Source organism: Rutidosis leptorrhynchoides, chromosome 1, assembly GCF_046630445.1.
Source record: "Rutidosis leptorrhynchoides isolate AG116_Rl617_1_P2 chromosome 1, CSIRO_AGI_Rlap_v1, whole genome shotgun sequence".
NCBI lineage: Eukaryota > Viridiplantae > Streptophyta > Magnoliopsida > Asterales > Asteraceae > Rutidosis > Rutidosis leptorrhynchoides.
Window position 1 is genome coordinate 485,676,651 of NC_092333.1, and position 72,089 is coordinate 485,748,739.

Here is a 72,089-nt window from a genome sequence, read left to right on the forward strand (position 1 = left end):
TTTCGTTCTATTAACCCCTGGTCCGTAGACCTCACACTTCGCCGCGCTATGACCATTTCTTTTACACTTGTTGCAAAATTTGGTACAGAACCCCGAGTGATACTTTTCACACCTTTGGCATAGCTGCTTCTGATTGTTGTTGTTGTTGCGGTTATTATTGTTGTTGGGATGATTGTTGTAGTTGCTGTTGTTGTTGTTGTTGTTGTTGGGCCGTTTGTTGTAGTTGCGATTGATGTTGCGATTGTTGGGATAATTGTTGCGATTATTGTTGTAATTGCTGTTGTTGTTGTATTGGTGATTCTTATCACCGTTTTCCTCCCACTTTCTTTTGACTTTCTTCACATTGGCCTCTTCAGCAGTCTGTTCTTTAATTCTTTCTTCAATCTGGTTCACTAGTTTGTGAGCCATTCTACATGCCTGTTGTATGGAGGCGGGCTCGTGTGAATTTATATCTTCTTGGATTCTTTCCGGTAATCCTTTCACAAACGCGTCGATCTTCTCTTCCTCATCTTCGAATGCTCCCGGACACAATAGGCACAATTCTGTGAATCGTCTTTCGTACGTGGTAATATCAAATCCTTGGGTTTGTAACCCTCTAAGTTCTGTCTTGAGCTTATTGACCTCGGTTCTGGGACGGTACTTCTCGTTCATCAAGTGCTTGAATGCTGACCACGGTAGTGCGTACGCATCGTCTTGTCCCACTTGCTCTAGATATGAAGGGACTCGTTCATATACATTATAAACGATTCACAATAGTTGATTACATCGCGAGGTATTTGACCTCTATATGATACATTTTACAAACATTGCATTCGTTTTTAAAGGACAAACTTTCTTTACAACAAAAGTTGACGGCATGCACACCATTTCATAATACATCCAACTATAATTGGCTTAATAATAATCTTGATGAACTCAATGACTCGAATGCAACGTCTTTCAAAATATGCCATGAATGACTCCAAGTAATATCCTTAAAATGAGCTAATGCACAGCGGAAGATTTCTTTAATACCTGAGAATAAACATGCTTTAAAGTGTCAACCAAAAGGTTGGTGAGTTCATAGGTTTATCATAACAATCATTTCAATATATTAATAGACTACAAGATTTCCGTTTATAAATATATGTACACTCGCAAGTGTATAAAAGTATTCTATAAGTTGTAGGCACCCGGTAACAAGCCTTAATGTTCATGTTTTACCCTCTAAAGTACACCAGATCAGGTGTGTTTAAAATAACCTCGAAGTACTAAAGCATCCCATAGTCAGGATGGGGTTTGTCAGGCCCAATAGATCTATCTTTAGGATTTGCGCCTACCGTACATAGACAAGTAGTTTAATGTTACCAAGCTAAGGGTATATTTCTGGTTTAAACCCACGTAGAATTAGTTTTAGTACTTGTGCCTATTTCGTAAAGCATTTATAAAAACAGCGCATGTATTCTCAGTCCCAAAAATATATATAAAAGGGAGCAAATGAAACTCACAATACTGTATTTCATAGCAATTATGTATATGACGACACTGAACAAGAGCAGGGTTTGTCTCAGATTCACGAACGTATCAATATTGTGATTCAATATTGCAGGAAAGTACGTAGACGCAACGAAAATGATAAACGTTAGGTTGACCCCACGAGCAATACCCTCGATCAATACCCATAACCTCCATAGCTATAACCCATAATTTCCTTAGCTCTATCCCGTTTGAAAACTTATTTTGAAATCGTCTGAATATAACTCCGTCGTAGTATTTTATGTATACTAATAATATCTTGAAATAATACTAAGTAAATATATATATGTAATTCGATTGAGAGAGTTTAGAGAAATATATTTTTAAGTTTCTATTAAATAATGAAACCTATTGAATTCTATTTATAATAGATTTTTGAATTATTAAAGTGAATTATTAAAGTATGAATTATTAAAGTGAATTATTAAAGTATGAATTATTAAAGTGAATTATTAAAGTATGAATTATTAAAGTGAATTATTAAAGTGAATTATTAAAGTATGAATTATTAAAGTGAATTATTAAAGTATGAATTATTAAAGTTAAAGTAAAGTAAAAGTAAAGTAAAGGTAAAGTTAAAGTATAGTAATAGTATAAAATTATGTACGTATAATACGCGTATAAATATATTTAATATTAATTTAAATCGTTATATCATAAAACATTTTAGAAAAGTAGAATTATATATATTCATAATAGGTTTCAAGTTTTTAAATTACAGTCTGTTGGTGAAGCATGGGATAAAGTCCAAAGGTTAAATAAATGTATGAAATTATCTTAATGAAAAATGTCGAGTTACTTAACTTGTTGATATTCAACATCTAAGTTATTTACACTCCACGTTCTTATTTTCATATTAAATAAAATGAAAGTTAACATAGTTATCTTATCAAGGTCATGAGGAAAATATTATAAAACATGCCTTGGAAATTAAACAGGAATTTCCACTAACCCTTGTCTAGTTCCCATTAATTGACACATTTGTTCTTACTTATAAATCACTTTACCATTTTCTGAATGTTGTTAAAAAGAATAGATTTCTTAAATCACAGTGGACCTCATAACATAGGCCCGTAATCATATCATAATGTATCTGATAATTCAATCATTTGATATTATCTCTTAATTCTGTTGATAAATATATCGAAACAAATACGTTCATGTAAAGTATCATATATCTAATACTTTGTTAATGTTTTCAGTTAATATTATATATTATATATACATATCTATATACACATAATTGTTCGTGAATCGTTGAACACGGTCAAAGGGTAATTGATTACATGAATGTAGTTCCAAACTTTTTGAGATTCAACATTACAAATTCTGCTTATCGTGTCTGAAACATATAAAGGTTAAGTTTAAATTTGGTCGGAAATTTCCGGGTCGTCACAGTACCTACCCATTAAAGAAATTTCGTCCCGAAATTTGATCGAGGTCGTCATGTCTAACTATAAAAATGTTTTCATGACGAATATGAGTTGATAAATAGAGTTTTATCATCATTGAGTAATATAGATAAAACAATTTGATTACGCGAAGAGTATAAGTGAAGCTATCGCAAGAGAGTGAAATGAGTAAACGTATATTCGTTTTAACCGATGACGTAGTTATGATTGATTACTGGAATTCATGGGATTTAAAGAAAATCTTTGCAATAAGATTTGGTTCTTCGGCGATTAAGGAAATCAGGATCTTCTTTGATTAAATGCGATAATCTGTCTCGATTTCTCTGTCTGATATTTTACTATAAATCCACCCCCTTTGTTTCTTTATTTCCACAGCTCACACCTTCTAGTCTTTCTCCCCAATTCATACTTTAAAGCATTCATTAATATGCTTCATCCAGTATTGATTCTTGATATACTCTTAACCTTCATATCTGTCATTCTTCTTTTTCATCTACCACCGGAGGAAGTTATTTTCTTCTACCATTACCTTGGGGTTATTGTGTTTTTCATTCTCCTGTGTCTTTATATTGCTATACGCATTGATATACAAGGTTTGTAATTTCGGGGTTGTTATCGGGCTTTATATTCTCCATTATATTTCGGAGCTTCATGCTTTCATTTTCTCTTCCCGACCTTAAGTCAAGCGGATAATGGTCCAGAATTTGTAGATATGAATTTTTGGATGAACATAGTTAATGTTCCAAGAAGAAAATCGTAATGGCACGATCTTGATTTGGCAAATTACCAGAATATCCTAAAATATAGAGCTATCAAGATGATATGTTCTTAATATGTTTGGAAATTGGGTAGAATGTAAGAGTCGTGTAAATAGTACATGATGACGGTATGTTCTGTGAATCATCACGTTCCATTAGAAACTCAGTATGACTTACTGTAATATAATCACATTGATCAAGTGTCATTATATTATACTAACTCATGCTTCAGTTCCCAATGCTACTTCAAAAACATTCCTATTTTAAATTCAAATTTTTTTTCTTCAGAATTTAGAAACTAACATAGTTTCTTTTTATGTTGTAACGCAGATATTGCGAAGAGATAAAAGATTTCGGATAAGAATAGTTGTGAAAATATCTTCAGGAATATCGAAGATATTTATAATAAAAGATACGATAATATCTTAGAATTCTTAACATAGATGGATGATGAAGAAGATTTTTCTGTGAAGGTTAGAAAAAAGAAGTAAGGTGTTTGCTAACAATTGTCTGTGAAGGTTTAGAATAAGAAGTAAGGTGTTTGCTAACGATTTCAGTAGACACTGAATCATTTGGATCCTTTGAAGGCAGGTTTAGTCTTTGTGATTTGTCCATAGCCTCCTTCATGGTCTGCTTAATCCGTTTTCTAGTTTCAAACCTTCTCTTTTTCTCAGTTTTACCACCATACTATTCTTTATCATCAAACTTTTGACTGTTAAATTCGTTTACAGTTTTTGCTGCTTCATCAGCATTTTTTCAATTTCGGAGAACTAGTTCATAGTTTGAGATGTTTTTCAGAAAATTCACATTCGAAGTATGTAAGTCTAGGAGATAGACGTTATATGTATACATATAACTTTTGACGTAAAATTGTCGCGAAATTCAAAATACTGATTGCTAATTCCCAGTAGTTGGTGTGATAATTATTGTTACAGGATGTAGGTGAGTACATGATGGGGTTTTAATGAATAAGTATAGTGGCTTTTCGAAGAGGCTTAAGTCGAAGGTTAATGAAGTTGTTGATAAGTTTACTGCTAATGTGGCGAGATATGAAAGGTTCCCCGGTAACAATGATGAAGGGGTAATTGTTATAATAAGGTTTATTCGTATAAACAAATGAAGGTGATTTGCTGGAGCTGTGACAAAACTGTCTATTTTGGAAAGAGATTGAAAAATTATATTTGGTAATAAATATCAAAGGATTTGACACAGATACGTGTTAAACTATAACTTTGGTTTCGAGAGCTTTTCAGGTGCATGACAGTGGGTAATATGTGGTTGGATCATCATCTCGCATGTCTTTAGTAATTTTGAAGTGTTTGAACACATATTGTAATTGTTAATATACATATGATGTTCTAAGATTTTGAATGATACACATATTTTTGTGAGTTCCATGAATAGAAATGAGGTTCTAGGACATTTTTGAAGTTAAAATATAGTTTTGAAAGATGTAGGAATCTAAGAGTGATGATTTCTGTTATATCTTGAATCGAATTCTGAGATTTCAAAATCAGAATATGTAATTAGATTTTGAATGAGTATGGTTGTTTTGATTTCTATAAAAGAATGTATATTGTTGTGAAAGTAGGGAGTATAATGGATGATTTGCTGAATCAGATTCGAAGAATGTAACATATTAATTGTGAATTTATATATCTCTCGGGTATTACCTACCCGTTAAAAAAAATTTCACAATTAATATTTTGTACAAAAGAATTTTATGACAGTCTTTATGGAAATATATATGTGTATATTTCTTCAGATGTAATATAGATTTAATGAGTTAATATTAAATTAAACTCATTTGATTTATGGTTAAGGCTAGGATAGATAATTTCTAAACTTTAGAAATTACATAATCGTCGTAGAATGTTTTCCCAATGAAGTTATGAATCAGTACTTCATCGTTGTGGTATTCCTTGGTATCTACATGGCGTATGACATCGATGCTCGTGGGACAGATTGTGAAGTTGAGGTTTGCGATGCGGTTGTTGTTGGTGGTGGTAATGGTATTGTTGATGTTGTTGATGGTGGTACTGGTTATGCTGCTGGTGCTGCTGCTGGTGTTTGTAACCTTTGCACCATATTCTCCAAAGCCACTACCCGAGCGCGAAGCTCGTTGACTTCTTCTATTACACCGGGGTGATTGTCGGTTCGAACGAGCGGATAAATAAGATCTAGAATTTGGTGTAGTATATAATCATGACGAGATACTCTGGAAATAAGAGAGAAAATGGTGTTTCGGACAGGTTCGCCGGTAAGTGCTTCAGGTTCATTGCCAAGAGGGCAATGTGGTGGATGGAAAGGATCGCCTTCTTCTTGTCTCCAATGATTAAGGAGGCTACGAACCCATCCCCAATTCATCCAGAATAGATGATGGCTGATTGGTTGATCCATTCCAGTCACACTGCTTTCGGAGCTTGAGTGGGATTTCATTTCGGAATCCGAGGAACTTGAACTGATGACGAATTCCATTTCGTACGATTTGATAAAGGATTTTTTTTATACGAAATGATTTTCCGGCTATCGGGTGGTATTCTAACTACATAGAATATCTATATATATATATATATATATATATATATATATATATATATATATATATATATATATATATATATATATATATATATATATATATATATATATATATATATATATATATATATATATATATATATATATAGATCAAAAGATTTCATAGATTACGGAGGAATTTACGGAATATGTCAGGCAAAGTTTACGGTAATAGATACGATAAGATATGATTTAGCAGATACGCTAAGATATGAATTTTGTCTATACACTATTCATGCAATCAATGCAGCAAGACGTGTCTAGACTAAGAATGATAAGCAGGTAATTTCCTAAGGATGGTAAGTAGATGATTTCCGACTAAAAATGATAAACAAAACTTTTGACATGCAGACACGGTCGAAGTCCAGACTCACTAATGCATCTTAACAACTATCAGTTAGACACACTAATGCAAGACCTGGTTCGCTAAGACCACCGCTCTGATACCAACTGAAAGGACTCGTTCATATACATTATAAACGATTCACAATAGTTGATTACATCGCGAGGTATTTGACCTCTATATGATACATTTTACAAACATTGCATTCGTTTTTAAAGGACAAACTTTCTTTACAACAAAAGTTGACGGCATGCACACCATTTCATAATACATCCAACTATAATTGGCTTAATAATAATCTTGATGAACTCAATGACTCGAATGCAACGTCTTTCAAAATATGCCATGAATGACTCCAAGTAATATCCTTAAAATGAGCTAATGCACAGCGGAAGATTTCTTTAATACCTGAGAATAAACATGCTTTAAAGTGTCAACCAAAAGGTTGGTGAGTTCATAGGTTTATCATAACAATCATTTCAATATATTAATAGACCACAAGATTTCCGTTTATAAATATATGTACACTCGCAAGTGTATAAAAGTATTCTATAAGTTGTAGGCACCCGGTAACAAGCCTTAACGTTCATGTTTTACCCTCTAAAGTACACCAGATCAGGTGTGTTTAAAATAACCTCGAAGTACTAAAGCATCCCATAGTCAGGATGGGGTTTGTCAGGCCCAATAGATCTATCTTTAGGATTCGCGCCTACCGTACATAGACAAGTAGTTTAATGTTACCAAGCTAAGGGTATATTTCTGGTTTAAACCCACGTAGAATTAGTTTTAGTACTTGTGCCTATTTCGTAAAGCATTTATAAAAACAGCGCATGTATTCTCAGTCCCAAAAATATATATAAAAGGGAGCAAATGAAACTCACAATACTGTATTTCATAGCAATTATGTATATGACGACACTGAACAAGAGCAGGGTTTGTCTCAGATTCACGAACGTATCAATATTGTGATTCAATATTGTAGGAAAGTACGTAGACGCAACGAAAATGATAAACGTTAGGTTGACCCCACGAGCAATACCCTCGATCAATACCCATAACCTCCATAGCTATAACCCATAATTTCCTTAGCTCTATCCCGTTTGAAAACTTATTTTGAAATCGTCTAAATGTAACTCCGTCATAGTATTTTATGTATACTAATAATATCTTGAAATAATACTAAGTAAATATATATATGTAATTCGATTGAGAGAGTTTAGAGAAATATATTTTTAAGTTTCTATTAAATAATGAAACCTATTGAATTCTATTTATAATAGATTTTTGAATTATTAAAGTGAATTATTAAAGTATGAATTATTAAAGTGAATTATTAAAGTATGAATTATTAAAGTGAATTATTAAAGTATGAATTATTAAAGTGAATTATTAAAGTGAATTATTAAAGTATGAATTATTAAAGTGAATTATTAAAGTATGAATTATTAAAGTTAAAGTAAAGTAAAAGTAAAGTAAAGGTAAAGTTAAAGTATAGTAATAGTATAAAATTATGTACGTATAATACGCGTATAAATATATTTAATATTAATTTAAATCGTTATATCATAAAACATTTTAGAAAAGTAGAATTATATATATTCATAATAGGTTTCAAGTTTTTAAATTACAGTCTGTTGGTGAAGCATGGGATAAAGTCCAAAGGTTAAATAAATGTATGAAATTATCTTAATGAAAAATGTCGAGTTACTTAACTTGTTGATATTCAACATCTAAGTTATTTACACTCCACGTTCTTATTTTCATATTAAATAAAATGAAAGTTAACATAGTTATCTTATCAAGGTCATGAGGAAAATATTATAAAACATGTCTTGGAAATTAAACAGGAATTTCCACTAACCCTTGTCTAGTTCCCATTAATTGACACATTTGTTCTTACTTATAAATCACTTTACCATTTTCTGAATGTTGTTAAAAAGAATAGATTTCTTAAATCACAGTGGACCTCATAACATAGGCCCGTAATCATATCATAATGTATCTGATAATTCAATCATTTGATATTATCTCTTAATTCTGTTGATAAATATAACGAAACAAATACGTTCATGTAAAGTATCATATATCTAATACTTTGTTAATGTTTTCAGTTAATATTATATATTATATATACATATCTATATACACATAATTGTTCGTGAATCTTTGAACACGGTCAAAGGGTAATTGATTACATGAATGTAGTTCCAAACTTTTTGAGATTCAACATTACAAATTCTGCTTATCGTGTCTGAAACATATAAAGGTTAAGTTTAAATTTGGTCGGAAATTTCCGGGTCGTCACAAGATAGGTATTCCACCATGTTAACGCAGAACCTATGAAGGTATGCGTAGCGTACTTCACTTTGTCCTCTTCAGTACACTTACTTATGGCAAACACCGATTCGACCTTCTCGGTCCACCGTTTCAATCCGATCGGTCCTTCGGTTCCATCAAATTCTAAAGGTTTGCAGGCAGTGAATTCTTTGTAGGTGCATCCTACATGATTTCCTGTACTGCCAGATCCAAGGTTATTGTTGGTATGTAGCGCAGCCTGTACTGCGGCTATGTTTGAAGCTAGAAAAGTACGGAATTCCTCTTCATTCATATTCACAGTGTGTCGAGTAGTCGGTGCCATTTCCTTTAAAATAGTCAAATGGAACAAGTTAATCATACAGAATATTAAGAGTAGTTAATAGTATTTCGTAGCATAATATGAACTCATTTATAAAAGCTTTTTCTTCATATTAGCGTTTTATAAGTTTAAATTCGGGTAGTACCTACCCGTTAAGTTCATACTTAGTAGCTAATATACAATTCAACTACTACAATTCTATATGAAAAACTGATTGTAATAATATTTCGCGTTCAAAATTTTATACAATATTTTACAAACTTACAATACCGCTTATTTTACATAAAGCATGAAATATAGCACACAATAACTTTGATACAAGATAGTTGTGAAGATAATTCTAGCTAGTACACAAGTCGTTCAGCAAAGGCAATAAAGACACGTAATTCATACGTCCAGAAACAAGTCATGCATTCTGGTTTTACTAGGACTACTTCCCATCCTTGGTCTTGTGAAACATAACCGTTATGGCCGTTGATAAGACAGCGTGTTGTAACGTCGTCAAAGGGACGAGGGTTACGTAATGACCAACAGTCTCGTAATAACCTAAAAACCTCATTTCTTACCCCAATTACCGACTCCGTCACTTGTGGGAACGTTTTGTTTAATAGTTGTAGCCCGATGTTCTTGTTCTCACTTTGGTGAGAGGCGAACATTACTAACCCGTAAGCATAACATGCTTCTTTATGTTGCATGTTAGCCGCTTTTTCTAAATCACGAAGTCCTATATTCGGATATACCGAGTCAAAATAATTTCTTAACCCGTTGCGTAAAATAGCATTTGGGTTCCCCGCAATATATGCGTCAAAGTAAACACATCGTAACTTATGGATTTCCCAATGTGATATCCCCCATCTTTCGAACGAAAGCCTTTTATAAACCAAGGCATTCTTGGAACGTTCTTCGAATGTCTTACAAACTGATCTCGCCTTAAATAGTTGTGCCGAGGAATTCTGACCGACTCTAGACAAGATTTCATCAATCATGTCTCCGGGTAGGTCTCTTAAAATATTGGGTTGTCTATCCATTTTGTGTTTTTATACTGTAAAATAGACAAGAGTTAGATTCATAAGAAAATACTTATTAATACAAACAATTTTTACATATATCATAAAGCATAAGCACACTATATTACATATATTACACCACACGAATACAACTATCTTATTCCGACTCGCTCGTTTCTTCTTGTTCGGTTTTGGTTCGTTTTGCCAAGTTTCTAGGGATATATGATGTTCCCCTAATACGAGCCGTCGTTGTCCACATTGGTTTATAAAAACCTGGTGGTTTAGAGGTTCCCGGGTCATTGTTACAACTTAAGGACTTCGGGGGTTGACGATACATATAAAGTTCATCGGGGTTGGAATTAGATTTCTCTATTTTTATGCCCTTTCCCTTATTATTTTCTTTTGCCTTTTTAAATTCAGTTGGGGTAATTTCTATAACATCATCGGAATTCTAGTCGGAATCCGATTCATCGGAGAATTGGTAATCCTCCCAATATTTTGCTTCCTTGGCGGAAACACCATTGACCAAAATTAATCTTGGTCGGTTGGTTGAGGATTCTCTTTTACTTAACCGTTTTATTATTTCCCCCACCGGTTCTATTTCTTCTTCCGGTTCCGATTCTTCTTCCGGTTCCGATTCTTCTTCCGGTTCCGACTCTTCTTCCGGTTCCTCTTCGGGAACTTGTGAATCAGTCCACGAATCATTCCAATTTACATTTGACTCTTCATTATTATTAGGTGAGTCAATGGGACTTGTTCTAGAGGTAGACATCTATCACATAATATCAAACACGTTAAGAGATTAATATATCACATAATATTCATATGTTAAAAATATATAGTTTCCAACAAAAATGTTAAGCAATCATTTTTAAAGAAAACACGGTCGAAGTCCAGACTCACTAATGCATCCTAACAAACTCGATAAGACACACTAATGCAAATTTTCTGGTTCTCTAAGACCAACGCTCGGATACAAACTGAAATGTCCCGTTCTTATTGATTAAAAACGTTCCATATTAATTGATTTCGTTGCGAGGTTTTGACCTCTATATGAGACGTTTTTCAAAGACTGCATTAATTTTTAAAACAAACCATAACCTTTATTTCATAAATAAAGGTTTAAAAAGCTTTACGTAGATTATCAAATAATGATAATCTAAAATATCCTGTTTACACACGACCATTACATAATGGTTTACAATACAAATATGTTACATCGAAATCAGTTTCTTGAATGCAGTTTTTACACAATATCATACAAACATGGACTCCAAATCTTGTCCTTATTTTAGTATGCAACAGCGGAAGCTCTTAGTATTCACCTGAGAATAAACATGCTTTAAACGTCAACAAAAATGTTGGTGAGTTATAGGTTTAACCTATATATATCAAATCGTAACAATAGACCACAAGATTTCATATTTCAATACACATCCCATACATAGAGATAAAAATCATTCATATGGTGAACACCTGGTAACCGACATTAACAAGATGCATATATATAAGAATATCCCCATCATTCCGGGATACCCTTCGGATATGATATAAATTTCGAAGTACTAAAGCATCCGGTACTTTGGATGGGGTTTGTTAGGCCCAATAGATCTATCTTTAGGATTCGCGTCAATTAGGGTGTCTGTTCCCTAATTCTTAGATTACCAGACTTAATAAAAAGGGGCATATTCAATTTCGATAATTCAACCATAGAATGTAGTTTCACGTACTTGTGTCTATTTTGTAAATCATTTATAAAACCTGCATGTATTCTCATCCCAAAAATATTAGATTTTAAAAGTGGGACTATAACTCACTTTCACAGATTTTTACTTCGTCGGGAAGTAAGACTTGGCCACTGGTTGATTCACAAACCTATAACAATATATACATATATATCAAAGTATGTTTAAAATATATTTACAACACTTTTAATATATTTTGATGTTTTAAGTTTATTAAGTCAGTTGTCCTCGTTAGTAACCTACAACTAGTTGTCCACAGTTAGATGTACAGAAATAAATCGATAAATATTATCTTGAATCAATCCACGACCTAGTGTATACGTATCTCAGTATTGATCACAACTCAAACTATATATATTTTGGAATCAACCTCAACCCTGTATAGCTAACTCCAACATTCACATATAGAGTGTCTATGGTTGTTCCGAAATATATATAGATGTGTCGACATGATAGGTCGAAACATTGTATACGTGTCTATGGTATCTCAAGATTACATAATATACAATACAAGTTGATTAAGTTATGGTTGGAATAGATTTGTTACCAATTTTCACGTAGCTAAAATGAGAAAAATTATCCAATCTTGTTTTACCCATAACTTCTTCATTTTAAATCCATTTTGAGTGAATCAAATTGCTATGGTTTTATATTGAACTCTATTTTATGAATATAAACAGAAAAGTATAGGTTTATAGTTGGGAAAATAAGTTACAAGTCGTTTTTGTAAAGGTAGTCATTTCAGTCGAAAGAACGACGTCTAGATGACCATTTTAGAAAACATACTTCCACTTTGAGTTTAACCATAATTTTTGGATATAGTTTCATGTTCATAATAAAAATCATTTTCTCAGAATAACAACTTTTAAATCAAAGTTTATCATAGTTTTTAATTAACTAACCCAAAACAGCCCGCGGTGTTACTACGACGGCGTAAATCCGGTTTTACGGTGTTTTTCGTGTTTCCAGGTTTTAAATCATTAAGTTAGCATATCATATAGATATAGAACATGTGTGTAGTTAATTTTAAAAGTCAAGTTATAAGGATTAACTTTTTTTTGCGAACAAGTTTAGAATTAACTAAACTATGTTCTAGTGATTACGAGTTTAAACCTTCGAATAAGATAGTTTTATATATATGAATCGAATGATGTTATGAACATCATTACTACCTCAAGTTTAGTAGGTAAACCTACTGGAAGTGACAAGAAATGATCTAGCTTCAAATGATCTTGGATGGCTTGAAAGTTCTTGAAGTAGGATCATGAAACAAAAACAAGTTCAAGTAAGATTTTTACTCGAATCAAGATAGTTTATAGTTATAGAAATTGAATCAAAGTTTGAATATGAATATTACCTTGAATAAGAAAGATAACCTACTGTATATAACAAAGGTTTCTTGATCTTAGATGATTACTTGGAATGGATTAGAAAGCTTGGAAGTAAATTAGTAAACTTGAAGGGATTTTTGAAGTGTTCTTGAAGTGTTCTTCCTATGATGATTATAGCTTGATTCTTGAAGTGATTTTTGATGAAGATGATGATTAACTACTAGAAAAATACGTTCATAGTAGTGTGTGTGTGTTGAGAGAGAATTAGAAAGAGAATTGGAAGTGAAATGGAGTGAATGATGAGTGGTAATTGGTGAGTGGTGAGTGGGGTTAAAAGGAGTTCTAGTTAGTTGACTAGCTCATGGTAGAAGTTAAAATTGATTAGTCATACATGACATAATCAAGAGTAGAATCCCATGCTAGTTCCTATTGGTATATACTCATAGTAAGTACGTTTTGAAGCTGTGTATAATACGGGTAAGAATACGACTAGAATTCTTGATGAAAGAAAAGAATGGAAAAGTAACTGTAACCATTTTCGTTAAGTATGAGTGTTTTGATATATGTCTTGAAGTCTTCCAAAAGTATTTTAATACATCTAAATACACTACATGTATATACATTTTAACTGAGTCGTTAAGTCATCGTTAGTCGTTACATGTAAGTGTTGTTTTGAAACCTTTAAGTTAACGATCTCAATTAATGTTGTTAACCCATTGTTTATTATATCTAATGAGATGTTAAATTATTATATTATCATGATATTATGATATATTAATATATCTTAATATGATATATATACATTTAAATGTCGTTACAACGATAATCGTTACATATATGTCTTGTTTCGAAATCCTTAAGTTAGTAGTCTTGTTTATATGTATATAACTCATTGTTAATATACTTATGGAGATACTTACTTATCATAATCTCATGTTAACCATATGTATATCCATATATATATCGTCATGTCGTTTTTACAAGTTTTAACATTCGTGAATCGCCCGTCAACTTGGGTGGTCAATTGTCTATATGAAACATATTTCAATTAATCAAGTCTTAACAAGTTTGATTGCTTAACATGTTGGAAACATTTAATCATGTAAATATCAATCTCAATTAATATATATAAACATGGAAAAGTTCGGGTCACTACAAAAACTACTTGAATTCCCAGACATGCTTTCCACTATCAAGGAAATCCAACAATTTCTTGGTATAGTAAATTACATGTCCCCATTCATCAAAAACCTTTCCTATTTAACCAAACCATTGTATGATATGCTCAAAAAGAACCCTCCACCCTGGAATTCTCAATAAACTAAAGCAGTGCAATAACTTAAAAGACTAACTGATAATCTCCCTCCCCTCCAAATTCCATCCAATGGAAAAAGAATATTGCAAACAAATGCAAGTGATGAACACTGGGGAGCAGTCCTTTTAGAAGAAATTAATGGTAACCGCAACATCTGTGGTTATCAAAGTGGTCATTTCAAACCTTCTGAAACACACTACCATTCTACTTTCAAAGAAATCCTTGCAGTAAAAAATGGTATCAAAAGGTTTGCTTTTCACCTTATTGGTCATAAATTCCTTATTGAAATGGATATGTCTTCATTTCCTAAAATGTTACAATTCAAGAACAAGACAATCCCACATCCTCAATTACTCAGATGGGCAGAATGGTTTTCCCAATATGATTTTGAAGTCAAACACATAAAAGGATCAACCAATTTTCTTCCAGATTTTCTTTCAAGAAAAGGCGCAGAACAAAGCAATTTACTCATTCATGTTATAGCAGTTTTACAACCAGATGCAGAATCTTCATCTTCATCATCAGCACCTCAATCAACAGTATGGCAAAGAATGGATCAACTCCCACATGAAATCACAGAGAAAATCCTAGAAAAGTCAATTCCTGTCTATTGTCATGAAACATGGACAGCATATTGGAAAATACTTGCTAGAAAATATGGAAGTTCTCCATTTCGAGGAATGACCTTCAATTCTGAATATCCTTTTCTCAACCTTTTCCACATTCATGATCCATATCACCTTGTCCCTGAAGCAATCCCTTTCTTCCTCAATCTATCCAGGTGTCATTTCATTGCAATTGTATTCAATGCACAAGTGATGAACATATATTTGTTCTTAACACAAGTAGGAAATCCCCAAGATGAACAACAATGTTTCGAAATACTCTCAAATTCCTTCTAAGATATCAAACAATGTCTTATTGGGAATCAATATTTGGCAATTTCCTCACTACATATGTTGTAGTTATTTTCCATCAGAACCTGGTCCGATGTTCACAGTCTCCAAACGGCACGATAATCCATCAAGATTCATTTGTAAAAATCCATGGCTGGTATAGATATAATCTTATCAGCACAAAAAATGTTCACCCAGAGCAGTGGTTATTATTCAAGGTAGAAATGAGTCAGTTCAACGGATTACCTCATACATTCATTGACTCAGCATCTTTTCGACAAGCAGATCACCCTCTAAGCTAGACACCATCAACAGCTTTGGATACTTTTGTTAAAGATACTATTCGTGAAAGAGATTTAATGGAAACCATAATCAATACAGATCCAAACAATCACATGGATGAAACATCATCAGAAGAAGAACAATACAGGCACCCTAGAGATGATTTCGACAGTGATGAGTGGCCGGATACAGATTAAAATATGTATTTGTGTAATATTATGTAAGCAATGACGTCATAGTGTGGTGTGATGTGTGCAATGATATCATTAGATCAATAATTGTGAGTGATGTAAGCCATGATGTCAATGTGATCAATAATTGAGCTTTTACCTGATTAGCAGGTAATAAGTCATCCGGTAACCTCTTTAAGAGGTAGCAGGTCATATCCACTTTTATGGCCTATAAATATGTATCGATAGAATGTAGTTGGATCATAACTTTTCTGATCACAACTTCTTCTTCCTTGTATAATAAAAAACCCAGTTTATTGTAAATCTCTCCTTCTCCATTTTTTCACTTTGTTTTTATGAGTTTCTCTCCTCACTGAGACAACCCTCAACTTGGTATCAGAGCCTAAACACCCATTAATGAGTCACTAAACACCTCATCTGGTAAAATACCCTTATATGCAAAGTGTACTTAAATATCAAAAGTTTTGCTATTTCTTTTATTAGTAAAACTATTGTTCATCCAAGATAAGTATGCTCTGTATTAGCCAAACTATGTTTGGAATTTTACATCAGAAAACATGGATGGTATCTAGTTTGAATGACTAGAAATATGTACAATAATGTTCTCTTACAAGATATTCCCGGAGGCCGGAGTGTTATTGCAGCCGAGGAAATGGCGTTGTTTGAACACGTAGCCGTAGGAAGTTGGTAAAAGAAAATTATTGTTTTCAAAACTTGAAACCCAACATCAGAAAACTTTGCAAAAGGTGTGTAATACCAGATCACTTCTAAATATGTCTTTCAGATCTTCATCAAACTCATCTTCTTTACCCTCTTCAAAATTAGATTATCTATATCAGTTATCATATATAGGTGATGACTCTAAAATTCCAGAATCTAGATATCCTGTAGTTAATCCTTATGATGTTTATAAAAAACCTCCCTCTTCAATTTCTAGAGTAGCTTCTCAAGTATTTCACTCATCGAAAAATCCAAAAACAAAAGAATTTATCCAAGCTTCTCGATTTGATCAATATCAAATCCCTTCTGATTCAAAAGAGCAGTTGGTATCTCTTGAATTACCAAAACATTTAATCCCTAATTGGCAAAGAGCAGGTTACACACATATGCACTTTGGTGCTATCAGATTAGCTCTTACTTTTCATGGGAGAAAAGGACTTGGAGTAGTCTCTCGAATAGCTCTCCTTGATTCAAGGTTTACAAGATATCAAGTTGCTTGTATTGCAACAGTACAAACAACTCTAAATGCTGGAACAGTCTTCCTGACTTTCTTTCCAAATTTCAATATGCCTCTCACAGATCCATCACTGTTGACAGCCTTGAAAGTCCAGATGCAGATAACTGGAGCACCTCAGGTAAACACATATGCTGCTACTCTTCACTACCAAATGGTTTACAGAGTACAGAACCATGCTTTTGACATACCAGTTCCATCTCACATAAACACAGAAGATGCTATATTTCTTAATATAGATTCATCAGCTACACCTAGCCTTTCCTACATCCCAAAGCAAATAACCAAAGAAGCCCTTTGTGAATTACTCCCTTCTTCTTGGTTAACAAATTATGAATCAATCCACTCCCAGACACAAACAGCCCAATCAACAGATCCAGTTTTCCACACTAGATCAGATGGTCTAGTTGAAATCCGTTTTCCAAAACCAAATATTGTTCAAAATTGTCCAGTGGTTCCCTCAGAACTAAACGTATTAGATTCTGATCCACTAAAAGTTGCATATTTTACAAATGAAGGAAATCCTGTTTATCATGGTAAAGATCCAGTCACAGGACATATATGGTATGATGATTCCATTTGTAAATGCTATCTATGTCTAAATCATCAAGATGATTCTGAATCTGATGAAGATATAGAGGTTCCTCAACCATCTACCAGACGATCAAGAAGAAACCCCAGATCCAGATCTAATGGATCTCGTATCCTACAACCGGAATGCAACATGTTTGAACCACAAAACTCATCATATAAACAAGAATTCCCACCCCTTAAACCTTTTCAAAACCCAGAGAAAATCTCTCATTCATGAAAAATAGAAGCCCCTGTAGCTATTGATCATCAAGGCAGACGAACTCAACAACCACCTGTTGAACAAGTACTTAATTGGCAATCAGAAAACCAAGTTGCTCAAAATAGAGTATTAAAAAAGCTTTCAGATGACAATGAAAAAGTGAAATCTAAAGTTTTTTCCATAGAAGCAACTACTGCAGAAATCAAAGCCAAAATTGATGTACTTCATGAAGAATTGATGATGGTGGTTACTACAATGAAAGGTACTGTAAATTATTCTGAACTCCTCTCTCAAAAAGAACAAGAGAAAAAAGCTCTTGAAAACCAACTATTTTATTTTCAGAATAAACAAAATCAACCCTCATCTTTTCCTTCAAACCCTTTTTCCCCAAGAGTTTCACAACCAAACATCCAGATTCAAACACTTCAAGCAAACTCCTCATTCCACCCATCAGTTAACCCATTCTCACTAAAACCAAAACATACCATAAAATCCAAACCACGAGTTAAACCAAAAGTACCCAATACTATACCCAAAACTGAACCAGATGAACCTGATGCTTTCATTGAAGCTTCAACCTCAACCTTAACAGCAAATGAAACCCTTGAAACCATGGCCCTACAACAAGAAAACCCGATAAGTGCCTTTTTGAAATCCCTTACCATACAACCACTAAATCCAAAACCCCATATCAAGCAAAAAAAACCAATTCCAGAACCATTTGATCCGTTTCAAGCCTTTGAAGAACTATACATGGCAGATCAAGAAGAACTTCACTTTGATGATCTTGAAACTCCTTACACAGAAACCCATCAAACACCACAATCAACGATGTTCAAAAGTTTCACTATTGATGATATTCCTTTTCCACAATGGCGAGATCACATGCAATATTTTCTTGCATGGTGCACGGCTGAATTAGAAGAAAATGATATGCATGTAGTCTGTAAACGATTTGTTGCAAGACTTGAAGGCAGACTCTCTGATTGGTATCATTCTCTTGGCGAATACCGACAGATAGAAATCCTTTCAGCAAGAACCCCAATTGATCTCAGGAATTATATTCACACAGAATTTCTTGGTACTGGAGATCAGATGCTTACTGCAGCTCGTGAAGAATTTTTGAAAATGAAATGCTGCTCCTTCGAATCAAAACACCTGAATAAGCATTATAATCGAATGTCAAAAAGATTTTATATGCTTGGTGGAATAGATGATGTTAATCTCAAACAAGTTTTCTTGAACTCTTTTCCTGAACCTCTGGCAATAGAAGCAACACGAACTGAAAGGTCCCGTTCATATACATTATAAACGATTCACAATAGTTGATTACATCGCGAGGTATTTGACCTCTATATGATACATTTTACAAACATTGCATTCATTTTTAAAAGACAAACTTTCTTTACAACGAAAGTTGACGGCATGCACACCATTTCATAATACATCCAACTATAATTGGCTTAATAATAATCTTGATGAACTCAATGACTCGAATGCAACGTCTTTCAAAATATGCCATGAATGACTCCAAGTAATATCCTTAAAATGAGCTAATGCACAGCGGAAGATTTCTTTAATACCTGAGAATAAACATGCTTTAAAGTGTCAACCAAAAGGTTGGTGAGTTCATAGGTTTATCATAACAATCATTTCAACATATTAATAGACCCCAAGATTTCCGTTTATAAATATATGTACACTTGCAAGTGTATAAAAGTATTCTATAAGTTGTAGGCACCCGGTAACAAGCCTTAACGTTCATGTTTTACCCTCTGAAGTACACCAGATCAGGTGTGTTTAATATAACCTCGAAGTACTAAAGCATCCCATAGTCAGGATGGGGTTTGTCAGGCTCAATAGATCTATCTTTAGGATTCGCGCCTACCGTACATAGACAAGTAGTTTAATGTTACCAAGCTAAGGGTATATTTCTGGTTTAAACCCACGTAGAATTAGTTTTAGTACTTGTGTCTATTTCGTAAAACATTTATAAAACAGCGCATGTATTCTCAGCCCAAAAATATATATTGCAAAAGCAATTAAAAAGGGAGCAAATGAAACTCACAATACTGTATTTCGTAGTAAAAATACATATAAAGTCATTTAACAAGTGCAAGGTTGGCCTCGGATTCACGAACGTATCAATATTGAGATTCAATATTGCAGGAAAGTACGTCGACGCAACGGAGATGATAAATACTAGATTGACCTCACGAGCATACCCATGAACCATACCCATCACCTCCATAGCTATAACCCATAATTTCCTTAGCTTCGAATCATTCAAAAAAACTATTTTGAAATCACTCGGACAGCACTCTGTCGTAATATTTTATGTATACTAATAATATCTTGAAATAATACAGAGCAAATATATATATATATATATATATATATATATATATATATATATATATATATATATATATATATATATATATATATATATATATATATATATATATATATATATAAATCGATTGAGAGAGTTTAGAGAAATATATTTTCAAGTTTCTATGAAAGTATGAATTATTAAAGTGAATTATTAAAGTATGAATTATTAAAGTGAATTATTAAAGTATGAATTATTAAAGTGAATTATTAAAGTATGAATTATTAAAGTGAATTATTAAAGTGAATTATTAAAGTTAAAGTAAAGTAAAAGTAAAAGTAAAGGTAAAGTTAAAGTATAGTAAAAGTATAAAAAACTATGTATGTATAATACGCGTATAAATATATATAATATTAATTTAAATCGTTATATATATTTAATGAAATAAAATATAAATATCGTTATATTTATTATACTGGTTAAGTAATGAGTTGTCAAAAGTGATTCTAGATATTTATAAAAGTTATATACGTTTTAATAATAAATTTCTTTATAAACTGGAAACTTCTTTGTACGTTTGAAAATAGATTAATAGAATATTATGGAAACCAATTCTCCACTTTCGTAAATGACACTTTTTGTTTTTATTTATAAATAGCTTTACAAATTATTCTGAATATCGTTAAGATGAATAGATTTTCTCAAATCATAGTGGACCTCTCAACAGAGACTTGTAATCATAATTCAATGTTTCTGATAATTCAATCATTTAATATATTTTTTTCGTTGAAAATCATATTGAAACAAATACGTTTATGTAAAGTATTATACGTTTAATACTTTATTAATATTCTCAAGTTATAATATATATATACATATACATATCTATTTATATATAACGGTTCGTGAATCGTCGAAATTTGGTCGAGGTTATAATGAATGTATGAACACAGTTTAAAATTCTTGAGATTTAACTTAACAAACTTTGCTTATCGTGTCGGAATAATATAAAGATTAAAGTTTAAATTTGGTCGGAAATTTCCGGGTCGTCACAATACCTACCCGTTAAAGAAATTTCGTTCCCTAAATTTGATAGAGGTCGTCATGACTAACAATGAGAATGTTATTATAACGATTATAGAGTTTTATCATGTTCAAGAAGAATGGATAAAATAATTCGATTACTCGAAGCGTGTGAGTGAAGTTATCGTAAATGAATGAAATAAGATAATAGTGATTCGTCGTATCTTTTGACATCATCACGATTGATCTCCGAAAATAAAATCTTTGCAATCTATATTGGATTTGATTATTCAGCGATTAAGGAAATTATGATCCTCTTCGAATTAATGCGATAATCCTTTTTGATTTCTCTGTCGGATATTTCACTATAAATCCACCTCATTTGTTTTCTTACAACTCACACCTTCTCAACTCATATTTTAAAGTATTTGTCAATATGCTTCATCCAGTGCTGATTCTTGATATACTCCTCACTTTCATATCCGTCGCTCTTCTTTTTCATCTGCCACTGGAAGAATCTATTTACTTCTACTATACTCTTGGTTTTATAGTGTTTTTAGTTCTCCCGTGTCTTTATATTGCTATATGCATTGATATATACGGTTTGTGATTTCTGGGTTGTTGTTGGGTTTTATATCTTCCCTTATATTTCAAAGTCCTTGCTTCTTCTATAATCATTGTCATCCACAGTTAATGCTCTCTTCTATTTGCTATGATTTATACTCTCATTTCTAGTTCGGAGCTTTGTCCTTTCGTTTCTTCTTCTTGCGATTAAGCACCGCTAGTAATGGTCCAGAATTCGCAGATATAATTTTGGAATGAACATTGTTAATGTTCTAGGAAGGAAATTGTAATGACACGATCTTGACTTGTCAAATTACCAGAATACCTCGGAAAAGGCCGAATTATCAAGAAATATTTTCTTGATATTTAGAGATCGAAGAGAATACAAGAGTCGTGTAACATAGCACATGATGACGTTATGATCTGTGAATCATCATGTTCCATTTAGAAACTCAGCATGAATTACTGTAATATAATCACGTTGATCAAGTGTCATTATATTATACTAACTCATGCTTCAGCTCCCAACACTTCTTCAAGAATATTCCTATTTTAAACTCGAATGTTTCAGAATTTAGAAACTAAAATAGTTTCTTTTATGATATAATATAGATAGCGCGAAGAGGTAAATGATTTCAGATAAGAATAATTATAAAAATATCTTCAGAAGTATGGATGATATTTATAATGAAAGATACGATGATATCTTAGAATATCTAATATCAGAGGATGATGAAGGATATTGTCCGCAAGGGTTTAGAGTCAGGAGCAAGGTATTCGTTAATGACTTCAGCAAGTACTGAATCATTTGGATTCTTTGAAGGCAGGTTCAGCCTTTGTGATTTGTCCACAGCCTCCTTCAAACTTTGCTCAATCCGTTTTCCAGTTCCAAAGCTTCTCTTTTACTGAGCTTTACCAATATACTATCCTTTATCATTCAACTTTTTACTGTTAAGGTCGTTTACAGTTTTTGCTGCTTCATCAGCATTTTTCAAAATTTCAAGAACTGGTTCACAGTTTAGGGTGTTTTTCAGAAATTTCTCATTCAAAGAATGTAAGTCTTGGAGGTAGACGTTGTGTGTATATGTAATTGTTGATGTAGACATGCTACGAGGTTTCAAAATACTGATTGCTGATTCTCAATAATTGGTATGGCAATTCTTGTTATAAGGTACGAATGAGTATATGATAGGGTTTCGATAATTATAATGATTTTTTTTTTTTGGAAAGTCAAAGATCAATGAAGTTGTTGGTAAGTTTATTGCTAATGTGGTGATTATAAACGATTCCCCGGTAACATTGGCGAATGGGCAACGTATCTATCGAGGTTATAATAAGACTGTTTTGATTGAGAAGTCGAAGATGACTTGCTGGAGCTGTGACAAAACTGTCTATTTTGAAACGGAATTGAAAAGTTATTTTAGCTAGTAAATGCCAAAGGGTCTAACACGGATACGTGTCGAACTATGACTTGGGTTTTGAGAGTTTTTTTTCAGGTGTATAACTGTGGGTAACATGTGGTTGGATCATCATCTCGATTGTTCCTTAGTTGAAGTGTCTTCAGGAATTTCGAAGGGTTTGAGCACATATTATAATCGTTAATACATATGATGTTCTAACACAGTTTTGAAATCAAAGTATAGCTTTTAAAGATATAGGAATCTAAGAGTGATGATACTGGTTATATTTCGAATTGAATTATGCGATTTCAAAATTAGAATATGTAATTGAATTTGAATGAGTATGATTGTTTTGATTTATATGAAAGAATGGATATTGTTGTGAAAGTAGGGAGTATAGTTGATGATTGCTGAATCAGTTTCGAAAAATGTAATATATTAATTGTGAATTTATATATCTCTCGGGTATTACCTACCAGTTAAAAAAATTTTCACAATTAATATTTTGTACAAAAGAAGTTTATTACAGTCTTTATGAAAATATATGTGTATATTTTCTTTAGATGTAATATAGATTTAATGAGTTAATATTAAATTAAACTCATTTGTTTTATGGTTGGAACTAGAATTGAGTAATCCCCAAAACTTTATAAATTGCATAAGTATTTCTTCAATAATATTGAAATTATGAATCATTACTTTGTTATTTGTTGGTTTTCGTGAAATTCTTGTGAACTTCGCAAGGTACGAATGACGTTATTTGAAAAGTTTCGAGTACATCGATGATGAAAGTGTAAAATCAAACATATATTCGAATAATACACTTGATTTATTATGAATTGGATTTTTTATTGAATTGAGACAGAGATTGTAATTAACGATGGTTAAGTTGCGGACGAAGGACGTACATCATTGCATATTTGTAATATGAATTAACTGAGTAGTTAAGATTCACACATAATAGCTTAGTACGGGAAGATTTATTATGGTTTAAAAATTTATACATATAAAATATACATATAAATCTTTCGATTGGAAATGAGTTAATACTTCATAACTCGTTGATACAATATATTTGTTGTTGATTCGTAATGATGTCCACAATGATTCTTGAACTGACAGAGTTTGTGATGTTACAGGTGTTGTTGATTCTGACGATACTGACGGCACTGACTGTGTTGATGATGCTACGGTCCTGTTGATGCTGTTGGTAAAACAATTCTAGCTTGTAAATCGTACACCATTTTTGATCAAAGTTTCTACTCTACCATCTCCGTTCACTCATCCGATTTACGGTCAGAATTAAATAATCTCTAAGATTTTGGAGATTACATAACTACCGCAGAGATATCTCTTCAATGAAGTTTATGAATTAATACTTCATCGTTTGTTGTTGTTGATATTCCTGGATATTTACAGGGCGTATGACGTTGATGTTTGAGATACAGATTGTGATGTTGCGGTGTGAGATGTGGATGTTGTTGTTGGTGGTAGTGATGGTACTGTTGGTGTTGTTGATGGTGGTACTGTTTATGATGCTGGTGCTGCTGCTGGTGTTTGTAACCTTTGCACCATATTCACCAAAGCCACTACCCGAGCGCGAAGCTCGTTGACTTCTTCTATTACACCGGGGTGATTGTTGGTTCGAATGAGCGAATAAATAAAATCTAGAATTTGGTGTAGTATGTAATCGTGACGAGATACTCTAGAAATAAGAGAGAAAATGGTGTTTCGGATAGGTTCGCCGGTAAGTGCTTCAGGTTCTTTGCCAAGAGGGCAATGTGGTGGATGGAAGGGATCACCTTCTTCTTGTCTCCAATGATTAAGGAGGCTACGGACCCATCCCCAATTCATCCAGAATAGATGATGACTAATTGGTTGATCCATTCCGGTCACACTGCTTTCAAAACTTGAGTGGGATTCTATTTTGGAATCCGAGGGACTTGAACTAATGACGAATTCCATTTCGTACGATTGAATAAAGAATTTTTCGATATGAAATAATTTTCCGGCTATCGGGTAGTATTCTAATTATATAGAGCAAAAGGTTTCGTAGATTACGGAGGAATTTACGGAATATGTCAGGCAAAGTTTACAGTAACAGATACGCTAAGATATGAATTAGCAGATACGCTAAGATATGAATTTTGTCTATACACTATTCATGCAATCAATGCAATAAGACGTGTCTAGACTAAGAATGATAAGCAGGTAATTTCCGACAAGAATGATGAGCAAAACTTTTGAAATGCAGACACGGTCGAAGTCCAGACTCACTAATGCATCCTAACGACTATCAGTTAGGCACACTAATGCAGACCTGGTTCGCTAAGACCACCGCTCTGATACCAACTGAAAGGACCCGTTCATATACATTATAAACGATTCACAATAGTTGATTACATCGCGAGGTATTTGACCTCTATATGATACATTTTACAAACATTGCATTCGTTTTTAAAAGACAAACTTTCTTTACAATGAAAGTTGACGGCATGCACACCATTTCATAATACATCCAACTATAATTGGCTTAATAATAATCTTGATGAACTCAATGACTCGAATGCAACGTCTTTCAAAATATGCCATGAATGACTCCAAGTAATATCCTTAAAATGAGCTAATGCACAGCGGAAGATTTCTTTAATACCTGAGAATAAACATGCTTTAAAGTGTCAACCAAAAGGTTGGTGAGTTCATAGGTTTATCATAACAATCATTTCAACATATTAATAGACCCCAAGATTTCCGTTTATAAATATATGTACACTCGCAAGTGTATAAAAGTATTCTATAAGTTGTAGGCACCCGGTAACAAGCCTTAACGTTCATGTTTTACCCTCTGAAGTACACCAGATCAGGTGTGTTTAATATAACCTCGAAGTACTAAAGCATCCCATAGTCAGGATGGGGTTTGTCAGGCCCAATAGATCTATCTTTAGGATTCGCGCCTACCGTACATAGACAAGTAGTTTAATGTTACTAAGCTAAGGGTATATTTCTGGTTTAAACCCACGTAGAATTAGTTTTAGTACTTGTGTCTATTTCGTAAAACATTTATAAAACAGCGCATGTATTCTCAGCCCAAAAATATATATTGCAAAAGCAATTAAAAAGGGAGCAAATGAAACTCACAATACTGTATTTCGTAGTAAAAATACATATAAAGTCATTTAACAAGTGCAAGGTTGGCCTCGGATTCACGAACGTATCAATATTGAGATTCAATATTGCAGGAAAGTACGTCGACGCAACGGAGATGATAAATACTAGATTGACCTCACGAGCATACCCATGAACCATACCCATCACCTCCATAGCTATAACCCATAATTTCCTTAGCTTCGAATCATTCAAAAAAACTATTTTGAAATCACTCGGACAGCACTCCGTCGTAATATTTTATGTATACTAATAATATCTTGAAATAATACAGAGCAAATATATATATATATATATATATATATATATATATATATATATATATATATATATATATATATATATATATATATATATATATATATATAAATCGATTGAGAGAGTTTAGAGAAATATATTTTCAAGTTTCTATGAAATAATGAAACCTATTGAATTCTATTTATAATAGATTTTTGAATTATTAAAGTATGAATTATTAAAGTGAATTATTAAAGTATGAATTATTAAAGTGAATTATTAAAGTATGAATTATTAAAGTGAATTATTAAAGTATGAATTATTAAAGTGAATTATTAAAGTATGAATTATTAAAGTGAATTATTAAAGTGAATTATTAAAGTTAAAGTAAAGTAAAAGTAAAAGTAAAGGTAAAGTTAAAGTATAGTAAAAGTATAAAAAACTATGTATGTATAATACGCGTATAAATATATATAATATTAATTTAAATCGTTATATATATTTAATGAAATAAAATATAAATATCGTTATATTTATTATACTGGTTAAGTAATGAGTTGTCAAAAGTGATTCTAGATATTTATAAAAGTTATATACGTTTTAATAATAAATTTCTTTATAAACTGAAAACGTTTTTGTACGTTTGAAAATAGATTAATAGAATATTATGGATACCAATTCTCCACTAACTTTTGTCTAACTTTCGTAAATGACACTTTTTGTTTTTATTTATAAATAGTTTTACAAATTATTCTGAATATCGTTAAGATGAATAGATTTTCTCAAATCATAGTGGACCTCTCAACAGAGACTTGTAATCATAATTCAATGTTTCTGATAATTCAATCATTTAATATATTTTTTTTCGTTAAAAATCATATTGAAACAAATACGTTTGTGTAAAGTATTATACCTTTAATACTTTATTAATATTCTCAAGTTATAATATATATATACATATACATATCTATTTATATATAACGGTTCGTGAATCGTCGAAATTTGGTCGAGGTTATAATGAATGTATGAACACAGTTTAAAATTCTTGAGATTTAACTTAACAAACTTTGCTTATCGTGTCGGAATAATATAAAGATTAAAGTTTAAATTTGGTCGGAAATTTCCGGGTCGTCACACGAACTATCCCAAAAACAGGCAAGCAATTAAAAGATGTTTCATTAGGTGTTCTATACCAATTCATTACTGAAGCATTGGAAAAGTTTTGCAATCACAAAAAATTTCTCAAATACGTTGAAGAAACTGGCTCTAAGCTTGGCAACGCATGTGATGACAGAAGATTTAAGATAAAGTGCAAAGATGAAAAATGTAATTGTTCTTCCAAAAGATCCACAAGATTCAAGAAATACAGAAACTACAAGATGAAGCCTTTCAAACGAGGAAAATGGAAATTCCTAAGAAAGAAAAATAAAAATTCTTTTAAAGGAAAAAATCGATGCTTCATTTGTGGCAAAAGCGGTCATTTTGCAAAAGAATGCAGAAACAAGAAAAAGGATAAATTCATGAAACAAGTCTCGATGATTACAGAAGAAGACTCGTCTGATCATGATGAATCTTTATTTTCCTTAGATGATGAGCCCAATGATGAAACAATTTTAATGATCCAATTATCTGATTCTGAATCAAGTTGCTCAGAAGATACTTCAGAAAATGAATCGATGATGATAGATATTCAAGGAATCTATCCTGTTGAAAGAAGTGTCCCTTATGCACCAGTCCAAATACTCCTTACCCATTATTCAAAACCTCAAACCCTTATCGCCTTTTTTGATACAGGTTCTTCTTCAACCATTATGAATCCAGATCTTCTCCCCTCTCACATGTGGCAACCATGTTCTCAAACCTTTCGAACAGCTAATAGTTCTTCTCTCTCTATAGAACTTATTAGTAAACCTTTACTCATAAAACTCTTTCCACAATGTATAATACGTCATAGAGTTTTAGGATCTCATCTTCCCAACAAAGATTTGTTATTAGGTTTTGATGTCTTGAGTCAAATCAAAAATCTTTCATAGTCAAACCAAGGTCTAAAATATAAGTCTTTTGTATTACCCTGGTTATCACTAACCCATTTGCAGGTACACACAATTGACAACAATTTTGGAGAATTTTCAACAAAGATAATTAGTACATCCTGTGCTAATTCACATACAGAATTTCTTCAAAAATGCAAGAATCCTTTATGGCAGAATCCAGAGTTTTTCATCAAACTACCTTTCAAGCTCAATGAAGATGTCAATCCAACAAATGCAAGCCACCAAGGTGAAAGGACCCGTCCTAATCCACCCGGATGAAGTCCATATTGAATATAAACGATTCACAACAGTTGATTACATCGCGAGGTACTTGACCTCTATATGATACATTTTACAAACATTGCATTCGTTTTTAAAAGAAAAACTTTCATTTACATCGAAAGTTAACAGCATGCATACTATTTCATAATATATCAAACTATAATTGACTAAATAATAATCTTGATGAACTCAATGACCCGAATGCAACGTCTTTTGAAATATGTCATGAATGACTCCAAGTAATAACTCTACAATGAGCAAATGTACAGCGGAAGATTTCTTTCATACCTGAGAATAAACATGCTTTCAAGTGTCAACCAAAAGGTTGGTGAGTTCATTAGTTTAACATAAATAATCATTTCATAATTTTAATAGACCACAAGATTTCATATTTCCATTTCTCATAAACATACGTCCCATGCATAGAGACAAAAATATCATTCATATGGATTGAACACCTGGTAATCGACATTCATAATATGTATATAAGAATATCCCCATCATTCCGGGATCCTCCTTCGGACATGATATAAATTTCGAAGTACTAAAGCATCTGGTACTTTGGATGGGGCTTGTTGGGCCCGATAGATCTATCTTTAGAGTTCGCGTCAATTAGGGTGTCTGTTCCCTAATTCTTAGATTACCAGACTTAATAAAAAGGGGCATATTCGATTTCGATCATTCAACCATATAATGTAGTTTCGATTACTTGTGTCTATTTCGTAAAAACATTTATAAAAGTTGCGCATGTATTCTCAGCCCAAAAATATAAAGGGTAAAAAGGCAAATGAAACTCACCTAATGTATTTTGTAGTAAAAATACATATGACGTCATTGAACAAGTGTGGGGTTGGTCTCGGACTCACGAACCTATATCAATTATATATATTAAAGCATGTAATTGAAATCTCAAAATTTCATTTATCAATATATTATTTAAACAAATTTTGTAGTTATATAAGATTTGTACTAGATTTCATTTTTTTAAAAAATATACTTTATTTTATATCTTAAATTATATGTTGTATATATTTATATTATTTATGTATTTAAAGTGATTAATATAGTTAATTTGATATATATATATATATATATATATATATATATATATATATATATATATATATTTAGCATTATATTGAAAATATATAATTTGTTGTATGTAAGTTTTTATATATGTAATGTTAATATGATTTATATATAGAATATTAATATATATGTAAATAATATGCTTTATGTACAAAATATTTATTTGTCTAAAAATGATAGTTTTGATATTACAGATTTACTACTAATATTAATAATAACTTTATTAAAATGATAATGTTAATAATACTAATGATATTGTTAACAACGATACTTTTGTTTAATAATAATGCTAATTATACTAATAGTTACAAAAGTGATACTAATACTAAAATAATGATAACTTGTATTATTTTCATATTTGTAATCCTAATCATAAAGATAATAATAATAATAATAATACAACTATTAGTGATAATAATAATAATAAGTATAATATTTGTACTAATAACAATAACAATCATTAATAATAATAACATCAGTAATACCTATCATATTTATAATAATAATGATAATAGTAATTACAATTGTGATGATACTACTAATATTAATGAGAGATATATTATATTTCATTATAATAGTAATATTAAAACTAATAATACTTAATATTATTGCTTAGAGATCATATCAATAATCATAATACTAAATATGTTCTATTATTAGTAAAAATAATAATAATGATCATAACACTAATAACTATATTTCTAATAATAATAACATTAATCATGATAATAACAATAATAATAATATTAGTACTAATAATAATAGAACAATAATAATAATAATAATAATAATAATAATAATAATAATAATAATAATAATAATAACAATAATAATAATAAATAAAAGAAAGAAAGAAAATGGGCTACCTCATTAATTAAGCTTTAAAAAAAAAACTTCAGCCGATGTCCGGGCTCGAACCCGAGACCTCTAGCTTATCTACAAACCCCTCTACCATTCGACCAAGTTTATCTATCTGGGATTATATTATCTTCATTTAAATATAACCTGAATTCTCCTGTTCTATGTTCTTCTTCTTCAATCTCAAATTCAATCGACTAATACCAGAGATTAACTCAACTAACGACGTTCTACATAATTAATTTTCGGTCTCAAAAACTGTTAGAGAGTAATTAGATTAATTAAAACAACAAAATTTAAATATCCAGTTTGCAACAGAAAGAAAGAAAAAAAAAGAACACGTATAAACACCAAAGTTGATTTTGAAATTGAGGCTGTTTGAGACCACGATTCCTACATGAAATCAGTTGCAAATCTTTCTTGTAAACTATCTGGATCATTAATTTAACTCAAAACGCTAAAACAAGTTCGAATTTTACAAAGAACACATCGTTTGACTTTTTAGTCCTAAACTTTGACCTCCAAATTAGAATTCAATATAGAAAATTGAAGTTTAAGATTTTGAAGATAGTTGAGGTAGAAGATTTATAACATAACTGCATTTATAAAATTTGAAATTGAATTCGATTTTGTGATTTAGAATAAAAGGTGGGTATACAGAATATCGAGCTGTTTCTAAAAAAAAAATGAAATTAATCGATTTATCAGTATTTGATGGTTGTAATTGTTGTTGCTAGTGAAAGGGAATTTGTGTGAATATAATACAACGTGAATTTATCAATTTTATAGCAATATCATTGTCGACAGCTTTTTTTTATCAGAATATAAAATAAATATAACAATATAAAATAAATTGGGAAAGAACTGATTGGTACGATTTGAGAACGATGTGTAACAAGATTGAGATGAAGACAAACACATTCACAATCAGATAATGAAGGCAATCTGACTTTTATTCCAATTGGGTACATTCTATAGTATATATTAATAATTAGTTATAATTATATTAATAATAATTAAAATTCTAATAATAATAATAATAGAATTAGTAATAATAATAATAATATTAATATTTAAAAAAATGCTAAGAATAATATCAATAATAATTGTATTAATTATTATGATAATAATAATAGATTTGTATTATTTTCTAATAATTATAATAATGATAATGATGGTAAGTTATAATAATAATTCTTAATATTAGTATCTAATAGTTAATACTAAAAATAATAATACTAATATTAATATCAAGTTTATTGGTATTTAAAATTTATAATGAATTTAATAATAATAATAATAGTAATATTAATGAAAATGATAATAATATTATTAATGATAATAATGATAATACCAATTATATTAATGCTAATATTATTAATGTTAATAAGATGGGTAATAATAATACTGCAACCACTTATATATAAAAAATTTGCATCTATATATAATATTAATAACACTAATGTTAATATTAATATTGAAAGTATTGACAATATTATTATAATAATTATTTATATGATTGGTACTAATATGTTGTAAATTACGTGCTACTTATATTATATAATATCATAATTGAACACTTAATATATATATATATTTTATACATGTTACAATATTAGTTATTAATAGAAATCTTCTATATATATCTGTATAATAATATTACATATCTGTTTACATATGTTTATTGTAATAACAACTTAATTATTTTGTTTGTTATCTTACATTTTTATTTCTAATTGCATAATGTATACTTATTAATTTAAATTATTATATGTACTCTTATGTATATATATATTTACATAATTATTTATACATTGGTTCGTGAATCGTTAAGAATGGTCAAAAGCTAATTGAATATTTGAACCTAATTCCAAAATTTTTGAGACTCAACATTACAGACTTTGCTTATCGTGTCGAGATCTTATAAAGATTAAGTTTAAATTTGGTTGGAAATTCTCGGGTCGTCACAGTACCTACCCGTTAAAGAAATTTCGTCCCGAAATTTCAGTGAGATGGTCATGGTTAACAATAAAAATGTTTTCCTGACGAATATGAGTCGATAAATAGAATTTTATCATCATTGAGTAATATAGATAAAATAATTCGATTATTCGAAGAGTACGAATGAAGCTATCCCAAAAGATTGAAATAGGAAAAGTAAAGATTCATCTTAACTTTTGGCATAGTTGGGGTGGAATTTAGAAAATAAGGTGCGTCTTAACTTTTGACAGAGTCAGGGTTGAATTCCGAAATTCAAGGGATTTAAAGGAAATCTTCGAAATCTAAAAGATTTGATTCTTCGGCGAATAAGAAAATTAAGATCTCTATAATTAAATACGGTGATCTGCCTTGATTACTCTGTCTGATATTTCCATTATAAATTAAGCTCTTCCGTCCCATTATTCTCACCATTCTTATACTTTCTTTCTTAGTTCATACATCCAAAAGATTTTTAAAATGCTTAATCCTGTTCTAATCCTTGATATTTTTTTTAATTATCATTTCTGTCATCCTTCTTTTCAATCTTCCACTCGAAGAATCTGTTTACTTCTACTATTACCTTGGGATGATACTATTCTTAATTATACCGTGTCTTTATATTGCTATTCGTATTAATATTCACGGTTTGTAACCTCCGTGTTGTTATTGGGTTTTATATTTTTTCTCTTATATTTTGGAATACTTGTTTCCGTCTTTCATAATCATTGTCATTCACAGTTAATGCTCTCTCTTATTTGCTGCAATTTATACACCCTTTCTATCTCGGAGCTTCATGCTTTTGTTTTCTTTTTGCAAGTAACGGTCTAGAATTCATAGGTGTGGAGTTTCGAATGAGCTTAATGTTCTAAACAAGAAAGAACGTATTAGCACGATTTGATTTGTCAAATTACCAGAATCACTGAGAATAGAACTATCAAGAGTATATTTTGTTGATATGTTCAGAAGTTAATCAGAATGAAAGAGTTATGTAACATGGCACATGATGACGTTAAGGTCTGTGAATCATCACGTTCCATTAGAAACTCGGCATGAATTACTGTAATATAATCACGTTGATCAAGTGTCATTATATTATACTAACTCATGCATCAGTTCCCAACATTACTTCAATAACATTCATATTTTAAGCTCGAAAGTTTACAGAATATAGAAACTAACAGTTTCTATATGATGTAACACTGATATCATGAAGAGATTAATAATTTCAGATAAGATTAGTTATGAAAATATATTCATAAATATCGAGGATATTTATAATGAAAGATACGATAATATCTCAGAATATCTAAGATCAGAGGATGATAGAAACTATTGTCCGCAAGGGTTTAGAGTAAAGAGCAAGATATTCGCTAAAGACTTTAGCAGGCATTGAATCATTTGGATTCTTTGAAGTCAAACTTATTCTTTGTGATTTGTCCACGACTTTCTTCATAGTTTCACATAATCTGCTTTTCGGTACTAAATTTTCTATTGAATGTTTCCAATATAATGATACACAGGAAGCACGAAGAGGTATATAATTTTCGGACGAGATTATTTATGAAAATATCCTCAGAAATATCGAAGATATTGATGAGGATATTTTTGGAATTTCTAAGTTCGATAATTGATGGAGAAAGGTTTTCCGCAAGATTTTAACATGAGTACGGAGCAAGATATTCGTTGAAGGTTTCATCAGATTCAGAATTACCTGGATTCTTTGAATATATGGTATGGTCCTTGTATTTGTCCTTGGTCTCCTTCGTGGTTAGCTCAATCCGTTTTCCAGTTCCAACTTTTCTGAGCTTTTCCAACATACTATTTTTTATCATCAAACTTCCGATGATTAAGGGCGTTTACAGTTGTCTATGGTTTCTGCTGCTTCATTCAGCTTTTTCAACATTCAGAGTATTGATTTGTGACTGAGTGCTTTTCAGAATTTCAGAATGGAAGATCATAGTTCTAAGAGATAAATGTTATATGGATACATATAAATGTTGATGTGGAAATGTTGCGAGACTCACAATAAAGATATGCTGATTCCCGGTAATTGGTATGGCAATTCTTGTTACAAGATGCGGATGAGTTCATGATAAGACTTCAATAGATAAATATAGTGTTTTGCCGAAGAGATTTAAGCTAAGGAGCAACGAGGTTGCTGGCACGTTTGTTGATAATATGATGGAATATAAAAAGTTCCCCAGTAGCAATAAAAGAGTACGCATATATATCAAGGTTATAATAAGGTTGTTTCGAATGAAAAGTCGAAGTTGACTTGCTGGAGCTGTGACAAAATTTGCTAATTTGGAAAGGGAATGCAAAGTTATTTTGGGTAATAATAACACTAAAGGAATTAGCACAACTACGTGTTAAACGTTTACTCAGTTTCTGAGAGTTTTTCAGATGCATAACTAAATGCATCAATCTTTTCTCCCGTAGATGAAGTGCGGTTGATTCATCTTCTCGATTGAGGTGTTTTCAAGGATCATGAAAGGTTTGAACGCGGATTATAATTGTCAGGATACAAATGAGGTTTAAGATGAAATCAAGTGGCAAACTTGAAGAATTATTTAGTTTCATATGTTATAATCAGTATTTTAATTCACTTTAATTGTCCAATATTATTAGTCCACAGTCGATAGTCCACAGTTTACAGTTCAATAATTCATATATAGTTTAATATATAATATTCGAATTAATTAATATGTATCGTGACCCGTATACATGTCTCAGACTCGATCACAACTCAAAGTATATATATTATTTGAGAATCAACCTCAACCCTGTATAGAGAACTCGATCATTACTGCATATAGAGTGTCTATGGTGATTCCAAATAATATATATAGATGCGTCGATATGATATGTCAAAACCTTGTATACGTGTCCCGATATTTAAAGTGCGTAAAATAAATAACAGAAATTAAATGACGATAAATTAAATGCGTAAAGTAAATAACAGAAATTAAATAACGATTAATAAAATTGCGATAATTAAATTGCGATAAATAAACTACGATAACTAAAATGTAATCAGTTAGCTAGGAACAGTTAGCTAGGAACAGTTAGCGTGGATTCTTAACAAAATTTCAATTAGTTAATTCGTTTGTTTCTAACAACTTTTATTTTGTCCAATGTTTTCTTCATTATGCCACTTGTTGGATTGTGATAAATCAAAATTCCAAATCTGAAATTGAATAATAAAAAAAAATGGTTATTCTGCGGTGAACGGATTTGTATCTCTGTAGATGTAAGTAGGATAGTAAATGGATGTTGAATCAGATTCGAAGAATGTACAGTATAACCTATTAAAGTGACATCTAAATATTCCTCGGGTATTACCTACCCGTTAAAATATTTTCACCATTTAACAGTTTATATGAAAGAATTTTTAATTACAATCTTTATGAAAATATACTTACATGTATATTTTCTTCAGATGTAATCATAGATTTAATGAGTTAATATAATATTAATCTCATTTGATTTACCGTTAGAACTAGAATATATAATCTCTAATACATTGAAGATTACATAATCGTCATGTCAAACGAAGATAAATGATGTAGAACGATTCGCAGATTGATGATTATGCTCGAGGTACATAATTAGATGTTGAGGTGTACGATGTGAACTTGAGTTGTTGGTGGTACTGGTATTGATGTTGGTGCTGGTGATGTTGCTGAAGCTGGTACGTTTTGCACCATATTCTCCAAATTGATTACTAGAGCGCGAAGTTCATTGACTTCTTGTATTACTCTGAGATGATTGTCGGTCGGAACGAGCGGATGAATAAGATTTAGAATCTGAGTTATGATATAGTCGTGGCGAGATATTCGAGAAATGAGGGTGAAAATGGTGTTACGAACAGGTTCGACGATAAGTGCTTCAGGTTCTTCGCCAAAAGATGAATTCGGTTAGTGGAAGGGATCGCCTTCTGCGCGTCTCCATTGATTAAGTCGACTACGAATCCATCAGATGAATTGGGGATGGATGATTGGTTGAATAATTCTGAAGACGCTGCTTTCGGAGTTTAGGTGAAAATCCATATCAGAATAGCTGTCGGAATAACTATCGGAATAGCTATCGAAATCTGAGGGACTCGAACTCGTTGAGGAATTTATCTCGTACGATCAGATGAAGGATTTTCGATAAGAATTAGATTATATGATGTAGATTAGTATCCTGCAATACATAATTTACATATGCATATATAATACTAAAATCCCATAAGTTACGGAGAAATCTACAGAAAATGACAGGCAAAGTTTACATTAACGGATACGCTAAGATATGAATTAGCAGATATGCCAAGATATGAATTTTGTCTATACACTAATCATGCAGTCAATGCGATAAGATGTGTCTTGACTAAGGATGATAAGCAAGGGATTCTCTAAGAATGATAAACAGGTAATTTTTGACACTAAATGATAAGCAAAACTTTTGACATGTAGACACGGTCGAAGTCCAGACTCACTAATGCATCCTAACGACTATCAGTTAGACACACTAATGCAAGACCCGGTTCGCTAAGACCACCGCTCTGATACCAACTGAAAGGACCCGTCCTAATCCACCCGGACGAAGTCCATATTGAATATAAACGATTCACAACAGTTGATTACATCGCGAGGTACTTGACCTCTATATGATACATTTTACAAACATTGCATTCGTTTTTAAAAGACAAACTTTCATTTACATCGAAAGTTAACGGCATGCATACTATTTCATAATATATCAAACTATAATTGACTAAATAATAATCTTGATGAACTCAATGACCCGAATGCAACGTCTTTTGAAATATGTCATGAATGACTCCAAGTAATAACTCTACAATGAGCAAATGTACAGCGGAAGATTTCTTTCATACCTGAGAATAAACATGCTTTCAAGTATCAACCAAAAGGTTGGTGAGTTCATTAGTTTAACATAAATAATCATTTCATAATTTTAATAGACCACAAGATTTCATATTTCCATTTCTCATAAACATACATCCCATGCATAGAGACAAAAATATCATTCATATGGATTGAACACCTGGTAATCGACATTCACAATATGTATATAAGAATATCCCCATCATTCCGGGATCCTCCTTCGGACATGATATAAATTTCGAAGTACTAAAGCATCTGGTACTTTGGATGGGGCTTGTTGGGCCCGATAGATCTATCTTTAGAGTTCGCGTCAATTAGGGTGTCTGTTCCCTAATTCTTAGATTACCAGACTTAATAAAAAGGGGCATATTCGATTTCGATCATTCAACCATATAATGTAGTTTCGATTACTTGTGTCTATTTCGTAAAAACATTTATAAAAGTTGCGCATGTATTCTCAGCCCAAAAATATAAAGGGTAAAAAGGCAAATGAAACTCACTTAATGTATTTTGTAGTAAAAATACATATGACGTCATTGAACAAGTGTGGGGTTGGTCTCGGACTCACGAACCTATATCAATTATATATATTAAAGCATGTAATTGAAATCTCAAAATTTCATTTATCAATATATTATTTAAACAAATTTTGTAGTTATATAAGATTTGTACTAGATTTCATTTTTTTAAAAAATATACTTTATTTTATATCTTAAATTATATGTTGTATATATTTATATTATTTATGTATTTAAAGTGATTAATATAGTTAATTTGATATATATATATATATATATATATATATATATATATATATATATATATATATATATATATATATATATATATTTAGCATTATATTGAAAATATATAATTTGTTGTATGTAAGTTTTTATATATGTAATGTTAATATGATTTATATATAGAATATTAATATATATGTAAATAATATGCTTTATGTACAAAATATTTATTTGTCTAAAAATGATAGTTTTGATATTACAGATTTACTACTAATATTAATAATAACTTTATTTAAATGATAATGTTAATAATACTAATGATATTGTTAACAACGTTACTTTTGTTTAATAATAATGCTAATTATACTAATAGTTACAAAAGTGATACTAATACTAAAATAATGATAACTTGTATTATTTTCATATTAGTAATCCTAATCATAAAGATAATAATAATAATAATAATACAACTATTAGTGATAATAATAATAATAAGTATAATATTTGTACTAATAACAATAACAATCATTAATAATAATAACATCAGTAATACCTATCATATTTATAATAATAATGATAATAGTAATTACAATTGTGATGATACTACTAATATTAATGAGAGATATATTATATTTCATTATAATAGTAATATTAAAACTAATAATACTTAATATTATTACTTAGAGATCATATCAATAATCATAATACTAAATATGTTCTATTATTAGTAAAAATAATAATAATGATCATAACACTAATAACTATATTTCTAATAATAATAACATTAATCATGATAATAACAATAATAATAATATTAGTACTAATAATAATAGAACAATAATAATAATAATAATAATAATAATAATAATAATAATAATAATAATAATAATAATAATAATAATAATAATAATAACAACAACAATAATAATAATAAATAAAAGAAAGAAAGAAAATGGGCTACCTCATTAATTAAGCTTTAAAAAAAAAAAACTTCAGCCGATGTCCGGGCTCGAACCCGAGACCTCTAGCTTATCTACAAACCCCTCTACCATTCGACCAAGTTTATCTATCTGGGATTATATTATCTTCATTTAAATATAACCCGAATTCTCCTGTTCTATGTTCTTCTTCTTCAACCTCAAATTCAATCGACTAATACCAGAGATTAACTCAACTAACGACGTTTTACATAATTAATTTTCGGTCTCAAAAACTGTTAGAGAGTAATTAGATTAATTAAAACAACAAAATTTAAATATCCAGTTTGCAACAGAAAGAAAGAAAAAAAAAAGAACACGTATAAACACCAAAGTTGATTTTGAAATTGAGGCTGTTTGAGACCACGATTCCTACATGAAATCAATTGCAAATCTTTCTTGTAAACTATATGGATCATTAATTTAACTCAAAACGCTAAAACAAGTTCGAATTTTACAAAGAACACATCGTTTGACTTTTTAGTCCTAAACTTTGACCTCCAAATTAGAATTCAATATAGAAAATTGAAGTTTAAGATTTTGAAGATAGTTGAGGTAGAAGATTTATAACATAACTGCATTTATAAAATTTGAAATTGAATTCGATTTTGTGATTTAGAATAAAAGGTGGGTATACAGAATATCGAGCTGTTTCTCAAAAAAAAATGAAATTAATCGATTTATCAGTATTTGATGGTTGTAATTGTTGTTGCTAGTGAAAGGGAATTTGTGTGAATATAATACAACGTGAATTTATCAATTTTATAGCAATATCATTGTCGACAGCTTTTTTTTATCAGAATATAAAATAAATATAACAATATAAAATAAATTGGGAAAGAACTGATTGGTACGATTTGAGAACGATGTGTAACAAGATTGAGATGAAGACAAACACATTCACAATCAGATAATGAAGGCAATCTGACTTTTATTCCAATTGGGTACATTCTATAGTATATATTAATAATTAGTTATAATTATATTAATAATAATTAAAATTCTAATAATAATAATAATAGAATTAGTAATAATAATAATAATAATATTAATATTAAAAAAAATGCTAAGACTTTTATTTCTAATTGCATAATGTATACTTATTAATTTAAATTATTATATGTACTCTTATGTATATATATATTTACATAATTATTTATACATTGGTTCGTGAATCGTTAAGAATGGTCAAAAGCTAATTGAATATTTGAACCTAATTCCAAAATTTTTGAGACTCAACATTACAGACTTTGCTTATCGTGTCGAGATCTTATAAAGATTAAGTTTAAATTTGGTCGGAAATTCTCGGGTCGTCACACAAGGAATGAATCCAGAAGACTTACAACTTGCAGTCCAAGAACTTTCTCAACTCCAGCAGGAAGGCCTGATCGAACCAACAACATCCCCATGGGCGTGTGAAGCTTTCTATGTCAACAAACACTCAGAGCAGATACGTGGCAAGAAAAGACTTGTAATCAACTACAAGCCTTTGAATGAATTCCTTGCAGATGATAAGTTTCCTCTTCCAAACAGATGGACTCTCTTCCAAAGTCTAACCAATGCAAGAGTTTTTTCCAAGTTTGATCTTAAAGCAGGTTTTTGGCAAATTGGCGTTCATCCTGAAGAAAGATACAAAACAGCTTTTTGTATCCCTGATCATCACTACCAATGGACAGTGATGCCCTTTGGTCTAAAAAGTGCTCCTTCAACTTTTCAAAAAGCAATGATCAAGATCTTTGAACCAATTCTGTCAAGTGCAGTAATTTATATTGATGACATTCTTCTCTTTTCAAAAAATGAAGAAGAGCATTTAGTACTGCTAAACAAATTTCATTCATTGCTTTTGCAATATGGAATTATGCTCTCAGAAAAAAAGATGATTCTGGCAACATCTCAAATTGATTTCTTGGGAATGACCATCAACAACTCTCAATATCACCTTTAACCTCATGTAGCGAAAAAACTACTTGAATTCCCAGACATGCTTTCCACTATCAAGGAAATCCAACAATTTCTTGGTATAGTAAATTACATGTCCCCATTCATCAAAAACCTTTCCCATTTAACCAAACCATTGTATGATATGCTCAAAAAGAACCCTCCACCCTGGAATTCTCAACAAACCAAAGCAGTGCAACAACTTAAAAGACTAACTGATAATCTCCCTCCCCTCCAAATTCCATCCAATGGAAAAAGAATATTGCAAACAGATGCAAGTGATGAACACTGGGGAGCAGTCCTTTTAGAAGAAATTAATGGTAACCGCAACATCTGTGGTTATCAAAGTGGTCATTTCAAACCTTCTGAAACACACTACCATTCTACTTTCAAAGAAATCCTTGCAGTAAAAAATGGTATCAAAAGGTTTGCTTTTCACCTTATTGGTCACAAATTCCTTATTGAAATGGATATGTCTTCATTTCCTAAAATGTTACAATTCAAGAACAAGACAATCCCACATCCTCAATTACTCAGATGGGCAGAATGGTTTTCCTAATATGATTTTGAAGTCAAACACATAAAAGGATCAACCAATTTTCTTCCAGATTTTCTTTCAAGAAAAGGCGCAGAACAAAGCAATTTACTCATTCCTGTTATAGCAGTTTTACAACCAGATGCAGAATTTTCATCTTCATCATCAGCACCTCAATCAACAGTATGGCAAAGAATGGATCAACTCCCACATGAAATCACAGATAAAATCCTAAAAAAGTCAATTCCTGTCTATTGTCATGAAACATGGACAGCATATTGGAAAATACTTGCTAGAAAATATGGAAGTTCTCCATTTCGAGGAATGACCTTCAATTCTGAATATCCTTTTCTTAACCTTTTCCACATTCATGATCCATATCACCTTGTCCCTGAAGCAATCCCTTTCTTCCTCAATCTATCCAGGTGTCATTTCATTGCAATTGTATTCAATGCACAAGTGATGAACAGATATTTGTTCTTAACACAAGTAGGAAATCCCCAAGATGAACAACAAATGTTTCGAAATACTCTCAAATTCCTTCTAAGATATCAAACAATGTCTTATTGGGAATCAATATTTGGCAATTTCCTCACTACATATGTTGTAGTTATTTTCCATCAGAACCTGGTTCGATGTTCACAGTCTCCAAACGGCACGATAATCCATCAAGATTCATTTGTAAAAATCCATGGCTGGTATGGATATAATCTTATCAGCACAAAAAATGTTCACCCAGAGCAGTGGTTATTATTCAAGGTAGAAATGAGTCAGCTCAACGGATTACCTCATACATTCATTGACTCAGCATCTTTTCGACAAGCAGATCACCCTCTAAGCCAGACACCATCAACAGCTTTGGATACTTTTGTTAAAGATACTATTCGTGAAAGAGATTTAATGGAAACCATAATCAATACAGATCCAAACAATCACATGGATGAAACATCATCAGAAGAAGAACAATACAGGCACCCTAGAGATGATTTCGACAGTGATGAGTGGCCGTATACAGATTAAAATATGTATTTGTGTAATATTATGTAAGCAATGACGTCATAGTGTGGTGTGATGTGTGCAATGATGTCATTAGATCAATAATTGTGAGTGATGTAAGCCATGATGTCAATGTGATCAATAATTGAGCTTTTACCTGATTAGCAGGTAATAAGTCATCCGGTAACCTCTTTAAGAGGTAGCAGGTCATATCCACTTTTATGGCCTATAAATATGTATCGATAGAATGTAGTTGGATCATAACTTTTCTGATCACAACTTCTTCTTCCTTGTATAATAAAAAACTCAGTTTATTGTAAATCTCTCCTTCTCCATTTTTTCACTTTGTTTTTACGAGTTTCTCTCCTCACTATGACGTCATTGCTTACATAATATTACACAAATACATATTTTAATCTGTATCCTAACTAATTTATATTGTGTCTCAGTTGTTTCTGGGTCCGTATCCTCGAAAAAATATGTGCAAGTTTAAATCTTGGGGGGAGTTTTATCCTTCACTATGTGCGGGCCAAACAGTTAACCTAAAACATTCCAGGTACGCTTTGCGTGATGGATGAGATGAGTTTCTTAACGGGTGCGTGAGTTGCAAATGAGAGGATTTGATGCCAAAAATTGACATTCTAAAAAAAAAAAAAAAATTAACTCGTGCAGGTGAGCAATGTATTGGTTATTACTTTGCATATGTTTGTGGTGTTTTCTTGTATAACACTTGTAGATAGCTGCTACTGAATTCTGTTCATGATCAGTTTCATGAGACTTGTAAATTTTGAGTTGATATTTTGGACTTTATAGTGTGTTTGAGTGAGGGTTTGTAAGGATTTGGACTTGAAAATTCTTAAGGTGTACCAACAGCCATGCATAATGATAAAATAAAAAAACTAACGGATAACAAACAATTAAAATCTTGGTTAAATAAAATCAACCCATGAAAAAACAAGTGATGCATCTTACATCCTAGATTACAGGGTTACCACTAATTGAATCTACATACATACATACCCCCTCCAAACAAATCAATTTCTCCCTTTAATCAAATAACCAGGGAGAATCAAAAAACAACAAAACCATGGCTAATAAGATTCTCGTATCCATCGTATCATTATTCTTGGTCGTCTTTTGTGTACTCGGGGTCGTGATCTTGATCGTCAAAAGCGGAAACTCGGATGATAATATCAACACGAGCAACAAAGCAGCAGACAGCATATGCAAACCAACTGAGTACAAAGAGGCTTGTAACAAGGCCATGACCGATGTGGCTAAAAACTCGTCGGCCACCAACGAGGACTACATCCTTGCAGCCATTCGTGCAACGTCTGGTGAACTGCAAAAGGCCCTCGAAAAGGCGACCGCCAAGAAGAAAGATTTGGGTGATGACAAAAAAGAATCCCATGGTGAACTCGAGACGTGTGAGAAAATGATAGGATACGCTACCGATGAGCTCAATCAGGTGCTGCAAGTTGTATCTGAAACAGAAGCGGTCTCGTTAGCCGAGCAGATTGACCCGATCCTTGTTTGGTTGACTGCAATTCGTTCGTACCAAACAACATGTGTGGAAGAGATAAGAGACGAAAAGCTTAAAAAGGACATGCAAGACGGATTGCAAACGTCCAACGAGCTAACGTTTAACGCTCAAAAGATTGTGTATAACGTGCTCGATATTCTCAAGGATATTGGGGTCGATTTGGGTGAGTTGAAAGTCCCGTCTACCGGACGTCGTAGGCTTCTTGATGAGGTTGATGAGATGGACCAACATGGGTTCCCATCGTGGGTCCCGAGTATGGACCGCAAGCTTTTAGGAGCCAAAAAAGGTGGTGGTGGAGCTAAAAAGGGAAAAGGCCAAGGCCTGTTTAAAACTCCGCAACCTCCTCCGCTTCCACCAAATCTGCCACCGAACGTTGTCGTGGCACAAGATGGAAGCGGAAAGTTTAAGAGCATCAAACAGGCCCTAAACGCTTATCCGCAAAATCATCAAGGAAGATACATAATTCATATTAAAGCTGGTACATATAACGAAGGACAAATCGTCGTAGACAAAAGGATGAACAATGTGTACATGTACGGTGATGGTCGCGACAAGACAATAATTACCGGTAACCTAAACTTTGCAATAGCGAAAATTGGAACGTCTCAAACCGCAACAGTGGTTGCTATTGGAGAACGGTTCATGGCTAAGGGAATCGGGTTTAGAAATACGATCGGACCAGCAGGACACCAAGCGGTTGCATTTCGGTCTCAATCTCCTCACACTGTTATGATGGATTGCAGTTTTGAAGGTTACCAGGACACGTTGTACTACCACGCGCACGACCAGTTTTATAAAAACTGTGTCATTTCGGGAACGGTTGACTTTATATTTGGGGTGGGTCGGGCTTATATCCAGGATTCGGATATTTTAGTTCGGAAACCGGAAAAAAGTCAATCGAACATGGTGACAGCTGACGGAAGGATGAAAATGGAAGAAGTGGGTGGTGTGGTGCTGCATAACTGCAAGATTATGGCAGCACCGGAATTAGCTCCGGTGAAGGCACAGTTTCCTACATACTTAGGAAGACCGTGGAAACCAGCAGCAACGTCGATAATATTGATGTGTGACATTGGTGATCTGATCAAACCCGAGGGGTGGACAACATGGGAATCGCCCGAGGGGAAGAACAACCACATGACATGTATGTTTAGGGAGTTTGGAAACCGGGGAGCGGGTTCGAATATGGCTCGTCGGGTCAAATGGGCCGGGTTTAAGCCCATTACGAACCAGAAAGACGCACAAGGTTTTACCGTAGCCACATTCTTACAAGGTGGATCTTGGCTACCTCAAATGGGTGTTCCAGCTAAACTTGGGTTATAATGTAGCGTTTTTCCGTTGAGTACGAAGTCATGTAGCGCACGCCACTCTATTGTTCGATTATAAGTGTAACTAAACTCATAGGTGTAAAACGTTAACGTTTTAATAGGTTGGTGTATGAACTGATATATGTTAGAAGGGAAAGCTTTTTTTGGGAGATTAGTATTGGCATTAGAACAATTAATGATAACTGGGAATATATTTAGGATTTTGTTAACGACAGTTCTTAGGGCTGTTGTTAATGTACAAAAATACTTGTAAACTTCAATAACCGCTTTACAAAAGTCAAAATACCTCGTATACAACTCATTGATGCACACCAGCGACGGGCCACCGTTAGCAAAATCCAAATGTTTATTGTAGTCTGCCATAATATGCATACACAAAATGCCTTTGGAACATAATCCAGGCTTAACAACCATTTACTCATCTATTTACAACCGGCCCGTGGCTGCAACAACAATTAGCTGCCTGAAAATACAAATCTATGGTCATCTTTTTAGTAAGTTCTTAAAACTGTACAATGCCTGTGTTGAAATGCTGAAGCATTTCAACTTGTGTTGTGATGTTGTATCTTTAAGATGATCCATTGAAATAAAACAAACAATAATGACAGTGAGATTATGGTACGTGCCTAGACGAAGGGCTTCTCTAACAAGATCTTTAGCACACTGTTCAGGGTCATCATGACGACTTAAGCCACGTCGGACAAAGTTGACTGCTTGTTGACTTGTCATCACATCAAAAATCCTGTCACATCCGATGATCAGGAACTCGTCTTCTTCTGTCAGGACCATCTTGTTGATTTCTGGTTCTGCGATAAGAGGTGATGTGGACCCACGTGGTAACTTTATGTCCCAATCTCCTAACGCCCGTGTTACCGAGAGAACACCGTTAAGATATCCATCATCAACAAACGCTCCAAGTTCAATTATACGCTTTCGTTCTGAAGGATTTGTTGGTTTGTGGTCTTGTGACATATTAATTGCTTCGCCTTTTCTGCAAATAACTGCCCGACAGTCTCCTACATTGGCTACCACGAGATGCCTACACATAAAAAGACCGCATTATAGAATACCATTTGGACTTCCGTAATTAATTCTCAGAAAAAAAAAAAAAAAAAAAAAAAAATTAACATAAAAATGTATCAATACCTTCCCAACAATAGAGCTGTTAATGCAGTAGTACCAGATGCAGTGCTGATGCTGGAGTCATCAGCTAAAGCAAGATCAGCTGAAAGAAATGTTTTGCGAAGAGAATTTTCGACATCATCAATATCAGATACTTGAAAGTTTTGTAAAAAGAATTGTAGCATGTTAATTCTAACATAGGATGCTGCTTCAGGTCCTCCATGACCATCAAATGTTAGAAAATAGGGTTATAAATTGACTGCCGAATTCGTTCTTGAATCGTGTATTCACTTTCTCTATAAAGTATTTCGACCCTACGATTGCCTTGGTTGCACGAAATCTTTACAGGGATAAGACAAGAACACAATCAGTGTTTTTGGCAACGAAATCACTGATCAAATTGTTAGAGAGTATGTGTGTGTTTTCTGTTTGTTAAAATGAAAGCAAAAACATATTCCTATATTTATAGGAAGCGAAAAGGTGCGAGTGAAAGTACGCAACCTTTCAACCAAATGATGTAACCCTTCAACGAAAAGACGCAACCTTTCGTTCACATCATTTAGGAAATGACATCACTCTTCATGAAATGATGTAACCATTCATGATTACCTTTCATCAAAAGATGTAATTTCCAAGACCTTATTGAATTAACTCGAACGAGCGTGCACTCCGCACTCTCCAAACTCGTCATTAAGCTTAATTCGATAAGCCTTTGCTTTCTAGTAAATCCCAATTAACTAAAATGATTGTTGATAACACTAAAATCACCAACAAATCCCCCCCATTTTAGTGTAATCCTTGATTTACTAAAATAACTAAACAAACAGAACAAACTAATGCATAAATGAAAATGTTTCAGAAATTGAATTTTCACTTAGTATAATATTTACGAGAATTCGAGTATCAGGGTGTTTCAGAAATTGAACCCTTCCACTCATATGAAGACTATAAAATATTATACACATCAGTTTCTTACATATCTCTAAGACAATCTTGACACTATTATAAGCCATGTGTCACAATCATTCAGTGAACATATTGGCAGCTAAGTCCAAAGCTCCATTGAAGCGGCAAAACTTCATGTTCACATAGGTAGCTCTTTTAGTCTTGCACCCTCATATGCAATTTTTCAAAAGAACTATTAAGAAGTTAAACTTCAACCTAACTCCACTTACGGGTCTAAACATATACTTTGGGATCAGTATATTTATGTGTTTCAATCTTCAGAAAGTAAGCTTACCTTATTGAATTCAGCTCCTAGCGTTGTACTAGAAGGGAATTGGGCGTCTCACTTTGGAAGATCTGGGTGGACTTCAATCCCATAACATTAGCCAAATTGCGCGCTTCCGGCTAATGTTTTAATCAAGTGATTTGCCAAATTTTGTTGTGACCCAACAAAATCCACATATATCACTCCATTCGTGATCAACTCACGATCATACCAGCACTAACGCACCGGATCCCATCAGAACTCCGCAGTTAAGCGTGCTTGGGCGAGAGTAGTACTAGGATGGGTGACCCCCTGGGAAGTCCTCGTGTTGCACCAGACAAAGGACATCCCACAACTAGGGATTACCATGAACTTTTAATCTTATTCATTATGACTTCAATCAATTTTCTTTTCTTTGCAATCCTTTAAACCAAGGATTTACCAAGTCCTTATTTTACTGTAAGAAACTTGTGAGTACTCAAACCAATTGATTGATTAGTCCTTCATATGCCTACCTCTCACAAGTAATCAATGTAACCTATAATTTATACACCCTTGATAATGTATCTCCATTATCATTATGTACACAATTATTACTATTACATTGGATAGTTAGATTATAATTATAAACATACCTTAGTCAATCCACTTCTAGAACCAAGAAGTAATGACAATTAGTTTATAATGTCAATAATCTCAACATCCATCCTTTGAGCTAATACACCTCATCTATACCAAGTGTAAAATCAACAACTTGTAGATGTATAATGAAATGTCCCGTTCTTATTGATTAAAAACGTTCCATATTAATTGATTTCGTTGCGAGGTTTTGACCTCTATATGAGACGTTTTTCAAAGACTGCATTCATTTTTAAAACAAACCATAACCTTTATTTCATAAATAAAGGTTTAAAAAGCTTTACGTAGATTATCAAATAATGATAATCTAAAATATCCTGTTTACACACGACCATTACATAATGGTTTACAATACAAATATGTTACATCGAAATCAGTTTCTTAAATGCAGTTTCTACACAATATCATACAAACATGAACTCCAAATCTTGTCCTTATTTTAGTATGCAACAGCGGAAGCTCTTAATATTCACCTGAGAATAATCATGCTTTAAACGTCAACAAAAATGTTGGTGAGTTATAGGTTTAACCTATATATATCAAATCGTAACAATGGACCACAAGATTTCATATTTCAATACACATCCCATACATAGAGATAAAAATCATTCATATGGTGAACACCTGGTAACCGACATTAACAAGATGCATATATATAAGAATATCCCCATTATTCCGGGACACCCTTCGGATATGATATAAATTTCGAAGTACTAAAGCATCCGGTACTTTGGATGGGGCTTGTTGGGCCCGATAGATCTATCTTTAGGATTCGCGTCAATTAGGGTGTCTGTTCCCTAATTCTTAGATTACCAGACTTAATATAAAGGGGCATATTCGATTTCGATAATTCAACCATAGAATGTAGTTTCACGTACTTGTGTCTATTTTGTAAATTATTTATAAAACCTGCATGTATTCTCATCCCAAAAATATTAGATTTTAAAAGTGGGACTATAACTCACTTTCACATATTTTTACTTCGTCGGGAAGTAAGACTTGGCCACTGGTTGATTCACGAACCTATAACAATATATACATATATATCAAAGTATGTTCAAAATATATTTACAATACTTTTAATATATTTTGATGTTTTAAGTTTATTAAGTCAGCTGTCCTCGTTAGTAACCTACAACTAGTTGTCCACAATTAGATGTACAGAAATAAATCGATAAATATTATCTTGAATCAATCCACGACCCAGTGTATACGTATCTCAGTATTGATCACAACTCAAACTATATATATTTTGGAATCAACCTCAACCCTGTATAGCTAACTCCAACATTCACATATAGAGTGTCTATGGTTGTTCCGAAATATATATAGATGTGTCGACATGATAGGTCGAAACATTGTATACGTGTCTATGGTATCTCAAGATTACATAATATACAATACAAGTTGATTAAGTTATGGTTGGAATAGATTTGTTACCAATTTTCACGTAGCTAAAATGAGAAAAATTATCCAATCTTGTTTTACCCATAACTTCTTCATTTTAAATCCGTTTTGAGTGAATCCAATTGCTATGGTTTCATATTGAACTCTATTTTATGAATCTAAACAGAAAAAGTATAGGTTTATAGTCGGAAAAATAAGTTACAAGTCGTTTTTGTAAAGGTAGTCATTTCAGTCGAAAGAACGACGTCTAGATGACCATTTTAGAAAACATACTTCCACTTTGAGTTTAACCATAATTTTTGGATATAGTTTCATGTTCATAATAAAAATCATCTTCTCAGAATAACAACTTTTAAATCAAAATTTATCATAGTTTTTAATTAACTAACCCAAAACAGCCCGCGGTGTTACTACGACGGCGTAAATTCGGTTTTACGGTGTTTTTCGTGTTTCCAGGTTTTAAATCATTAAGTTAGCATATCATATAGATATAGAACATGTGTTTAGTTGATTTTAAAAGTCAAGTTAGAAGGATTAACTTTTGTTTGCGAACAAGTTTAGAATTAACTAAACTATGTTCTAGTGATTACAAGTTTAAACCTTCGAATAAGATAGCTTTATATGTATGAATTGAATGATGTTATGAACATCATTACTACCTTAAGTTCCTTGGATAAACCTACTGGAAAAGAGAAAAATGGATCTAGCTTCAACGGATCCTTGGATGGCTCGAAGTTCTTGAAGCAGAATCATGACACGAAAACAAGTTCAAGTAAGATCATCACTTGAAATAAGATTGTTATAGTTATAGAAATTGAACCAAAGTTTGAATATAATTATTACCTTGTATTAGAATGATAAACTACTGTAAGAAACAAAGATTTCTTGAGGTTGGATGATCACCTTACAAGATTGGAAGTGAGCTAGCAAACTTGAAAGTATTCTTGATTTTATGTAACTAGAACTTGTAGAATATATGAAGAACACTTAGAACTTGAAGATAGAACTTGAGAGAGATCAATTAGATGAAGAAAATTGAAGAATGAAAGTGTTTGTAGGTGTTTTTGGTCGTTGGTGTATGGATTAGATATAAAGGATATGTAATTTTATTTTCATGTAAATAAGTCATGAATGATTACTCATATTTTTGTAATTTTATGAGATATTTCATGCTAGTTGCCAAATGATGGTTCCCACATGTGTTAGGTGACTCACATGGGCTGCTAAGAGCTGATCATTGGAGTGTATATACCAATAGTACATACATCTAAAAGCTGTGTATTGTACGAGTACGAATACGGGTGCATACGAGTAGAATTGTTGATGAAACTGAACGAGGATGTAATTGTAAGCATTTTTGTTAAGTAGAAGTATTTTAATAAGTGTCTTGAAGTCTTTCAAAAGTGTATGAATACATATTAAAACACTACATGTATATACATTTTAACTGAGTCGTTAAGTCATCGTTAGTCGTTACATGTAAATGTTGTTTTGAAACCTTTAGGTTAACGATCTTGTTGAATGTTGTTAACCCATTGTTTATTATAACAAATTAGATGTTAAATTGTTATATTATCATGATATTATGATATATAATATATCTTAGTATGATGTATATACAGTTAAATGTCGTTACAACGATAATCGTTACATATATGTCTCGTTTCGAAATCATTAAGTTAGTAGTCTTATTTTTACATATGTATTTCATTGTTAATACACTTAATAATATATTTACTTATCATTTAACATAATTAACCAAGTGTATCAATATCTTAATATGATTCATATGTACCTAGTAAGACGTTGTTATAACGATAATCGTTATATATATCGTTTTCGAGTTTCTTAAATTAATAGTCTCATTTTTATGTATATAACTCATTGTTAAAATACCTAATGAGATACATACTTATAATAAAAACATGTTAACTATATATATAACCATATATATGTCATCGTATAGTTTTTACAAGTTTTAACGTTCGTGAATCACCGGTCAACTTGGGTGGTCAATTGTCTATATGAAACATATTTCAATTAATCAAGTCTTAACAAGTTTGATTACTTAACATGTTGGAAACATTTAATCATTTAAATATCAATCTCAATTAATATATATAAACATGGAAAAGTTCGGGTCACTACATATAATCATAATGATCAATAGTAAACTCAATATAATTTCAATATGCTTTAAGGATTCACATTGTGAATTAACCATAATCCATGGTTTGCTTTTACAAGTACTAAAGTACTTAAGCACCATAACAATGAATTCCACTAGACCATGCTTAATCTTTGTAACACCATACCATATTGATCACTTGATATAATCACATATATCATATCTATACCAGTATTCGATAACAATTAAGCAACATCTAATCCTCTTTCCATATCAAACTATAATCGTTTCACTAACTTGTACCATTTTGATAAATCATCAAATGGTTAATGGACATCCTTCACCAATAAATAAAGATTTCATGATCATTTTATTTGATAACACAATAGTCACTTCACAACCTTATAAGATTGTTTTGTGACTATTCTAACGAATTATTACCACTCGTTAAATAGCCCAACAATTGTTACCAATCAATTCATTGTCTTATCAACAATCACAAATATTAACAATCCACGGGAAGTGTCCATGTCAATCATCCAAAAGAATGTAATTACAACATTCTTTTATTGACACCACACATCCATGTATATTATAATAACAATAATAATAATTATGATCATATAATACTCGTTAATTCATTCCTAAAAAAGCAGTTTCTTATAACCTAACTGTTACTTATATTAGGAATTTAAGAATGTCACCACCACCAACTCGAATGATCATGTATATATCCAACACTTCACAATGAGGGAATTAATTATATAGGCAGTTACCGATTAAGGCACATCAACAATTAAATGATTTTATATGAAATTCCCCATAAAGTCATCCCTTCAAATGTATATCCATTTTACTGTTCCTTTTGCCCATTTTTTTTTTTTTTAGAAACAAAATTCAAGGTAGCGGTTACCATACATGCATTCATGCGGTGTAAATTAGTTAATACAACCGTTGACATGCACCATGTTTCTATTACAAGTCTACCAAATAGTGTCATGCAAGACATTAGACATGGTGTAATTCTGCCTCCAGTAACAAGAAAATTTTAATAGCTCAATAAATTAAAGGGGAACTTACAAGTACAACTGTACAAGTCAAAGTTGACTTGTTGATCCGTTTGACGATAAGGACATGAGAAAATCACTTGATGCTTATGCTTTCCAAAATGCATCATGACCAGATTGCAATGGAGAGACAACGGTTACATATATTTTCATAGAGATATGTAGTTCTCTAATTCAACACAATCATCCGTATAACGAATACGAAGTATATGTTAAGCAAATAATTTCAATTCCAATACCACATAAATAACCGGCCGTGATATTTGATTGAAACTTTTACACAATTGACTTTTGTCAATTTTCCTCATGAAAGACCTTCCAAAGACATGTCAATATTTTGTCACATGAAATCATGAATGGTACTCATGATGAATGGTACTCAAACGCGCAACAATAAGTTAATTACTGTTATGATAATCACAATTGTTTGATTGTCTATGTAAAAGAAATTAAACAGTATTATTATAATAAATAATTAATGATAATCAATTATAATAATCACCAATTTCTTTAATACGTTTGGGTTGCCATGTGCTTCAATTTTTATAAAACAATATATTCAATGAACGAGAAGTGCATGATCACAACAGTAACATGTTTTATGAAGATGAATTAAATAAAAACTTACATACACGAGTCATATGTGACTCGTTAATTCCATTGATAGTAGAAGTTCGTATATCGTTCAACAGAAGTTCCATGATAATTTCCACCAATGTCTTTTCAAAACTCATTCAAGGTTTATCTCTCAGAATTCCATATCAAATCCCAAAAGTCTTCAACGATTCATCTTTATCATTATCATGAAATACTTTATAGATTTGTTAGAAAATAGGGTTATAAATTGACTGCCGGATTCGTTCTTGAATCGTGTATTCACTTTCTCTATAAAGTATTTCGACCCTACGATTGCATTGGTTGCACGAAATCTTTACAGGGATAAGACAAGAACGCAATCAGTGTTTTTGGCAACGAAATCACTGATCAAATTGTTAGAGAGTATGTGTGTGTTTTCTGTTTGTTAAAATGAAAGCAAAAACATATTCCTATATTTATAGGAAGCGAAAAGGTGCGAGTGAAAGTACGCAACCTTTCAACCAAATGATGTAACCCTTCAACGAAAAGACGCAACCTTTCGTTCACATCATTTAGGAAATGACATCACTCTTCATGAAATGATGTAACCATTCATGATTACCTTTCATCAAAAGATGTAATTTCCAAGACCTTATTGAATTAACTCGAACGAGCGTGCACTCCGCACTCTCCAAACTCGTCATTAAGCTTAATTCGATAAGCCTTTGCTTTCTAGTAAATCCCAATTAACTAAAATGATTGTTGATAACACTAAAATCACCAACATCAAATACCTGCACATAGCACAACCCACCATTATTTCTAATTTTTGCCATTAAAACTTTGTAAAGTTCAACAAGGTATTCGAAAATTGTATGCTATTAGCCTATACTTATTATTTTACCTCTATAGATATACAATCATGTGACTGACTTTGGCCTAGCGGTATCAAGGAGTCCCTTTGACCTTGAGGTCATGAGTTCGAGTCCTGTTTAGGACATTATTTGTGTACAATTATATAGGGTGTGTGAGTGTCGTTTAAAAAAAAAAAAGATATACAATCATGTGTCTAAATATCATCAAACATTACTCCAAATTCTACTTATTAGTTATTACTAATACATGGAGTACACGTTATGACTTGTTCATCAAGTAAGCCGATATTGTTCCTGACAACTATGTAGTAGCTAGGGAAAATGGTCAGGAAACGGCCACCTGATTAGACCAGGTACATTTGAGTAAAAATAATCCCCTTTTCCCGGGTGAAAAACCTTGTCCATTTACATGACAGTTATGTAAAGCGCAACACCATCAAAGCGTCAACGATTGACAATATACACACACAAAAAAAATTAAAAAAAGATGTTTTTCGACAAGAACACTCAAACGTTTCAAGGGATGCAATAAGCAGATAGGCGTTTAAAAAACGCAAGAACACGATATAAAGTCTAAACATAATATGACGTACTCCGTAAAAGGCAGTAATTTTTGAGGGGGAGCCTAAATATGCAGATAAATCATCTATCATTAGATGTTCATCTTCCATGTATCTTCGAGGTCCGATATCAGTGGAACTGCCGGATCTAATGCTTGGAAAAACATGTAAATCAACCACAGATTCAGGTACTGATCTTTTATCCTAGGTAACAAAATATTAATTAATCAATTAAATTTTAATAGACTGTAATTTCATTTCATTGATCAACAAAAGTTAATTAAATTTAGTTTTATTCAGGTACAGCTATAAAGAAACTAACTAGGTGAGTAACGACGTCGTTTTCTTGAACATGATTAACAGGTATAACCTCTGCTGCTACTGTTGCTGCGGCTACCATCTTCTTCACGGAATCAAATCGAATTAAATTGAAATAAAACAAATGGCATGCGATTAATGATGTGATGCTAGTTCTGGAAGGGTTGTTTTGTAGAGATTTGACTTGTTTGGTTGTAAATAATTGTACACACAAATATAAATGATATATATGTTATAATTCAGTAGGCTTATAACTACCTTTAGTGGATTGGTTCTTGAATATAGACTTTGAAAATCTTAAGAACAAGAATATATGAGTAAAGAGAGAAAGGAAGAAACACTATGGATGTAAGTGTGAGAAATGGTACATCTTTACAAGCATAACTCATGGGTATTTATACTACAAAAAGATACTATGGAAGTGACCCCAAGTTGACTATAAAATTGTACCAAAATTGACTATCCATACTTGCATTATTGTAGTTCCATACTTGCACAATTATTATTATTATCATAACACTCCCCCTTGGATAGCAATTTTGTTTGTTAAAGATCAACTGTAAGTTACTGCCTCGTTAAAAACCTTGGCCAAAGAAAAACCCAGTGGGATAAAAACTTTAGCTAAGGGAAAAAGAGTGCAGCATATAGTTGACTCCCCCTCAAGTAGACATTGCTGAGCTGTTACATCTTTTGAACTTGCCTCATGCCAATATTGTGAACATGCGTTCTGAAAATAGCAGTTGAAAGTGCTTTGGTGAAAAGATCAGCAGAGTTTTGATGGATTGAACATATATCATTTCAATCTAGTTGTCCTTAATGATGTCTCGAGTGTATGAGAAGAATCTAGGAGGTATGTGTTTTGTTCGGTCACTTTTGATATATCATTCTTTCATTTGTGCTATGCAAGCTGCATTATCTTCATAGATAGATGTTGGACTTTTATCGGGTTCTAGTCCACAAGAATAAGTAATGAGTTGTGTCATTGATCTCAACCAAAAACATTCCCAAGTAGCTTCATGTAATGCAATCACTTCGGCATGATTTGATGATGTTGCAACAAGTGTTTGTTTTTTAGAACGCCATGATATTGCAGTACCTCCATTTAGGAATACATATCCAGTTTGAGATTTAGCTTTATGTGGATCAGATAAATAACCTGCATCAACAAATTAACTGCAAAAGAAATGTCAGGTCTTGTATAATTTGTAAGATATACATAAGAGCTCCAATTGCCCTAAGTTATGGTACTTCTGGTCCCAGAATATCTTCATGATCTTCACATGGACGAAATGGATCAGCTTCAACATTGAGTGATCTAACAACCATAGGAGTACTTAATGGTTTTGTCTTGTCCATATTAAAATGTTTCAAAATCTTTTCAGTATATGTTGTTTGATGTACAAGTAAACCATTAGGCATATGCTCAATTTGTAAACCAAGGTAATACTTGGTTTTTCCGAGATCTTTCATTTCAAATTCTTTCTTTAGAAGTTGAATGGCTTCATGGATCTCTTTATTTGTACCTATGATGTTAAGATCATCGACATAAACAGCTATGATCACATATCCGGATGTTGTTTTCTTAATGAATACACATGGGCAAATATAATTATTTGTATACCCTTTGCTTATCAAGTAATCACTTAATCGTTTATACCACATGCAACCCGATTGTTTCAACCCATATAAAGACCTTTGTAACTTGATTGAGTACATTTCTTTAAGTTTTGCATTGGTTGCTTCTGATACCTTAAATCTTTCAGGTATCTTCATATATATATATATCACTATCAAGTGATCCATATAGATAAGCAGTCACAACATCCATGAGATGCATTTCTAAATTTTTAGAAACTGCCAGGATGATTAAGTATCTAAAAGTAATTGCATCCATAACAGGAGAATAAGTTTCCTCATAATCAATTCCTGGTCTTTGAGAAAAATCTTGAGTTACAAGTATAGCTTTACCTTGTAACTTCATTTTTCTCATTTCCTTTTCGGGTAAAAATTCATTTGTGTCCCATACGTTTCACATCTTTAAAGTGAAAATGATTTATCCGAAAACTTTTCTTTTATTGAGCAATTCTAATTCAGCTCGTATATAGTCATGTCTATTTTGACATTCAATGACAGATTTTGGTTTCAGCTCATCATCTTTATTCATGATGTCATTATATGAAAAATTCTCATCAATATTTGTCATTCCATTTCGATTCCATATTATTGCATAATTTATTGCAATTTATGTATTTACATTTATCAATACCCTCTGCAGAAGGAATATTGATTTGTGGTTCTTCTTGAACACTTTCTTTTACCTCATTATCAGCTGATTTTTCTTTTCGAGGATTTTTATCTTTGGAACCAATTGGTCTCCCACGTTTCAGGCGTGGCAAAGACTCATGAGTGACATTTCTAACTTTTAGAATTTCAATTCTAGCTGAAGCATTTACTGCTGGTATACATGATTTAGTCACTCCTTTTTGTATCTGTAAATGCATCAGGTAATTTATTTGCAAGTTCTTGCATATGCATTATTTTTTTTAACTTTCTTTTCGCATTCTTTTGTGCGATGATCAAGATACATTAATTTATGTTCACACCATGAAACATCCTTTTCTTTATTTTTCATTTCTCTCCCTAATCTAGGGAACAATGATAATCAGCAAAACGTGCTGTAAAAACATTATCCGTTATAGGTTCAATATATCTTATAATTGAAGATGTTTCATATTTAACATATATATATATCCCCATCCTCCTTTGAGGACCCATTTTAGTGCGTTGTGGTTGTGTAACTAGAATATACACTGCACAATCAAATGTTCTAATGGTGGGAAATATTTAGCTCTCGGCCAAAATCAAGTTGTGGGGGAGAATATTTATGAGTTGCACTTTGTCAAAAGTGAAATAATATCGCAGCATGTAAATTTGCATGTCCCCATATATATCACCTTGAATTCTTTCAAGAAACATTGGTGATTCTTTCTCAATGTGTTTTTCATTAATCACCATATGTGCTTTTCATTAATCACCATATGTGCTTTTCATTAATCACCATATGTGCTTTTCATTAATCACCATATGTGCTTTTCATTAATCACCATATGTGCTTTTAATTAATGGTTTTTCATTAATCACCATATGTGGTTTTCATTAATCATCATATGTGCTTTTTATCATATGCGCTTTTAATCATATGCGTTATGGTCTAAAACCATTTATTTATGAGTGATACATAACAAGCTAGGAATCTTAGAAAATTCAAACCATTCAAGTCTCAAGGTAGCTCATGGTTTATTTAATTAAGATTTTTCAACAGATTCACTCTCGTTTTCTTTTCTTTTGGGACTTATTTGTAGAGCTAAATAAGATGTTCATGTATTCAGGAAATAGTTACGCACAAGGAATTCAAATGATTCCAAACTTTAATCACGCTCACAATTTGAGCATCATCTTCCCTTTCATTAATTTGGGGAGTGGTTCAGCCAAGAACCTCGCAAGATTCAACGTTGCCAGATAAAAGAACATCTTTTACTATTAACACATGAAGTTCACACTAGTAAACTTTTCCGATTTCTCGGCATGAGAGAACCGAGCATGCATGCTCGAAGTGGGGACAACTTACTCAATGAACCCCACAATGTCAATCATACATGATCAACATATATCATTAACCTTATGTATGCATATAGCAAAACAATATAAAGCAAATAAGCATGCTCATATCTAATACTTCCTCCAAAAACAACAGTAGTAGAGGTCATGATCAATTATGGGCCGAGATAAACTCTAGAATGGATATATTTCAAAGATAGAATTTTGTTATCTACAATCACAATGGACATGTCATAATCACAAATAGATATAGACTAAACAATTCAAAAGTCCATGACTATTGATTTATATGATCGTGCATTCGTAATGGCTACAAAATAATCACATATGATATGTTAGTTTAATAAAAACATCTCACCATTCTGATCATAATTGACATATATTATTATATTATTATAATACAATAATACTTTTGAGTTTTGACCATAGTAAATAGACATATGCATTACCATTACCATTTACAACATATGCATAAAGAATTAGATATTTTCAGACGAATCTTTTAAACCAATTAGTTGTTCATAAAAGCAGTTCAAATACAAAAACATATAAGCAGTTATATGGTCACTAAAATTAACAACCAGTTTAATTGTATCTAATTCCATGGCATACTCTTATTGACCATTATATCTAGTGGTTGACCATTATTCAAATACTCGTATATGTGTAATAGTCAGTACAAGTCTTTAAATTAAAGAGGCCCACACATATTTACAAGATATCCAATTACCCATTATCTAAGTGGACCCATGAAAATGTATTCAACAAGATCATTATCACATAGCCTTGATGAAATCATATTAATTTAAACCATACATATTAATTTAAACCATATAATCAAGGAATACATTAGGAACACATAGGGACAGAATGATTAATTTAGCATTATGCAGTATAGCATATCATCAAGAACTATGCTCAACAACTACACTAGCACAATTATAAATAGCCCCACTATCATCATCTTTATCTTTATACGTTAATATAAAAATAATCCATATCAATAATTCATATAAATCAAATGAACCATTATTTGCAACAAAATAATAATCTATACAATATATATAATCTCTATATATCTTTATGTCTATATTATTTATGCAACAAATAACTAATCCACAAACCAACAGAATAAATAGTGAACTCTGTCAAACGAGTTTATATATTCCGATTTTAGAAACGATAGTGAGCATCTCTTTTTCAGGCAACTTTTAAGTAAGATATACATAAATTATCAATATTGACTAATTTATAACCAACTCGGCAAATTTATGACCACCCAAAGTATCCGCAAAATAAATATGTACGTTAACTATTGGAGATTTTTTATTTATCAACACATAAATACAAAATAAAAAATCTACCCAAAAGCTGTCTGTACACTATCTGATACATGTGGTAGATAATCGATATATTAAATCAAACGATATCATATATTGAAAATCCATTATTATGGTCATAAAGGACATATAATAATAAAGTAATAATAGTTTCAACATAGGTGTTTACAGCCAATACCTATCAAATCAATAGGATATATATTTTATATACATATTACAAAGAATTTTATATGCTGTATGTTCATAAAAGTGGACCGTGGATAAAAAAACGGCACCGGTGTTTATCGAAAATAAACGAACAAGTCAGTTTGTCTTATAAAACCTTTTGACCAACGAATGATCTGTTGTTTATAAAAGCTCAGTTTCGTTTATCGAGTCTGTTTAAGATTGTAAGGAAATTGTTATGAAACTGAATCAGATAAACTTCTCATGTTAAACGGATTTTAAACATGTATAATCTAACTATAAGCAATCATAACAAATAATCAGATTATGAACAAAGATTGAAACGATCATACCACAAATAGGTTGAACAGGTACTCTGCGGTTCCGAAATCTGCAAAAGAATAACAAAACCAGTGGAACCGGGCTTGTGTTTGACACAATTCCCTTAAACAGATTCGACGTCTGTTCCCAGGGTACACCGGTTCGAAGCAGCGTACTGCCGGACTTGAATATTTATCTTGATTAGTGACTTGTACTTGCTTAGATAAACCTTGTTTATACGGAGCACTTCGTGCTGATAACGTGTTATAATTCAGTAGGCTTATAACTACCTTTAGTGGATTGGTTCTTGAATATAGACTTTGAAAATCTTAAGAACAAGAATATATGAGTAAAGAGAGAAAGGAAGAAACACTATGGATGTAAGTGTGAGAAATGGTACATCTTTACAAGCATAACTCATGGGTATTTATACTACAAAAAGATACTATGGAAGTGACCCCAAGTTGACTATAAAATTGTACCAAAATTGACTATCCATACATGCATTATTGTAGTTCCATACTTGCACAATTATTATTATTATCATAACAATATAATATTTGTGATCGTAATGAATCAAAAATTCGTTGATCACGTTACGTCATTATCAACCACCACCAACGCCGTTAGTTTATTCCGTTACGACCCATGGAGAATTTTGTAACAACGTCAAAATTTAACCTAACAATTTTTACTTTTTATTTTTTGGATTTTTCTATATTTCATGACTTAATTCATTAAGGTTCGTTAAGCTGTGTTTTATACAATTCTATAAGGATTTTTCTTATGGCATAAATTTCTTGTACATTTTTTTAACAAGTGAGATTATATTAAACCGAACCGCTAACGAGCAACTAGGGAGGGAAAGGCCGGGAGCAACTAGGGAGGGAAAGGCCGGGAACTATCAACTTACAATGCCTTTATAAAACGTTATTTATACTACAATTACGATATCAATTAAACTAACGTTACACATTGAATCAAAAATAAATTCTTTCTTCAAGCAAGGAGAAGTGCCGTTCTTATACATTATAAGTAATCATCTACTTTTGAAAAATAACTACTCTCAACTAATCAAATGTACAACTATTTTTAGTGTTGTTAAAAATTTATTAGCTTTTTAGAAAAGAAACTCATACATCTAACATGAATATATACCACCAATATATAAACCAATTATCTATCATATATTATACTTGAACCCATAATTTATTACAGGGCATCTCGATACGACTATATTCTTTGGTAAATTTAAACAATACATAGACAGTTAAAACAAATCGGTAGAAAATTCAAAACACAATCTTAACTACCCACTTGGATGATATACTAAAGTGTTAGAACAGTTGGATGTTGAATGGTAAAACTGTATGTCTATTTTGAATTGCATTCACCACTCTATATAGTTTACATGATGCTTAAACCCTAACATGCCAAGCCTGTTTACACGAATTACATTACGAATTGCATTGTCTTTATGTTATAAATGCTTGTTATGTTGATCTTAATCTATTGCTACTATCTATGGATGTGTCAATGTAATTGTATTTTATAACATGTGTTATATGTCCTCTTTTGAAATTGAAAGATATATGTTGTATGTTAATATATAGACAAAATTTCACTACTCGTCCCTGAACTTTACATCAACTTTGATTCCTCGTCCTTTTTCTATTTTTTATGCATTCCTCGTCCCTAATATTTGAACGTTCTACATTCCTCGTTCTTCCGTTTATTTTCTGTCAATTTTCATAGTCATGTGCCAAGCATGTGAGGGTACTTTCGTCATTTTACGAATTTCTTCTCCATTTTCATTCTCTTTCCAATTAACCTCTTTCCTTTTCCATCTTGTATTATCTTCTTCATTTTTACCTAATCAACATAAACCCTAACAATACACAAATGAAAAATGTAAAATTCAAATTCAAATTAATATCTAAAATCAAACTAATTAAAGAAATTTTATACCATGCAAGCGTCCTTTTGGGTATTTGATATTAGTCAACCACCTTTATTAAAAATTTAAAATGAGAAGGATCCAATTAAAGTTTCAGTTTCTATTTTAACATCATTTATCACAAGACATAAATCAAATACCAAGAGCACGCAAGAAAAAAGCTAATGAAAGGCTGTAAAAGGTCCAGAGACTGACCTGTAAATACCTAAACTATGTCCGGCGATGATGGTAGAGCTGCGACGGTTTACGGCGATGACAAGCGGAAGTGGCTCAAAACTTCAAATCAAGTCACAAAGACTTGCAGAAATATGCGGTTTAGTCATACCAACAAATCTCCATTTTCAGTTTTTCCAAAAACATCACCAAGATCACAAACAAATTTGGTTTTTGTGTCAATATTTTTCAGACAAAAAAATTAAGAATACGCCATCAAATAGACGAATTAATTCCTGAAATTTTAGGGAAATGATCACTAGATGATTGTAAACGTTTCAACTATTTCAGATTTAATTAAAACACTTCGGAATCAAAACCCACCAAAAAGTCAAAGAAAGTCAAACCGGATCTAAGAATCGATTTTCAGCAAAATAAACAACGAAATCAAACCTTGGATCGATGAGGAAGACCTCTTACGCTATGATACCACTTGTTGGTACAATTTCTAGCTTCGATTTAGTGTTCAGATTCTGTTTTGGTTTCTTAGCTTGGAGATGATGAACTATGGGGATGAACAAGCTACTACTATTTTGATGTGTTTATGTGATTAAAAACAGCAGCAATGATCAAGTGAGAAGCATAACAATCAAGTTAATATTTTTGGTAAAAAAAATATGACGATGGGCGATGATGAGTATTGATGGGCGATAATGGTGTTGGATTCATATCAGCTATAATGGTGAACAAAGAAGGGGTGGGAAGAAGGTGTTATTAAAAGAAATAAATAAAATACAAAAATTATATTCCTCATCCCTTTTCCAAAATTACCCTCACATGCTCTGCACGTGATAGGAGGGTAACGGAAAAATAGACAGAAAATAGACGGGAGGACGAGGGATGTAGATTTTTGATACATTAGGGACGAGGGATGCACAAAAAAAAGAAAAAGGACAGGGAGTCAAAGTTGATGTAAAGTTCAGGGACGAGGAGTGAAATTTTGTCTAATATATATATATATATATATATATATATATATACAGGTCCTGAGAATTTGGATGCCCAGTGCAAACATCTCAAAAATATGCCCCCTGCCTCCTGAAAAATATATTTAATAGCACAACACAAATATTTAGGGGTTTGGAACCTAGTCAAGCTAGGCGGTTCATCCCCACATCGATTTTTATTTAACAAATGCAATTCAAATACACATGTTCGGAACTACAAATAACCTAAAATGATGTCTACGTGCATTTTTTGATGCAAAAACTTCAATTAATTTATCATAATCTACATTTGATAGAAATCTATTTTCAAATTGCTAGCCCGTTTAAACGTTCTTGACTCATTGTACTTTGTAAATGATTCTTCAACAATTTCAATTTTGAAAAACTCCGTTTTGCAGATGCTACAATGACCGAGACGGTTAGCAAAATCTTGTATGCAAGTAAAACATTTGGAAGAATATCCATCTTCTTTGTAAACTCCATAATCTCAAGTGACGTCCACGACAAATTGGGGGAAAACAGAATCAGATATATAAAATCATGGTGGAGTCATGGAGATTATTTATGGTATTGTATAGAATAGATAAAAAAATTGATTATCTTGATTTGAGATTTGGGAATCGTCGAATTCCGTATTTAGTTTTACTCCAATGATTGTGGGCTCTTTTATTAGTTTTTGTAACAAAATTTATTAATTATATGGGCTAAAATGTTGGACTTAATGAACATAGTATATATGAAACTGGATCAATACTATGATGTCCTTTGGATTGTGTTGTCCAGGTGCGGTTGCACCTTCAGCCCCATCCAAAGTCCGGCCCTATATATATATATATATATAAACCAAATTGCATATCACGTGTTAATGTAACGGTATTTCATAACCAAACTACATTACATGTTCAAATAAAGAAAAATTCTATAACAACAAGAGCCATTACATGGTTTAATTCGTAACCACCTAAGCTTTTACAAGTAGATATACAAATCCAGCCCAACTAAAAATTAACATCATCTTCAATCTCAATACCTTATATTCACCTTCCTTCAATTGTTCTTCAACAGAAATTCTCGAATTCAACATAACATGAATAATGTTCATCGCTCTATCAACAATTCGTGGATCAAACCTTAAAAAGACCCGCAATCGAAATTTTGATACAAAGAAACCTTGTTATATTTAAAATTACAAAACCACAAACTTATACTTAAAATCAGGCTGGATTTTAACTTTATCTTATTTTCACAGTTGTAGAATCGACGACCTGGGTTGCGCGGCTTCCATGTTGTTCGAAAAACAGCTCGTCGTCCACAACTGCATTGAACCATCATGGAATTGCAAAATCAAAATGGAATTTGTGAAATTAGGGTTACTAATTGAAAAAAGGGAGAATACGTGCTTTAAAGTTAGAGTTATAGATGAAATGTTGAAATTACCCATTATGTGTGCATCACATGATCGTTTCAAATGGCACACACTCACGTCTGTCAGATGGAGTGACTAAACATGTAAAATTTTCAAATCACATACATGCAAAAAAAAACATTAGTGACTAAACATGCAATATTGTAAAAATCACATAGACTACCTATGTGATTTTGTCTAAAAATTATGAACTATCATGAAAATCATTGGCTACAATGACTCGTCACATAGTCATCAATTTAAGAACCTCCATGAACAATGTGAACAAATAAGGATACAAAGGATCTCCTTTATGAAGTCATCAACCATGTACTTAGCCATGAAGATGTAAGAAAAACGAGATATTTATTTATATTCTAATTTTCGTAATGGTTTTTGCTATATGATCGGTTAAAAAATGCATTTTGCAAGTGTGGGCCGAACCAGTTAAATAACCTGACCCATTATCTGCTTTCTTGATCGGTTTAATACAACACCATTTTTTAAGTTACTTCAGCAATCTGCAACCACGATTAATCCAGAAACACACATGTCACACACCACCACTAAAATTGATCCATCGTCGCTTGATCTCTTTAGCATTATCAAATAAACTGGGTGTCGGTAGTTGTTCATGTTCATCGTCGGTTCCATCGGATTCAAATGGAGATTGAGGTTGTCCTGAGAAAAGATGGGTTTCAATCAATGTTTTGAAGTTGACGGTAACTAAATTGATTGAACATTTGTGACAACATTAGGATTTCATTCAATTAATCAGTTTTTTTATTTATTTATTTTTATAGGTTTTATGCATTTTATACTTGAAGCTCGGAAGTATTTTCTTTTAATTGTAAGACCCGAAATTGATTTGTGCATATTGTATATATTAACTTGATGTCAACCTTTAGTTTCAGTGTTGGGCCGCGGTGCGGCTGGGGCCTGACGAAAATCCTTTGTTCTATTTAAAAAATAAAGAGGGGCATTTTGGTATTTTTCCATGGTGAACGGATTTAAGGCCACAAGATCAGTTCAGAGGTGTCATTTACTCCTCTCACACCAACCTTATCCCCTCCACTACAAATTTAGAGAGAGAACCCATTTAAGAGAGAGAAAGCTCAAATAAAGAAGGAAGAAGCTTGTTTCGAGTTAAAGTGCAAGTGTTAAAGTTATTCCCTACGTCTCTAGCTACGTTGTGATAGTGTTGGTAAGTTTTAACTCCGTGTTTTGAGTTTAATTTGATTTATGGCTAGGGTTTGTTCATTTAAGGCTTGAAAGACCCATTTGGGGGTTAAATGGGTGAATTTGAGTTAAATTGGTGTATGGAAACCCTAAGGCTTGTAATCTAGGGTTTAGTCATATGATTTGGTGTTTGTAAGTATTAATTATGTTGTTAAATCACGAATACACTTGTGTATTAGTGAAAGGTTGTTAATGGGTTTAAGTTTGACCAAATTGTGAGTCTAAATGTTAAAATGGGTCAAATGGGTAATGGTTGACCTAGTTGGATAAGAAGGGTATGAAATACCCTAAGTTTGTGTTAGTTGGTGTTTTGGGACTTTAATCACTAGCCTTTAGTGATTTATGATAAGTCTTAACCTTAATTGGGCGGTTTTGGTGTAAATGGGTCATTTAATGCAAATGGGTCATTAAATGCGCAAGTGGTAAATGTTGGTGTCTAGTCCAACTAGTATGGTGTATTGAATGTGTACTTAATGTATTAGGTACTTCACTTTGAAGCTTGCGAATTTGCATAATCATCACCTAGGCGTTAAGGTGAGTGGGATATTTATGCATGTATGTATATAGTATATTTATTTGTATGCTATGGCATGATCTATGGAGTCGGAAGTGCCATAGTGTGAGCGAGTGTGCTATGTTGTGAACCACGGAGCCGGTGGCATCATGGTACGTGTATAGTGATGTGAACCACGGTGCCGGTAACATCAAAGTGTGAACCATGGAGCCGGAAGCACTATAAAATGAGGTGTGAACCACGGAGCCGGTAACACCAAAGTGTGAACCAAGGAGCCGATAGCACTATAAAATAGTATGACTCAAATGTAACATCCCGCCTTTTTCCGTTTACTTTTCCGTTTAACTATTTAAGTTCCGTTATATGTTTATAACACATTCCGTTAATATGCGTTGAATTATCTCGTTTAGGTAATTCCCGCACCCGGTTTAAAGTTGAGGGACCAAACTTGCCAAAGGTTGAAACATTTGACTAGGTCAAAGAGTCAACCCCTTTTCATCCATTCATTTCACCTCCTCTTCCTCTTTTTACTACTTTCAAATCCTCTCAACATTCAAACACAAAGATTCATCATCCATTTATGATCTAGCGGGTATTTTGCAAAACAAATTACATATTTGAGCTCCTTGCAACTTCCTCTTCGTTTTGGTACCAACTTCATCTCATTTGGGTAACATTTCTAAAATACTAGATTTCTTTAAATTCGTGTTCTTGACTTATAAAGTTGTTAATTAGCGTCTATGGCTCATTGTGATGTCGTGTATGTAATTTGTATGCTCGATTCGATGTTTTTGGTGTAACTAGTTCAATATGAAAATTACTTGCTAAATCCTTGATTTTGGATGATCAAATGTTGTTAGATTGTTAAAGTGCATGTTTTAAAAGTGTTACTAGTATCATTAGCTTCGTTTTGATGTATAGGTTGATTAAGGAAACTCCAAGAACATGATTAGTGATTTTGTGAACTTGGATTAGGGTTTGATAAGCTTTACATGAACTTTTGATGCGTCAAATGCTATGAGATATTGTTGTTAAGTGTTTTGTTGCAATGTGTGTTTGATCACCTTCGAAACGGCATATCATACATGTAAAACGGTTGCCCGAATCATGAAATGCATATTTGGAACTTGAACTTTGATTATGGACGTTTAAATGCGGTTTTGGGGTGTGTAAGTGTTGAATTTCTTGATGAAATGTGTCTAGGTGTTTTCCTCGTCAAATTACCTTTCCGGTGATATAAAATACATGTTCTAATTGTTTGCGGTTTGTAATTTGGGTTGGTTTGATTGTTGGTTCGTGCACTTAGAGTTGCAGCAAACAGGGCCTGGAAACCAACCAGGACGCCGTCCAGAAACTCAGGACGCCGTCCCACTTCTAATACCTGGACGCCGTCTAGGTACTCAGGACGCCGTCCCACTCTTCAATATAGGACGCCGTCCAGTCATCTGGGACGCCGTCCTAATGGCCTAAAACTGGCTGTTCGCTTAGTCTTTTGACGAAAAATGTTTGGCATGTTCTAGACCTCAAATTCACGTGCAACTTGTTTTAACATGCTTATATATGAATAACTAGCATAGAAAATTTGTCCGAGACCCGACCCGACCATGTTGACTTTTCCGTTGACTTTGACCCGACCAAGTTTGACTTTTTGTCAAACTTAACCAAATACTTATACAACCTTTCTAACATGATTATTTACTTGTATCTTGCATGAAACTTGACTAGTTGATTCACATGCTAATATAATCGAGTCGTAACGAGCCATAGGACTAATTGAACATCTTTACCCTTCGTGACTATCGTTATTGATACAACCTATTTGTTTAGGTCAAGACTAGCATTGTTCTTTGCACACGTTACTTGTCGAAGTACTTTTTGGTTCGTGCATACAAGGTGAGATCATAGTCCCACTTTTACTCTTTTTGAACTTACTTTTGGGATGAGAAAACATAAACGTTCTTTTAAACTACGTGAACACAAGTACAGGGAAAACAAACATTCTACATACGAGTTTGAACACAAATCCTCAATTCGATTATCATTAGTTACATCAGATGGTGTAAGCGAGAACTTATGTTATATGGCCATATGGGTTTGACAAACCCTCACTTCGGACGGTTCGCTACCGTCTACGGGTGAAATATATTTTCGGGAAACAGTGTATGTTCTAACACTATTATTACGGGGTTCAACGGACGGAATGTTAAGCCTTGATAATTGAGTGCTCGTGAATATTAACTTTTAGAATGTACTATGACTTTATCGATGTTGCAAATCTTGTGGTTCAACTTACTTTTACTCACTTACTTATTTAAACCTATGATTTCACCAACGTTTTCGTTGACAGATTCTCTATGTTTTTCTCAGGTCCTTGAACTTAGGTGATATATGCTTCCGCTCATACTTTTTGATACTTGCATTGGATGTCGAGTATACTTGCATACGTGGAGCGTCTTTTTGACTACTTTTAATCGTGTCGCACGTGTTTCATACAAACTTTAAACATTGTTATGTACTTGTTATGGAAACTACTTTTGTAAACTTTGAAACATCCTTATTTATGAAATGAATGCGACATATTTTTCGGTCAAACTTTGTTATAAAGACTTACGACCATGTAATGGGACCATACGTAGATGACGTCGTCATTTGACGATTTGTCGGGGTCGCTACAAGTGGTATCAGAGCTTTGGTTGTAGGGATTTAGAGTTCATTGGTGTCGACCCCGAGTCATAGGGTACATTGGTGAGTCTAGACTACAACCGGCATATAGACTTGACATAGGAATTACTTGGCAAATTGTGCATTTATACTCTAACTCTTCTACTCATATCTACTCTTATTCTATCTAAATCTTGCGTTGTATAATTTAATTGACACGCCACCTTGACTATATGATGTAATGTCGAATGCACATATGAATTAGGGTAATATAATTCCCGGAAATTATATTACGGTGACTCATATGAACATACCGACATTATGCCATAAAGAATTTAAGGCGAGTCAAGGATAATTTTCTCTTTATCTTTATTCCATATCGCGGTTAGTATTATTTAGAATACTAACCAACGGTATTCTTTTGTTTTGAAGGAACAATGCCTCCTCGCCGTGTACGACGCAATGAAACTCCCGAACAAGCTTTGCAACGCATGATAGCCACCGCCGTAGATGCGGCCATGGCTGGTCACTCGTCCAACAACAACAATAACAATAACAACAACAACAACCAAGGAGCCGGTAACTCTAGCGAAGGGTGCTCCTACAAAGCTTTCATGGGGTGCAAACCCCACACTTATGATGGAACCGGGGGACCGGTTGTGCTTACTCGTTGGTTTGAACAAACCGAGGCCGTCTTTAGCATAAGCGGTTGTCGGGATCAAGACAAGGTCAAATACTCCACCCACACTTTCTTTGGAATTGCTCTAACATGGTGGAACACCTATGTTCAATCGGTAGGTACCGATGAAGCTCATGCCCTCTCTTGGGCCGATCTAAGGGAAAAGATGATTGTTGAATATTTTCCGCGCGAAGAAACCCGAAAGCTTGAGGAAGAACTAAGAGCTTTGAAAGCGGTCGGAAACGATCTTAAGGCTTATAATCAACGCTTCGCCGAACTATCCTTGATGTGTCCTAATCTTGTTAACCCCGAATCTCAAAGGATTGAGCTCTACATGCTCGGTCTTCCAAAAAGCATCAAACAAGGGGTGATGTCATCCAAACCCGCTACTCATCAAGCCGCTATGAACATGGCCCGTCAATTAATCGAAACGGTTGACGAAATCATAGTGCCGGCTCCTAAGGCCGAGGACAAGTCGGGTGGCAACAAAAGGAAATGGGAAGCCACTCCATCAACCAACTACAACAACAACACCTTCACCAAAAAGCCTTTCAACAACGACAGCAAGAAGGGTTATGTCGGAAACTTACCTTTTTGCAACAAATGCCACAAGCATCATCACGGCGAATGTAACAAGCTAGTTTGTCACCGTTGCCAAGGTGTTGGTCATAGGGCCAACAATTGCACAAGCGCCGCCCCCGTTGCTCGAAAGGGGCCCAATCCTCCAAAAACGGTCACTTGTTACGAATGTGGCCAAACGGGCCATTATAAGAACGAATGCCCGAAAAAGAAAACCAACCCCAACAACCGAGGCCGAGCCTTTAACATCAACACCGAGGAAGCCCGAGATGACAATGAACTAGTCACGGGTACGTTTCTTCTCAACAACACTTATGTTACTTGCTTATTCGATTCGGGTGCCGATAAATGTTTTGTGTCTAAGACTTTGGCTCCTACTCTTTGCACTCCACCACACCCCTTAGATACTACTTATTCCATCAAAGTGGCCGACGGAAAACTCTTAAGTGCCGACACATATTACCGGGGGTGTACTTTAAACATTTTGGGTAATGAATTTGAAATTGACTTGATACCCATAGAACTAGGGAGTTTTGATGTAATAATCGGTATGAATTGGATGGTCAAAAATAAATCTCACATTCTTTGCGACCTTCA

The 72,089-nt window shown here is 32.6% G+C and overlaps 2 protein-coding genes and 1 pseudogene across 4 annotated transcripts; 2 read left to right on the plus strand and 1 right to left on the minus strand.

The window, feature by feature from the left end:
- Positions 1-44,168: 44,168 nt before the first annotated feature.
- LOC139875230 (pectinesterase-like) lies at positions 44,169-45,947 on the plus strand. Its single transcript, XM_071862575.1, has one exon. It carries the CDS (start codon positions 44,169-44,171, stop codon positions 45,945-45,947), a length of 1,779 nt encoding a protein of 592 aa, XP_071718676.1.
- Positions 45,948-46,242: 295 nt separating this feature from the next.
- On the minus strand, positions 46,243-56,038 carry LOC139875238 (probable protein phosphatase 2C 49). 3 transcript variants are annotated; one of them, XM_071862590.1, is made up of 5 exons: positions 55,859-56,038; positions 55,567-55,740; positions 47,099-47,307; positions 46,575-46,991; positions 46,243-46,415 (listed from the first exon to the last, which is right to left on the minus strand). In XM_071862590.1, the coding sequence occupies exons 1-5, from the start codon at positions 55,934-55,936 to the stop codon at positions 46,379-46,381; spliced, it is 915 nt and encodes a 304-aa protein (XP_071718691.1). In that variant the 5' UTR covers positions 55,937-56,038; the 3' UTR covers positions 46,243-46,378. The 3 variants fall into 3 exon arrangements, with proteins under 3 accessions (XP_071718691.1, XP_071718683.1, XP_071718687.1); XM_071862582.1 differs by having other exon boundaries at positions 46,243-46,991; XM_071862586.1 differs by having other exon boundaries at positions 46,243-46,991; positions 55,567-55,690; positions 55,859-56,027.
- Positions 48,508-48,615, plus strand: LOC139887472 (5S ribosomal RNA; annotated as a pseudogene).
- Positions 56,039-72,089: the final 16,051 nt, after the last annotated feature.

What these genes read in the sequence shown, in the direction of transcription:
- LOC139875230 (XM_071862575.1), top strand. Translation starts at nt 44,169, where the DNA reads ATGGCTAATAAGATTCTCGTATCCATCGTATCATTATTCTTGGTCGTC.
- LOC139875238 (XM_071862582.1), bottom strand. Translation starts at nt 55,936, where the DNA reads ATGGTAGCCGCAGCAACAGTAGCAGCAGAGGTTATACCTGTTAATCAT. An exon ending in TTACTGCCTTTTACGGAGTA is followed by an intron (nt 47,308 to 55,566) that starts CGTCATATTATG and finishes TATTTTCTAACA; the next exon opens with TTTGATGGTCATGGAGGACC. An exon ending in ACAGCTCTATTGTTGGGAAG is followed by an intron (nt 46,992 to 47,098) that starts GTATTGATACAT and finishes TTTTATGTGTAG; the next exon opens with GCATCTCGTGGTAGCCAATG.